Here is a 57,696-nt window from a genome sequence, read left to right on the forward strand (position 1 = left end):
GAGGAGCCTGGCAGGCTACAATCCAAGGGGTCGCAGAGTTGGACACAACTGAGTGACTTTCACACACAACAAAGAGACACTATACTATCTACAAGTATCAGTTACTAGCTGTGAGTGGCTGAAGGTTAAGCTCTTAGTGGAAAACACCCAGGGACCTTTGTCCAGGAACCTCTGATCGCCTACAATGGTGGCGGAGGGGAATGCAGAGAGAAGTCAGGCTGTGGTAAAGGTTACCTCTAGGCTGGGGATCAAGCCTCAGGGTAGCGGTGGGAAAACGTCTCTTGGAAGCAAAAGCCTGTAAAGCTCCGGCCCTCTCCACCATCTCTCTGGGCACCCCAAGGAGGCATGAACATGCCGTGCCAGAGCCTTTTCCCAACAGGAACCACCCACTCGCCTAGGGGACAGTGAAAACTTCCGGAAGAAGAGAGGAAAAGTCAGGTGTTAAGTCTCTAGGAGCTTCAGCGGGCTTCTGGGGCTCGAGGGAGGGAGGGCAAAGCAGGAAGGAGGGGTTTGCGGTTGGGGAGAGCCAGCTGGTCCACCCCTAGCCGGAAACTGGGGGTGGAGAGGCCCAGGCCCGGCGCACGCCCGTCTTCCAGCTCCAGACTGGGTCCCAGAGGCCGGCAAACCCCACCCCGCTCCTCTGGGTACCTCGTGGCCCAGGCGGGTTTGTTTATGTATCCAGCTCCCTCCACCCCCAGCCCGGCCCTCCGCCCGCCCTCCGAGTGGCCCCGTGGGAGGGGGAAACCGGGCGAGCCCCAGGCCGGCCCCCTCCGGTCCCCTCCCTTTCCTTCCTCCAGCCTGGGCTTTGGATGCCCGGGGAGGGCAAGTCCTTTTTATAGACCTGTTGAGCCAGTCGGGGCCAGTCTCCTTACTGGGAGTGGGAAGCTGGGGGGTGGCTCAGCTCTTTCCTCAACTCTGGATTCTGGAGAGAACTCAGGGCTTCTTGTCCCAGGAGAGGAAAGAGAAAAGGAAACTGCTTCATTTTTGGTTAAAAGGGGAACTTTTTTTTTTTAATGCTGTCAGGCAGGACCCCACTCACCCTTGGGGTGCAGAGGTCCGGGGCCGAGTGCGGGTGGGGGAAACTGGTGAGCGTAACTTGGCAATAAGCACAGGTTTCCAGGACTGGTGAGCAGAGGAGCCAGAAAAGGTTAGATATTTGGGGTGAGGGAAATGTTTTGATTATGTGTTTGTTTTTAGCTGGAGTGCCTAGGGGTCAGATTTAATTGTTCAGTGAAGCGGCTTTTTCACAGTGGGGTACAGACTCCTCTCTGAATCTCTCGGGTGCCTCCAGCTTGCCTCCTCTAGCTCTCAAGAGTGCAGATGGATTGTGTCTCTGGACAGTTTCTCTTCCTATCTTTCTCACTATCCCTTAAACCACCTCTGCTTTTATTTGCCAAAAAGTGGGTTCTTCAAGCTGCAGGGACCATGAACTGAGTTTATTGTCAGGCCTGTTCTTGCAGTCTTCAGAAAAGAATATTCCAGAAAGTTGGGCCAGAGTTCAGCTCCAACAATAACTAGGGTTCTTGAGGATGCCTCTCAGCTCTAAAAAGAAACCCCTCCCCCCAGCCTTTCTTTATTCTCCAGCACCTTTAAGACCACCAGAGCCACGGACCAGGACTAGTTGTACTGTTACTAGCTGCCTTCTTAGTACCAGGCAGGGATGAACCTGAACGCTTCTTAGATAAGGAAACAAACCCAGCAAAGATGCAGAATGAGTCACTTTAAATAATAATAGTAAAGAATATCTGTAGCCTGTCCTGAATTTCTCATCAACAGGTTCTGAGCTTCTCAAAGAAACCTGACTTCTTAGAGTTCTTAGTTACCTGGTTTTCAGGGTCTTGAAAAGACTGAGGGATGTATGATGATCCATTTATCTTCTCCAGTCACCAGTTACTTTGTAAATGACCTGAAATGTGCATGATGTGAAAAATCAAGATTTTCTGAGACTTTATTTTCTTGTCAGGGATTCTTTTATCTTTCTAAGATAAAGCTTCTTTATCTTAGAGTAGGTATGACAGGTAAACAGAATTTTAGTCAATGTGTTTTGTTCTTAACAGCTGTTGTTGAAAGTTTACCAAGAAGGAAGTTTACAATGACGTTATAAAAGAAGAGTTTTGAATCATTTGCATATTTTAATTTGTAAAATATTCCTGTTACCAGATTGCTAAATGGGAAATCGCTAAAATCAAAGAGTATCTTCAAAATCAGGTTTGACTTGAAAAAGGCAACCAACCCAAGGCTGAGAATCAATCCTTGGCGTTGTACTATCTGAAGACCTATTCAGAATTTGGGGGACTGGCCTTCCCCTTTCACTTATCAAGTGTTTACTGTGAGCTATATCCTAGGCCTTGAGGATACATAGGGAAAAGGCATCACTTCCGGCCCTCAAGATTACTTTGACTGGAGATGTGATATTTAGATACCTTTAATGGATGTATGTAAAAAGAGCATGGTGGATAGAGTTTACAGTAACTGGGGGAGTTAGCAAAGACTGCATTACAATTCATTTTTATCAAAGATAAGAGTTATGAGCCCAGAAGGAGGACCAGCTCAGTGAACTGTACTTTTAAATTTTGGAGACCCAAGAAAGCATGTTTTAGTGGAAAACTTCAACAAAGAACAAAACGAAGGCTAAGAGTGTAGTAGACAGGGAAGGTGAGCCTGAATAGGTGCAGGGCAGACCGATGACCACACTGGAGTGTTAGCACTGAGTGCCTGTGTTCTTATGAGTGGTTTTGAATGAAGACAACCCTCAATCCACATGGCTTTTTTTAAACACAGTCATTAGGAGTTATTTAAATGATTTCACAAACAGTTATGAAGACAAACTTGAAACAAGTTTATTCATTTTTGTTGTTGTTGTTTAGTCGAAAGAAAATCTGTTTAGGTTTTCACAGATGAATTGGACAACATGTCCATTTGCTCTCAGAAACTGTTAATAAACAAGCTTATGTTGAGGACATCCCTCACAGGCCAGGTTCTGAATTCTGTCTCGTCCTGGAGAAGCAAAGAGAGTACTGTGTAAAGGAGTGTGGCTCTTGAACTTCTGGGTCTAAAGCTAGGTCTTTTTTATCATTACCTGGAATAAAACCAAACCCTAGTTCCCATTTTTGGCTTAGACCAGCTTAGAACTATTGGGAAAAGAAAAAAAAAAAAAAAAAAAAGCTTTGAAACTAAACAAAACAGTCATAATTTAAAGTACTGGAGAAGAGCATGACAATTTCTTACATTGGTTGAAAGGATTAAATTAGAAATGTTCAGAGGACTGCGCCACAGTTTTAGTTCCTCCTCCCTCCACCCGCCTCAGCAAGTTTGGGTGTGGTCTTTTGCTAAATACACTAAACAGCTGTTGGAATCTCCAGAGCTTGGTTTACAAAGATGAGCAATGCAGCTTCTTCCCTCCAGGAAGTTTCTTTCCTTCTGGAAGTTTCTTCTCTCAAGTTTCTTCCTTTAGTGCTTCTTAAACTGTGATTTAGGGACTAATCACCTGAAAGAGTTGTGTTGTCTTGTCCCTCTCCAGAGACTATCATTTACTAGACCTAAGATGAGGTCTAGGAATCTACCTTTTTTTAAAAAAGCAGTCCAGAGGATACAGATAAAGATTCCCTGATATTCTATTTTGAGAAACTTTGACTTAGAGATGCTAGTAATAGAAATGTAATGCGATGTTTTGTAATAAAGTTATAAAAGAAGATGATACCATGTAAGCTCTCCAGGAAGTACCTGCAGGATTTTTTTTTAAGAGCTAGAAGGAAACAAAAAGCTTTTCTTAAAAAAAAAAAGTTTATTAAGCCCATTTTAAAAATTAAGCTCAATTTTATAAATGGTTATACAGGCATTATTCATTTAAGAACTTACAGACTTTCGGTGGGATTATTCTGAGTTGAAATTTGGCACAACTCATTAGCTTTGTGATCTTTGGGAAGTTACTTCCTAGCATCAATTTCTTAACTTAAAAAATACTTACTAATATCTCAACGTACAAAATACTTACTAATAGCCTCTAATACTTACTAATAACTTCCTCATGAGAATGACATTAGGAATGCAAGATACCTAGCTGATCTAGGCACTTAACTGTAGGCTTTTACCTTCTGGCCTTGCCCAGAGAAACATGAAGCCTCAGTTTCGGGGAATCCAGACTTTAAAACATGACAGCATCAAGTGCTTAACTGTAGATAATGAAGTGACAACATATAACATACAAGTGAAAAAAGATATGACCTTGTCACGTTATTGACAAGTCACCCAGGCAGCTGCCACAAAAACTAGGATAAAGGAAAGGCAGAATGGGAGGCCAGAAATTCAGGAAAAATCCTTTTATGCACTTGCAAAAAGCAAGAACTTTATTTTGCTACTTTGCTTACAGCGTATTTACAATTAAGGGGGCAGCGGCAGCGGAAAGTGGCTTATAGCATCTTGATTATGGGAGGTTCTCCAACATAATTTAGCTTCAAATGCAAGCTCTTGAAAAGTTAACCCGCCTTAAGTAGCCAGCACCCGACAAATTGGGAGAATTTAATAAAATGGCGTTTGCTGGAGTCTCACAAAGACCTCGCAAATCGGTCAGCGCGTTAACTGGCTGTGTGAGAACTCTCACCAGAGCTCTTGCGCCTGTACCCACAGGGCTTACACCACATTCAGAGGCATCCGCCTGCCTCTCCGCCCACCCCTAAAGGGGTGAGACTCGAGAACTACTTTTAAGAGCGGTTAAATTAAGACTCAAACGAGCCTTGGTGTCAAAGCAGAACTTTGCGCCGAGTGGCTCGGCCTGACACTTGTTGAGCTGCACGGTTCAGCTGAAGCGTTGCTACCTAATCACTGTAAAGACGTCCCCAGAGGAGGGCCAAAATGGCGACGGACTCCTCTTGGCACAGCCCTGTTCCCTCCCGGCTCTGGTAACGCCCATCGGCCAAGAGGAGGCGGTGGCTGACTTTCCCCCCAGCCACCTCATTGGACCGAACGACTGAGGCAGAGGCCAATTCTCCTCTGCCCACTCCAGGTTCTTGCCCTCAGAGCTCACGCGGCGCTCAATTGGCTTTTATACATGTCAATTTGCGTCCTATCGCGTCTCTTTTCAGTGTTAATCCAATCATAACTTTCCTGGCTGCCCGCCTGATTTCTGATTGGTTTTGATCTGCTTCATCCTATCCCATTCCTGTCTACTTCTTACCTCCTCCCACTAGGACTTTGCCCAGGCACGTCCAAGCTTCTGGTTGGCTGTTGTTCTGTCATTCCAATGAAAGCTCTTCCAATCCCTACTAATCACGGAGCCCGCCTGGCAGTTGACTGGCTTCTTCCCCAAGCCCATCATCTTTAGTTCCTGCCCACCTTCACTTCCTGCCTCTTTCATTGGCCTCTAAAACTGAGAGGCAGATCTTTTGGGGCGGACACCACGCACGCAACTTTGTCTTACACGCCTTAGAGAGCAAGCGAGCCTTAGCATTGGGCAATCTGCCCGTCTTTCTTCTGCAAGTCCCTCCTTTCTCCCTCCCTCATTGGGCGGGGCAGCAGTAAAGGGGCGGGGCCTAGGCCGGGCTTGTGGCGCGCTGCTCCCTCCTCCTTACCCCCCCCTCCCTGTCCGGTCCGGGTTCGCTTGCCTCGTCAGCGTCCGCGTTTTTCCTGGCCCCCCCCAACCCCCCCGGACAGGACCCCCTTGAGCTCGTCCCTCAGCTGCTACCATGAGCGGTAAGGATGAGTCCACTCCAAGCTTAGGGGTGGGAGGGGAGTGAGGGGGCGCGCGCGAGGGCCGACCGGGCGGTCCCCGCCGTGAGGGGGGGCGGGCGGGAGGCGGCGGCGGCGGCCTTGGTCCCGCCCGGGGCGGAGGGAAGGGAGGGAGAAGGGGCAGTGGCGGGGCCTCCGAGGAGGAGGAGGGGGATGGGCCACCCGCCCCGGGGGAGGGGGCAGCGTGGCCTCGCCCGCCCCCTGCCCGCCCCGGCCACGGGGGACGGGCCTTACCCCCCACTACTCGGCTGCCCGCCTGAGGCTCCTCCTGCCGGGGGCTGGAGCCGCGGGGGCGGCCCGAGCAGAGCAGGCCCCGCCCGGGCCAACCGCCTCCCTGGTCCGCCCTCTGGTCGCCGCCGGCCCCAAGGCCCTCCTCCCTTCCCCCCCTGCCTTAGATTACCCCTCCCCCCGTAAATTACCCCTCCCCCCTACCGTCCCGCCCTTTCCACGCCCCACACCCCGAAACCGCCCTTTCCCTCTAGGGCCCGCCCTCTAGCCGCCCCGAATCGCTTGATTTCTAACCCCTGGACCTCTTTAGCCCCTTATTAATATTTATAAATGTTTCCCCACTCAAACTTTTTATCTGTTCTTTTCCCCTTTCTCCTCCTTTCCTCTTGTTACTTTTTACACTTGAGATTTTCTCTTTCTCCATTTCCTTTGACCCTAGTTTTTAGCAAACTTTCCATCCACCCACATGTTTTATGCCTTATCTATCCTTTTTTTCCCCCAGGTTCCTTTTTCAACATGCCCACCGACCCTCGTATTTCCTGTACCAAAGGCACCTTTTCAGTGTTTTCTGACTTTAATTTTGTGCAAGGGAGAATTGAGGTCCGGTTTTGGCATCACTGAGCCTAGATCACATCCTACTGGTCTGCAACTGTTCCTTCTCCCCGAATCGTTTTTTTAATACTGGCGCCTTTCACCTTCCTGTTAGTCATTTGTTTCATCACAGCCTCTTTTACCCTTTCTCACTTGACCTTTTGCTTTCTCCAATTTTAAGTTATTTTAAAATTATTTTTAGACCAAGATCACTCCATGGATGAAATGACAGCAGTGGTGAAGATTGAAAAAGGAGTTGGTGGCAATAACGGGGGCAATGGAAATGGTAGTGGTGCCTTTTCTCAGGCTCGAAGCAGCAGCGCAGGCAGTAGCAGCAGCAGCGGAGGAGGAGGGCAGGTAAGTGATGATCCTGACAGAATGGGGAAGGTGCTGAGAGGCTGTAAATATCCTTAGATGACTGTCTTTTTACAAAAAAATTTTTGGGGAAGGGCTAAACCATTTTCTAGATAGGGAAGTAAGCACAGCTAGACAAGTGACTTGGAGATCCCCCTGAATGAGAGTTTCAACAGTATAGATAGATCCAACTTTTTGTTTGGTTGGGTTTTTCTTTTTTTTCCCCTTTTGCACTGTTACACTGCCCCCTGGTCTGGCAAATGGGTATCACTAAAGTAACTCCTTTCCTCTCCCTTATTTCTGGCCAGGAATCCCAGCCATCCCCTTTGGCTCTGCTGGCAGCAACTTGCAGCAGAATTGAGTCACCCAATGAAAACAGCAACAACTCCCAGGGCCCAAGCCAGTCAGGGGGCACAGGTGAGCTTGACCTCACAGCCACACAACTTTCCCAGGGTGCCAATGGCTGGCAGATCATCTCTTCCTCCTCTGGGGCTACCCCTACCTCGAAGGAACAGAGTGGCAGCAGTACCAACGGCAACAATGGCAGTGAGTCTTCCAAGAATCGCACGGTCTCCGGTGGGCAGTATGTTGTGGCTGCCACTTCCAACCTTCAGAACCAGCAAGTCCTGACCGGACTACCTGGAGTGATGCCTAATATTCAGTATCAAGTAATCCCACAGTTCCAGACCGTTGATGGGCAACAGCTGCAGTTTGCTGCCACTGGGGCCCAAGTGCAGCAGGATGGTTCAGGTCAGATACAGATCATACCAGGTGCAAACCAACAGATCATCACAAACCGAGGAAGTGGAGGCAACATCATTGCTGCTATGCCAAACCTACTCCAGCAGGCTGTCCCCCTTCAAGGCCTGGCTAATAATGTACTCTCAGGACAGACTCAGTATGTGACCAACGTACCAGTGGCCCTGAATGGGAATATTACCTTGCTGCCTGTCAACAGCGTTTCTGCAGCTACCTTGACTCCTAGCTCTCAGGCAGTCACGATCAGCAGCTCTGGGTCCCAGGAGAGTGGCTCACAGCCTGTCACCTCAGGGACTGCCATCAGTTCTGCCAGTTTGGTATCTTCACAAGCCAGTTCCAGCTCCTTTTTCACCAATGCCAATAGCTACTCAACAACTACTACCACCAGCAACATGGGAATTATGAACTTTACCACCAGCGGATCAGCAGGGACCAGCTCTCAGAGCCAGACACCCCAGAGGGTCAGCGGGCTGCAGGGATCTGATACTCTGAACATCCAGCAGAACCAGACATCTGGAGGTTCACTGCAAGCAAGTCAACAAAAAGAGGGAGAGCAAAACCAGCAGACACAGCAACAACAACAAATTCTCATCCAGCCTCAGCTGGTTCAAGGGGGACAGGCCCTTCAGGCCCTCCAAGCCGCCCCATTGTCAGGGCAGACCTTTACAACTCAAGCTATCACCCAGGAAACCCTCCAGAACCTTCAGCTTCAGGCTGTTCCAAACTCTGGCCCCATCATCATCCGGACACCAACAGTGGGGCCCAATGGACAGGTCAGCTGGCAGACTCTTCAGCTGCAGAACCTCCAAGTTCAGAACCCACAAGCCCAGACAATCACCTTGGCCCCAATGCAGGGTGTTTCTTTGGGGCAGACCAGCAGCAGCAGTACCACCCTTACACCTATTGCCTCAGCTGCCTCCATCCCTGCCGGCACAGTCACTGTGAATGCTGCTCAGCTCTCCTCCATGCCTGGCCTCCAGACCATTAACCTCAGTGCATTGGGTGCTTCAGGAATCCAGGTGCACCAGCTTCCAAGCCTGCCCTTGGCGATAGCAAATGCCTCAGGTAAGACTTGAGATCTTTTGCATTTATCTCTAGAGCTACTTAGCATCTCAGCTGAAACCATTGAGTCTAAAGAAGAGGGAGTAGAATCTTTTGAGGGCAGTACTTCTGAGGGCAAGTCAGTTAGAGAAATAGAAATGATTCTAAGTCATTTGGAGCTGACTTAATAAAACTTTTTCCTCTTCAGTTACTCTGTCCAGAAAGGAGCATCTCTGGGCAGTGTCTTTGGGGTCTCTGTACATTCAGTGCCTGGTACTACAGTACAAGAGTGGGCAAACTTTTTCTGTAAAGGGCCAGATAGTAAATAGTTTAGGCCTTATGGGCCACATAAGTTCTCAATTACGTGTACTTTTTTGTTTTTGCAACCTTTTAAAAATATAAAATGTTCTTACCTTAAGGGCCTTATTTGGCTTGAGGGTTCTTCTCTGCAGACAGGAATGGATTATAAACTTATCTGTAGGGCAGTTATTAAATCATCAGATATTTCTCACAAACTGTAAGCAGGGGAAAACTGATGGATTCCAAAGGACTTCAACAAAATAAGTTCCCTGGTTAATCTTTTAGTTAACCAGAAGAGCCTACCCTTTGAGGTTTAATTTTTTCAACTCCTACTTAGCTTGAAAGTATTAATGTGTATTTTTAATAAGCTTCCTAGGTGATTTTCTTTTGTTTTGTTTCTTAAGCCTCCTAGGTAGTGATTCTAATACTTTCTAGATTAGAGAGCCACTTTCTAGACTGCTTTGAAAGTAGCGTATGGTTGAAAGGTGGAAGAGAACAGAAGTGGGGCACAGAGTGGAGTGGGGAGATGGAGTTGAAAGGAATTAGAAGTAAGGACTTTGAGGGGGAAAGAGAATTGTCAAGGAAGGAGGTGTATATATTGGAATGTATGTTGAATCAGTTGACACTATTCAGTCATATATTTTGAACTATATTTTACTAGTATTGGTTAATTTGAAATTTAAAACTGTTTAAAACTGTAAGAATTTATTTAGAGTTTATCATTTTAAATTTCATGGTGATAGAACTAATCTTTAATGATCATGGTGATAGAACTAATCTTGAATGAAGCACATTAGGATACATAGGCGTCTTTACATTCTGGGATGATATATAGAAATTATGAGAAGTAGTTTAATACCACTGAACTTCTACTTCTGTTGGTGTATCTGTGGATTTGTTAATTGTTTACTTTTATTATAGAGTTCTTATTCTGTTTAGATTGGCTCTTACGTAAGAGAGGGTAACAAATAGGCAACCATATTTCCTGCCTCCTGCAGTTGAGGAAAATCTGTGGTGGGGAGGTCTGCTCAAGTTCACCACTTGTATGTTGAAAATTACTACATTTTGAGCCTTAACAGACAGAAATTTTCTTAGTGAATTGGAGATCTTAAAATAGAAGCTTAGAGCTGAAAGAGACCTTAGGAATCATCTCATACGCCTGCCTTATTTTCCAGATAAGGACTTTGAGATACTGGGAAGCACATACGTTATGAGACTACTTGCTGTTCTAGTCTGGAGCATTCATTACCTATTAATTTTAACTTGGGACATCCTTTAAATTGTTAAAAATCTTTTGGAAAAGATATCTTTTGTTACTTTGAAATTTAAGGCTATAGAGCTGGCAAGTGTTTATAGGCCAAAAATTATGTGAGTAGAAATGGGAAAAGTTTAATAAAAACTGAACCTAACAGCTTGGAAAATTAGACACTTTCTGGGTAATCTACGTTTGTGTGTTTGTTTTCTCTTTGCCCTTAAGTTATTGAGATTGTTGTAGATAGTATTAATTTGGATCCTTGCAATGTGTAAACGGTTTATAACTGGAGCTCTAAGGAACAGTTATGAGACACTTTCATTGCTAAATCATGGTCTGGGGAAGTCTGCCATTTACTTTGTCATAGAATAGGGCTACCTTCCTAGCTGTTATTGATGGTCTCTGAGCTCTAGAAAACACATGTCTTTTTAAGATAGTAACAGCTTGACATTCACTAAGAAGAGAATGAAGCTTTGAAAGGCCATTTTGTGAGAGTTGAGATTGCTTTATTCATAGTGGTTTTTGAAGATACGTGTTTCCTCCTTTCTGGTTAGTCATAGTTGTGCAATGTTTTTTCCCCTTCAATTGATCTGACTTCAGCCTTAATGAAAGATAATGCAGTCATTTCCTGGAAGCTTAGTGCTCTTTAGCTGTTGCCTGGCTGCTACAAAGTCTCTCATTTTACCTGTTTTTCTGGTATACAGTTATTTTATTAGAAAAACTCAGCCTCTTGGCAGTATGATGTAGTGGAAAGAGCCATGAATATGAATTCATGTTGTAAGATAGGTAAGTAGATAGCATTCTGTAAAGGGAAACATTATTTTTAAATGGTTGTGGAAGACTGCAGCTTCTATGTCACTTAATAGATTTAGTCTTTTTGGGGCCCTACCACGTGGCTTCTTGTAGGATCCTAGTTCCCTAAATAGGGATTGAACCCTTACATCCCCACCCCCCACCTCTAGCAGTGAAATGGAAGAGTCCCAGCCCCTGGACTGCCAGGGAATTTCCACATTTATTGTTTTTAAAAGTCATCTTTTAAAACTTTTCTAAGTTCTCTTGTTGACTTTTATTATGTTTATTTGTTTACTTGAATATACAGGCAAAGGCACAAACTTAGACCCCAAATCAGTCGCCCATCTTAGTGTTCCTGTTTTCATTTCTGCCGCTGGTGGGTGATAGTGAAGAAGGGACCACCCAGTAACGTGGGGATCTTTTGGCTCTTAGTTCTTGTTATTTTTTAAGTGAGCAGCTTTTCCTTTTTTTTTTTTTTAACTAACACCCTGTCCCCTTTATTCTTTTATCAACACTCTTTCCTCTCATTTGGTAGTTACACGCTCTGATCTGGGTTCTGGGTTGTTTTGTTTTTTAAGCTTCAAGCTTCAGATTTTTTTCTCAGCCCCGGCTAAGTTCAAAAAACTCTTCCCCAAGGTTGAGGAGGGGCCAGTTTTGAAAGACTTAGTTTGGATGACTTCGTGGGAGTTCTGCCTAATAAAGAGTGCGGGACTGGGCTTTGGCAAGAGAATAAAACATATTTCCTTGATGGCTATAATTCACTCACGAAGCAAATTTCAGACACTAAAAATAAAAATTTCACATCTGCTTAGTTTTATTGGGGTCGGGAAAATGTCTCCTCTTAGAAGTTAAGTTGAATGCGATACCAGAGTTGGTTTGCCAACAGTGTCGCTAAACTTGGGGTCAGATTGCTGAGACCTATTTTGTTAACAGAACAAAATAGTTCATTTGAACATGAGTGTTAAGTAGGTTTAGTTGGTTTAAATGTGTCCAGAATTATCATTCTAGTTAGTGCAAAGGGTCATACAAGAGAATTTTCTATTTTAAAATAATATACTTTTATTGACTATAACATCGTGTTTCAGCATCATTTGCTTTCTTTAGTGTGATTTTATAAGTGTAATTTAAATGAGTTCAGTGTAAGTAGAAAAGATCTCCTTTAAAATCTAGGTGCCTTGATTGATTTGGAAAGACTGAGAAGACAGTCTTGAGGCTTTTTCAGTTGCTCCTATTTATTTATTCTAGTGGCTTTCTGTCAGTGACGTCATTGTTAAATCACACTGCATTGTGTAATGTGGTCCTTTTAGTTCTTAATTAAATAACAAGAGCACAAGGGTGCCTAGTGTTTTGGAAAAATTTAGTATCTGTTCTATTCTCAGATCTCCCTTTCCCTTTAATTATTCTACATTGTAAAGTAGCATATAAATGTTGGCACTAAAAATGTAGTTCTGCTCATTTCTTGGTTCTAATTGTTTTGTTTTCCCTCGAAAATATTTTAAATGTAAGAGGAACACCTGTAGAAAGGCTGTATTACATAATATTTTGTAAGTTACTGATTGGATAAACATTAATAGATAATAGTTGAAATTTTTCAGTTTGCCGTTTAATTGAAAAACAAGCGTATTTTTCATATTTCTTATGGAAGGTATGTCAAAATAAGCAGGGTGACAATATACAGCCTTGACATACTCCTTTTCCTGTTTGGAACCAGTCTGTTGTTCCATGTCCATTTCTAACTGTTGCTTCCTGACCTCCATACAGATTTCTCAAGAGGCAGGTCAGGTGGTCTGGTATTCCCATCTCGTTCAGAATCTTCCACAGTTTATTGTGATCCACACAGTCAAAAGCTTTGGCATAGTCAATAAAGCAGAAATAGATGTTTTTCTGGAACTCTCTTGCTTTTTCCATGACCAGCGGATGTTGGCAATTTGATCTCTGGTTCCTCTGCCTTTTCGAAAACCAGCTTGAACATCAGGAAGTTCATGGTTACATATTGCTGAAGCCTGGCTTGGAGAATTTTGAGCATTACTTTACTAGCGTGTGAGATGAGTGCAATTGTGCGGTAGTTTGAGCATTCTTTGGCATTGCCTTTCTTTGGGATTGGAATGAAAACTGACCTTTTCCAGTCCTGTGGCCACTGCTGAGTTTTCCAAATTTGCTGGCATATTGAGTGCAGCACTTTCACAGCATCATCTTTCAGGATTTGGAATAGCTCAACTGGAATTCCATCACCTCCACTAGCTTTGTTTGTAGTGATGCTTTCTAAGGCCCACTTGACTTCACATTCCAGGATGTCTGGCTCTAGGTCAGTGGTCATACCATCGTGATTATCTGGGTCGTGAAGATCTTTTTTGTACAGTTCTTCTGTGTATTCTTACCACCTCTTCTTAATATCTTCTGCTTCTGTTAGGTCCATACCATTTCTGTCCTTTATGGAGCCCATCTTTGCATGAAATGTTCCCTTGGTATCTCTCATTTTCTTGAAGAGATCTCTAGTCTTTCCCATTCTTTTGTTTTTCTCTATTTGCATTGATCTCTGAGGAAGGCTTTCTTTTCTCTTCTTGCTATTCTTTGGAACTCTGCATTCAGATGCTTATATCTTCCTTTTCTCCTTTGCTTTTCGCTTCTCTTCCTTTCACAGCTATTTGTAAGGCCTTCCCAGATGGCCATTTTGCTTTTTTGCATTTCTTTTCCATGGGGATGGTCTTGATCCCTGTCTCCTGTATGGATGTGAGAGTTGGACTGTGAAGAAAGCTCAGCGCCGAAGAATTGATGCTTTTGTACTGTGGTGTTGGAGAAGACTCTTGAAAAAAGTCCCTTGGACTGCAAGGAGATCCAGCCAGTCCATTCTAAAGGAGATCAGTTCTGGGTGTTCTTTGGAAGGACTGATGGTAAAGCTGAAACTCAGCACTTTGGCCACCTCATGCGAAGAGTTGACTCATTGGAAGAGACTCTGATGCTGGGAGGGATTGGGGGCAGGAGGAGAACGGGCCGACAGAGGATGAGATGGCCGGATGGCATCACCGACTCGATGGACCTGAGTCTGAGTGAACTTCGGGAGCTGGTGATGGGCAGGGAGGCCTGGTGTGCTGCAATTCATGGGGTTGCAAAGAGTCGGACACGACTGAGCAACTGAACTGAACTGATGTCAAAATAGTATTATCCCTAACATTTAACGTTATTATATTAGATCTGTAGCGCTGAAGCATTATTTAAAAGGTATATGTCCACACTGTGACTACATTGTTAATGCCATGCTAGGTTTTAAGAATTGGTCCCTTTAGAAGACCCTGAAAAAGTTTCTGAAGAAAGTTTTTTCCTTCAGAGTTGGTTGTAAATCTGGACTATAATTTGAATTTGTACTTCTGCTCCAGTGCTTTTTAAGCTCTGGCAATATTACTTGTTTCACAAGTTTGGGTGTACCTATCTGATTTACTCTGAATCTTTCTCACCCTATACCTGTATACAAAATGAATAATTTAACGTGTACAAAATAAATAATTTAACGATTTCGAAGAAGGGGTTAAAATATAAAATACCCAGGTCAAGACAAAGACGTGCCCTTTATGAGATGAGAGAATCAGTTAAAAATCTGCATGTCTGCAGGAATTCCCTGGAGGTCCAGTGGTTGGTACCCAGGGCCTTCACTGCTGTGGGCCTGTGTTCAATCACTGGTCGTGCTTCGAGGTGCAGCCAAACCAAAACAAAAGCAAAGCAAAAAAAATCTACATTTCTGAGAAAAAAAATTTTAATGGTTTTCATAGTAAATCAAATGTCTGCTGCAAGTAATCCAGATAAGGTAAAATGCTATTGAGATGGAGCTTTTCAGATTATTCCATGTGTTCTTCATTAACTTGACACTGTTTGGATTGCTTAGAAGTTATAGCTCTTTGCAAACATATTGTAATTAAACCAAACTCTCCATGTTAATAGCAGTTAAACTTGAAGATGGCTGGAGTTGGAAACCCTCATCCCCTCCAGTACTCTCCTTCTGACAACCTAAGGTGTAGAAAGACTCAGTGACTTGTCAGAGGTCATTGACAAAATTTACAGTGACAGGTCTTTTGACTTCAGATCAGTATCATTTCCACTACACCACTGCTCTCTCGTAGAAAAATGGATTTGTTTTTTGACCCAATTCAGTTATTTTGAAGAGTTAAATTTGTAACTTAAGACAAAAAATAGGAAAAAAAAAAGAAGCAAAAAGCATGGTTAAATCAACAGCCTTTTTATAAACATTGTTATGGATCAGAATTGTTATAACAAGATCTATTAATTTGAATTTATTTAATCTGTAATTAAATGTAATGTAAGTAATCAACGATATGAGTACATTAAGGAAGGAAGGAGCAAGATGGTAAAAGAGAAGTCAGAGATTTTCATAATCAGTTGTTTGAAAGCATGAAGGTCCTCTGTGTTATATTGGCGTGAGAGTATTATTCTGGCGCCTCAGTAAAGAATATGCCTCCAATGGGGGAACCCTGCGTTCGATCGCTGGGTTGGGAAGATCCTCTGGAGGAGGGCATGGCGACCCATTCCAGTATTCTTGCCTGGAGAATCTCCATGGACAGAGGATCCCAGCGGCCTGCAGTCCATTGGGTCACAGAGTCGAACACGACTGAGCGACTAAGCACAGCACAGCACATTACCCAACCCTCCTTTTTTTTTCCCCTACTAGGAAGATGTGATATGTTTCCCTGATTGTTCCTAATTTTTTCCTTGATGGACTTGAGACATTTCTATAGCAAACTTTCTCCTTATTGTCCCTACTATTTTCCATTTTATTCTGAAAATTTCCTTTCGGTGCCTTCCTTCTACTCCCATATTTCTGATTAAATAGTGTATGTATATCTCTTGATATACTAGGGGATATGGTTTAACAACCTTTTTTTAAAAAAAATTATGTATTTTGAGCTGGGCTGGTTGCTGTGCGTGGGGTTTCTCTAGTTGCGGCAAGTGGGGCTACTCAAGTTGCTGTGTGCAGGCTTATTGTGGTGACTTCTCTTGTTTGTTGCAGAGCGTGTGCTCTAGGGTTCGGGGCTCAGTAGTTGTGGTGCGTGGTCTTAGTGGCCCCTCAGCATGTGGGATCTAGTTCCCCAAGAGATTGAACCCATGTCCCCTGTGTTGGCAGGCAGATTCTTAACTACTGGACCACCAGCAAAGTCCTAAAAAAACGTTTGAGAAACTGTATTAGGGCCTGATTTTGTCCAGGCCCTAGATAGACAATGCATAATATTTCTCACTGGTGATACATCTGAAAGTAATCTGCTTAGGATTCTTTGGCAGTTTCTTGCACTTGTGAAGGAAAATGTACTTTAAATGTATATAGACCACTTGTCTTTTTTTTTTTTTTTTGAATCTTTATTCATCCCATTTGTATTAATGAAGGTAAAAAGCCTGTAACTCTGGAAACTATTTGAAAATTTTTTATATCGTCAAGAAATGTTTTTCTTTTGGGATTCTTTTAAAAGATTATCTGTTGGCATTATTATGTTTTGAATGGCCTCCTTATTTATTCTTAAATGCTGTTAAGAAATGCAATAATACTCACGGTTCAGTTAACTTACATAGGCATTTACTGAACACCAGTGTACTTAGTAATATAACTGCTCCCTACAAGGCTTAAGAATTAGATGCAAAAGTGTTAAGTGGAAGTGGGTTCTAATTTTTGATGCCTCTTTCATAGATAAGTTTATTGAAATTTATTGAGCATTTATTGTATATCAAATGTGTATAGGCTCTTGGAATTCATTGAAACAGATGATGTTGTCTCTTGCCTTCTTGGAGCTCCAGTTCCTGTTGTGCTATAGTTACCTACACTTAATGCATTTTAGGGGGGACCAGTTCAGAATCCACCTGGAATGTGGGAGACCTGGGTTTGATCCCTGGGTTGGGAAGATCCCCTGGAGAAGCAGGGGATCCTACTGGAGTGGTGACCCACTCCAATATTCTTGCCTGACAGAGGAGGCTGGTGGGCTGCAGTTGTTGGGATCGCAAAGAGTTGGATATGACTGAACAACTAACCATACAAACAGTTTTCACAACTAATCCTGAGAGTTACAGCAAAATATATGAGATAATAGGGCCCCACAGTATTTTGGATTTAAATTAGTCTTCTTGTCCTGTGTCATGTATTGTCAGGTTGTTAATTTTTAATTAAAAATGTTGTCCTGCCCTTTAAATACTTGAACTGTTTTTACCTATAATTTTGGCTCAAGTTTGTAAAAACAGATGCATGGCAAGAGGGAAGAGATTTGTATAAATTTTTTGATGTACTTAATGATGTTTTTCTTTGGTCACTATTAAATCCCTGGCATTTATGTAGTTTTAGGGGAAAATTGTTTAAAATGAAAGAATATGCAAGGCAATGTAATTTTTTTTTTAACTGATTTTTTTTTTCTTATTTGTTTGTGTCAGATCTTAGTTGAGTCATGTGGGTGGGATCTTTCGTTGAGGCGCATAGACTCTCTAATTGTGGTGCACGGGCTCAGTAGATGTGGCAGATGGGCTCTGTCATTGCAGTGCTTGGGATCATTGCTCTGTGGCATGTGGGATCTTAGTTCCCCAGCCAGGGATCAGATCCATTTTCCTTGAGTTGCAAGGCAGATTCTTAACCACTGGACCACCGGGGAAGTCCCTAAGTAATTATTTTTAGGGAAAAAACCATGTAACATAAAATTTACCATCTTAACCCTTTTTTAAGTGAACAGGGCAGTAGTGGTAGGTATATTCAGGTTGTTATGCAACAGATTTCCAAAACTGTTTCATCTTACAAAATTGATACACAGTCTATACCTCTTAAGATCTTTATTTCCCCTTCTTTCCCAGACCTTTGCAGTCATTATTCTACTTTGTATTTCAATGAATTTGACTACTTTAGGTATACCATACAAGTGGAATCATACAGTATTTGTCTTTTTACAACAAGCTTATTTCATTTAGCATAATGTCTTCTAAGCTCATCCATATTGCAGCATGTGACAGGATTTCCTTCCTTTTTAAAAAATTCACTTATTTATCTATTAATATTTATTTATTTGGCTATTCCAGGTCTTCATTGGAGCACATGATATCTTTAGTTATAGTATGTGAGCTCTTAGTCACAGCACAGAGGATCTAGTTCCCTGACCAGGGATTGAACCTGGGCCCCCTTCAGTGGAAGCAGAGTCTTAACTTCTGGACCTCTTGGTACTTTTAAAGATAAATCATGCTTAGGTAACTGGTAATTGCTTACCTTCTTATTTTGATTCCTTATACACAAATGACCACAGAAAGCAAAGATGGCTTGTTGCTGGCAAGCATTTCCCTTTTTGGAATTGATTCATTGACCCCTCTGAGCCCCAGAAAATGACAAATTGTCCTTTTATCCCATATTAGATATCCTCCTCTTTAGTTCATATAGAGGTTTAGGAAATTGTAGCATGGCCAGGTATCTTGGTGTAATTAATCTTTTAGTCAAATACCTGATCAGAGCTATCTTAATAAAAGCACTAATATATGATCACATTGTATTATTTTTAACTGAAATGTGAAATTCAGATGCATCCAGACTTTAATTACTAATAGGTCTTTGATTTATTCCTGAAAACATCATGATGACTAATTAAAGTCTTAAAATTTTATTAGAATAACTGGGATGGAGGTATTATAAAATATTATTTTATTACATTATCCAGATGTGTCTTACCATTAAAATTTAAGAACTAGGCATTTAAACTTTTAAGAAATAGGCACATGCAATAGAGATTATATGAAATAGGCACCTTCATTTCCAGTACTACTTTCTTAGTATTGAAAATTATTACTCCATGGACTGTTTGGTTTTAATCATTGCTTTGCTTGCAAAGGAATTTGATGCTGTTTAAAGTGGTACTGGGGCTTCCCTGGTGGCTCAGTGGTAAAGAATCCACCTGACAATGTACTGGACATGGGTTCCATCCGTGATCCAGGGGGGATCCCACATGCTAAACTCATGCACCACAACTGTTGAGCCTGTGCTCTAGAGCCCAGGAGCCACAACTACTGAAGTCCACTTGCCCTGGAGCCTGTGCTATAATAAATAAATAAATAAATAAATAAATATTTATTAAATGAATAAATATTAAATAAATAAAAGTGGCACTGGGACTTCCCTGGTGGTCCAGAGGCTGGTACTCTATGCTCCCAGGACAGGGAGCCCGAGTTCAACTTGTGGTTGGGGACTAGATCCCACATGCCTCAGCTAAAGATCACATGTGCCGTAACTAAGACTCAGCACAGCCAAATAAATGTTTTAAAAAATAATATTAAATACAAGTGGTACCAGCCAAGAGATTTGTCCATTTCCAAAAAGCTAAGCATCAAACTTAAAGCAGACTTTTTTTTTAAGCCCCGTAAAACCTCAGTATTACAGATAACTTTGTCCAGAATGATTCTCTTGATAACAGTGTCACTGTAGGATTACTAATGTTGCATCATCTGAAAACCCCCTCGTAAAAGGAAGACATCCCAGGGCCACTGTAGAGGATTGTTTGGACATACTTGGCATTGTGCTCAGTATGCTCTACAGTATTGTATGTAGAGGAAAACCAAAATTTTGAGTTGACCAAAAAGTTTGTTTGGGTTTTTCCATAAGATGTGATGGAAGAACCTGAACAAACTTTGGCCAACCCAATTAAAGGTTATGTCTGGAAAACATAGGCTTCTGTTCAGAAGTCAGGTTTAGAGGCTTTTTCTAGTTCTGGTTCAAACAGCACCATCAGGCCCTTGCAGTTGCATTCTGAAACCTGAAATGGAAGTTGATGATGAAACCTACTGCTGCACATGAATAGGTGTGTTTATGAATGAGTCATATTGTGTCATGTCTCCTGTTTTCTTATATCCCCTCCCCACTACCCCTATTTCTAATCTCAACCTCCTGTGAGGCATTGGTACTATGAACAAACTCAAGCGCTTGCTGAAGAGAACTTTTTTTTTTGTTGTTATGCTGCTGTTAGGAGGGAAGATGAAAAGACTATTTGAAAGTACAATATAAAAATCCACAAAATTATTGAGAGATTGGGAACAGTTGTTGGAAAGTTATTCTGTTTAGTTAGTACTATTTTGGATGAGAAATAGATGACTGACTATAAGTGGGATCTTAGAGCCAAAATACGGTGGGGTTTTGTTTTAAATATTGTTTTTGCAGATGAACACATCTCATGTCCTGTGTTGTATAAGGTGAAACAGTTTAGCTGGATGAAATAAGTCCAGTTCTGAAACTAGCAGTACTTGAAACTCCTTTGTGAAAGGAAAAGTGTGTCCTGAGTGAGATGCTTAGTATGGACAGGGGTGTGACATGCCAGGATCGAGATCATAGCTTAGCTGCTTAACTGGCTGCATGACTTAGGGGAAGTTCTTCATCCTCTCCCCTATACAAGAGGGTTAGTATAATATTTAGCCTCACAGAATTACTAGGATTAAATGAAGTAGATAACATAATATTGATCCTCAACACACATTAGTGCCCATATCTCAATAGAAGTTCTGTTCTCCCATTCAGTTAAAAGTAGGATTTTGATTACTTAGCTGAAGGCTGCTCTTTAAAGTTGTGTCTAAGATCTTTGCGTTCTTTCTTGCCTATTGGTGTAGTCAATAAACTACAATAACTACAAAAAAGGAAGTAAACTCCAGACAGTATGCTTTGTTCTTTCATAAACCATTCTGGTAAAAACAGTAGTTGAATTACCCATAAATTTTCTCTTCCTTTATCTCTTGTTGGCTTGGTTATAAACTTGGTGTAGACTGTTTGCTAGAAAAACATTCTTGATGAACACTATGTTGACCAATGATAATTAGGTTTCTTAATTTTTGTTTCAACGAGTTATTTTTCTGTCCCTGTGTTCTTGAGTTGTTTGGTTTTCTGTACGTTAAGACAATTTTATTTTTTCCTTTTACCTTTCTAGAACTTGGTTTTACTTTCTTTTTTACTCTCAGCTAATTCCTGTCTCACCTATCTCACCCCCTCACCCCAAAAAAGCCCACCCCTTCAAAAATGATTGTGAAATAATTTAGGACATCTAGGCAGGTTTAAAGGATAATACAATGGATTTTTTTTTTTTACCCATATCCCAGTTCACAAAATGATATATTACAAATATTAAAGCTCACAAAATTTGTCTGCCCTCAGCAATTTTAAAAAATTGCTGCTAAACTGTGTGGTTTTATCAATTAATGATTGTTTTGATTGTGTGTGTAAACTCACTTGTTTCCATCTTCTGTTGCAAAAGGAGAGTAGAAAATTGAGGCACTGGTTAGGGCTGAACCAACTTAAGTTAGTGATTTTGGAATTTCTTGACTTCTGTTCATCTACAGAGCAAGGATGATGATTATATTCTTCTCAATTCTTTGTGGTAGTGTAGATTCTTAAGTGTACAAGTACATACAGATATCTGAGACATTTGGTAGCTGTTCTCTGTACAATTTTAGGTATGTCAGTGTTTTAGATCTTAAATGCCTACAGGAACAGGGCAGGAACCACCTCTGTTTTTCTTTATACAGAGCATGTTTGGTAGCACAAACCTATGGATACAGAATAACTTATCTAAAGGGAAAACACTGGTTGCTCACAAAGGACTGCTATGTAAATTACAGTTCAGTATGGAAAATGGGAAAATTCAAAGCATTCACTTTATAGAGATCTCTAGAGCTAAAATTAGAAAACTTGTTCATTCACTTAGTCATGTCCGACTCTTTGCAACTCCATGGACTGCGTGCAGCATGCCAAGCTTCCCTGTCCTTCACTTAGTCCTGGAGTTTGCTCAAACTCATGTCCCTTGAGTGGGTGATGCTGGTGTCTGACCATCTCATTCTGTCACCCCTTCTCTTTCTGCCCTCAATCTTTCTCAGCATCAGGGTCTTTTCCAGTGAGTTGGCTCTTCACATCAGTTGGCCAAAGTATTGGAGCTTTAGCATCATTCCTTCCAGTGAATGTTCAGGGTTGATTTCCTTTAGGATTGACTGGTTTGATCTCTTTGGCGTCCAAGGGACTCTGAAGAGTCTTCTCCAGCACCACAGTTCAAAGCATCAATTCTTTGGTCCTGGTCCTCAGCCTTCTTTATGGTCCAACTCTTACATCCATACATGACTAGTGGAAAAACCATGGCTTTTGACTATACACACCTTTGTCAGCAAAGTGATGTTTGCTTTGTAATAAACTGTCTAGGTTTGTCATAGCTTTCCTTGTAAGGAGCAAGTATCTTTTAATTTTATGGCTGCAGTCACCATCCATAGTGATTTTGGAGCCCAAGAAAAAAAAATCTGTCACTATTTCCTTGTTTTCCCCTTCTGTTTGCCATGAAGTGATGGGACCAGATGCCATATCTTAGTTTTTTGAATGCTGAGGTTTAAGCCAGCTTTTTCACTCTCTTCTTTCACCCTCATCAAGAGGCTCTTTAGTTCCTCTTCATTTTCTGCCATTACAGTGGTATCATCTACATGTCTGAGGTTGTTGATATTTCTCCCAGCAATCTTGATTCCAGCTTATGATTCATCCAGCCTGGCATTTTGCATGATATACTCTACATAGAAGTTAAATAAAATAAGGTGGGAGACAATATACAGTGTTGATGTACTCTTTCCAAATTTTGGACTAGTCCATTGTTCCACGTCCAGTTCTAACTGGTAAGGTGGTCTGGTATTCCCATCTCTTTTTTAAGAGTTTTCCAAAGTTTGTTGTGATCCACATGACTTCATTCATGTAGTCAATGAACCAGAAGTAGATGTTTTTCTGGAATTCCTTTGCTTTCTCTATGATCCAGCAAATGTTGGCAATTTGATCTCTGATTCCTCTGCCTCTTCTAAATCCAGCTTGTACATTTGGAAGTTCTCAGCTCACTTACTGTTGAAGCCTAGCTTGAAGGATTTTGAGCATTACCTTTGATGATAGGAAAAAATATTTTTAATTTAATTTTTTTTTTTGGCCATGCTGCTCAGTTTGTGTGATCTTAATTCCCCAACCAGAAACTGAACCCAGGCCAAGGCCATGAAAGCTTGGAATCTTAACCACTAGGCCACCAGGAAACTCCCTAAATATATTTTTAAGTAACTTGTTGAAGTGGTATTGGTAAAAACATTAAACAATAAAAATAATTCTGAAAATAAAGTAAAAATTAATTGAACTTTAACTATTCAAAGATAATCGTTGTTGAAATTTTGGTAATATCCTTCCAGCCATGTTTTTGACCTTTGTGTACAATTTACAAAGAAGTCTATATATTTTATTAATACTAAAATAGTATTATACTCTTTATAGTGCCTCATAATATTATTTTTACTGAACAGTATATCATATACATTTTTCATAAATGATAAATATCATCATTTTAAATGATTGTATGGAAATTTCATGGTATGTTAGTGCTGCTGCTGCTGCTGCTAAGTCACTTCAGTCGTGTCTGACTCTGTGTGACCCCATAAAAGGCAGCCCACCAGGCTCCCCCATCCCTGGGATTCTCCAGGCAAGAATACTGGAGTAGGTTGCCATTTCCTTCTCCAATGCAGGAAAGTGGAAAGTAAAAGTGAAGTCGCTCAGTCGTGTCCGACTCTTCGCGACCCCATGGACTGCAGCCCACCAGGCTCCTCCGTCCATGGGATTTTCCAGGCGAGAGTACTGGAGTGGGGTGCCATCGCCTTCTCCGATGTTAGTACTAGGATATGCTTAACTCTACTGATGTACTTTTTTTCCACCCTAAAATTTCATTGTTACAAGTAATGCTGTGATGAACATCATTGTTTATACTTTTTAGATTAAAATTTTATGAAGTGAGTGATTCTATTCCTAGGTATATTTCTAAGAGAAATGAAAACACATATCCACACAAATAGCAGCACTGTTCCTGAGAGCTGAAAGGTGGAAGCAATCTAAGTGTCCAGTGGGTAAACAAAAGTAGTCTATCCATTTGATGAAGCATTATTCAGCCAATAATATTGGTTTATGTGTGTTAATTTTATAATGGCTATGTTGCAGTCTTACTGCTTTCAGTAATTTTTAGTGATTTTCCAGGTATATTGTCATGTCAACTACAAATAATATTACCTACTCCATGCTAATATTTACACCTCATTTCATTCTTGTTAAATAATAGTCACAATAGTAGGGATCCTTGTTATATATTTCACTTCCAGAGGAGTGATTTTAAATTACTGCATACTATTTTATCAAGTTGTTTGCCACAGCTTATTTCTCTTTTATCATATTAAATACTCAAGTAGTTTCAAGATATCTGTATTTTTAATACAGAATATAATAGACCATACAGTTTTCTCAGTTTAAGTCATTTTCTTAGAATAAGAATATTCCTCAGGAGTATGTTTGCTGATTGGTTCATTACATAATCAATATTAAAAGAACAGAGAACAGAAAGCTCAAAATATATTAAGTAAAATGCATACATCTAAATTATTCATTGCCATAGTAAGCAGAAGTTGAATAAAACCATTTAGGAAAAGGAGTACATAGATGCATAAATGAGCATCTGTATATTTTCATGGAGTAGCTTTTCTGTCTTTTTTCCTTTTCTCATACTGTCATTGACAGTTTAACGCTGTGATGTATTTCTTGAACACTAGGTATAAATGAGAGTTTTCTGCTTTTAGTATTTATCTAGTAGTCTGGACAAATTAAGACGAAGGGAAATTTAGTTATATTAAAAGTTACCTTTCAGTTTATGGTGGGGGAGTGTTAAAATATCAGCTGTACTATATCATATTACATAATTATACTGTGGGCATTACTCATGCATAAACTTAGCCCTATCATTAAAAGGTACCCAGCATGTAAGTGCCTATTCACATGTTCACTTCAGGCATCTCAGGATAGTATGGATCTGGAGTTATTTTTTTTTTGTGGCTGTGCCATGTAGCATGTAGAATATTAGTTCCCCGATCAGGGATCCAGCCCGCACCCCCTGCCCTGGAAGTGCAGCGTCTTAATCACTGGACCGCCAGGAGGCCTCTAAAGAGTTACTTCTTAATATTGGTTCCGATTTTTATGCTTAATGCTACTGTATTATGATTACAAATTTGTAAAGCTTATTTGTGCAGACAAGTAGTAGTTGAGGGGAAGATGGAAAAAGATAATAATTTGTTGGGGTGGTAGAATTTTTGATATATTCAGCCCCTTTTTTGGAGAAGGAAATGGCAGCCCACTCCAGCAGTCTTGCCTGGAGAATTCCGTGGACAGAGGAGCCTGGTGGGCTACATACAGTCCATGGGTTCGCAGAGTCGGACACGACTAAGTGACTAAACGACCATCACTGTTAATAGTACTTTATTATTACTATTCTACTTATATTTTTAATAATCTTATTCACAGGGGAGAAGGGTAGGGGAAGGGATTGTTGGGTAGTTCGAGATTGATATGTACACACTGCTGTATTTATTTTATAATTTATTTGTTACTTTTGCTTGTGCTGGGTCTTCATTGCCTGCATGTGGGCTTTTCTCTGGTTGCTAAGAACAGGTGCTGCTCTCTAGCTGTGGTGCGCAAGCTTCTCATTGTGGTGTCTTCTCCTGCTGGAGAGCACAGGCTCTGGGCACACGGGAGGCGGTAGCTGCCGCATGTGGGCTTCAGTAGTTGTGGCTTGTGGGCCCTAGAGCGTGAGCTCAGTAGTTGTGGCATGTGGCTTAGTTGCTCTGCAGCATGTGGAATCTTCCCGTACCAGGGATCAAACCCGTGTCCCCTTCATTGGCAGGCGGGTTCTTAACCACTACGCCACCAGGGAGTCCCACACTGCTGTATTTAAAATAGATAACCAAGGACATCCTTGGTGGTCCAGTGGTTAAGACTGCGTTTCCACTGTAGAGGCTGTGAGTTCAGTCCCTGGTCAGGGAACTAATAAGTTCCCACGTGCCATGTGGCTCGGCCAATAGAAATAAATAACCACCAAGGACCTACTCTATAGCATAGGGAACTCTGCTCAATATTATGTAACAACCTAAATGGGCGAAGAATTTGAAAAAGAATAGATACATGTATATATAAACTGTATCACTTTGTTGTACACCTGAAACTGTCAAAACATTGTTAATCAACTATACTCTAGTATAAAATAAAAAGTTTTTGAAAAGGAATTTTATTAGAACATGGTGGTGGTGGTTTCGTTGCTACGTTGTCTTCCACTCTTTTGTAACCCTATGAACTGTAGCCCGCCAGGCTTCTCTGTCCATGGGATTTCCCAGGCAAGAACACTGGAGTGGGTTTGCCATTTCCTCCTCGAGGGGATCTTGGTAGATAGCTACTATTATTAATTTTTCTTCGGGACCCACTAGAGAAATTAATTTGGTCTTGTTACCGAGAGCCTCTAGGACATTTGAGTATGAGATACTTCTCTTTACTGTGTATATCTCTGCTTTGCTTCAGCCTTCTTTCATGCTTTTATCGTCACACAGCATCTCCTTGCTATATTTTATCTAGGAAATTTTCTGAAAACATGAAATTTTGTCCACACTTTTTCTTTTCAAAACTACACTGTGCATTCAGAACAGTTATTTTTGCATTACTAATCAACCCCAAGCGAGTTTTAATCGTAATTAATGAATTACGTATAATTTGAAGACTTCAATATGATTATCCTTTTTCAGTGGTAAATCCAGCGAGTAGAAACAAAATGTTAGATTAGTATGCATTTTATTCTTGGCTTTACAGTATTTTATTGTTGCTATTTTAAACACTAATGATTGAATTTGATGTTATAACTCCCTTGCCTCGTACGCTCAGTCGTGTCCGACTCTTTGCGGCCCCGTGGACTGCAGGCTCCTCCGTCCATGGGATTTCCCAGGCAAGAAGACTGGAGTGGGTTGCCATTTCCTTCTCCAGGGGATCTTCCCAACCCAGGGGTTGAACCTGGGTCTCCTGCATTGTAGGTAGACGCTTTACTGTCTGGGCCACCAGGGAAGTCAAAGGACATACTGTGGATAGTAAGGGTACATGTATAGATGGGAGGAAAACAACATTAAAATTAACATTTAACCTTTCTTTCATGTTCTTAATATATAGTGATTTACTGAGCACCTCCTAAGTGCCAAGAACAGTGCTAGGTAATGTCTGTAGTTATCTCAGTATCCTTTTTGCCAGTGAAGGCTCAGAGAAGTTCCTTGGCAGAAAGTGATGAAACCAGGAGTCATACCTAGGTTTGCCCAGTTGTACCATGTACAGTGCATGTAATGGCCTTTATTAATTTTAATCATCAGAGGCTCTCAGTAATTTAAAATGTCAGTTGTTGAATATGAACAGTTAGTTAGAATTAATTGTGTTCATCTGTTTTGTTTTGTTTTTTTGACTCTACTGCTTGGTGTGTGGGATCTTAGTTCCCTGACCAGGGATCAAACCTGTGCCCCCTGCATTGGAAGTGTGGGGTCTTAACCACTGGACCATTAGTTCATCTACAGTGTGTCTTAATTTTTTTTCACCGTGCCGCACCGCTTGCAGTTCTTTGACCAAGGAGTGAACCCAGGCCCTGAGCAGTGAGAGTACAGAGTCCAAACCCCTGATCTCCAGGGAATTCCCAACTTTGTTCTCTTAACCTTTATGTTCCTCCTCCACAGCTTTCCTCTGGTATATATTAACATATATTTGAATGAATTTTATTTTATTTTTAAATTTGTTTACTTGGCTACAGCAAGTCTTCATTGCAGCACTTGGAATTTTTGGTCTTCCATATTCGTTGAGGCATTCAGGATCTTCAGTTGAGGTATTTAGACTGTTGGTTGAGATATGCAAACTCTTAGATACAGCATATGGATCTAGTTCCCTGACCAGTAATGGAACCTGGGCCCCCTGCATTGGAACTCAGAGTCTTAGCCACTGGACCACCAGGGAATTCCCTAAATGAATTTTTAATCATAACAATTTGAATAAGAATAGGTAATTATAATTAGTTTGGAAGGGATGTTAAAGTGAATCCCCTTTCCCAGGATATCAGTATGGTGAGAGCTGGGAGGAAAGGTAAGGCAATTCTTGTTCATTTCTTTGTCTTGAAAAACAGTTTTCACTATGGAATGATGTTGAGAGAGATGGGAAGTAGATGAAAGTCTTGGAATTTACAAGAACTTCAGTATTTTACTAATAATCAAATTTTCAAGTCCTTGGTTTTCTTGGAGATGAAAAATAGGGAAATCTGTAGCTTTGGAATCATGATGGTTGATGGAGAGACATCTGAATTATAGTTTTTTAAATGGTTGCATTTCAAATTTGTGCATATACTGCACATCCATGCCCATCTTTGTTTCTTAAGCCTCTGCCCTTGGAGGGTGGGCTTTTAAAACATCTTATCACTTCGTTACAGTGACACCTACTGGTGAAAGCCTTTGCCATCTTTGTGTAGATTGCCCTGTACTTAAGGAATTAAGGGATTCCCTGGTAGCTCAGCTGGTAAAGACTCTGCCTATAACGGAGGAGACCCTGGTTCAATTCCTGGGTCTGGAAGATCCCCTGGAGAAGGGATAGGCTACCCACTCCAGTATTCTGGGGCTTCCCTGGTGGCTCAGCTGGTAAAGAATCTGCCTGCAATGCAGGAGACCTGGGTTCAATCTGTGGGTTGGGAAGATCCCCTGGAGAAGTGAATGCCTACCCACTCAAGTATTCTGGTCTGGAGATTTCCATCAAATGTATAGTCCATGGGGTCACAAAGAATCACATAGGACTGAGCAACTTTCACTAAGGAATTATCTTCATACTTTCTGAACACTGTTAATATACCAAAAAATGAGAAGATGCATAGACTAATTTTTTTCCTGCTGTATAGTTGTTTTTAATGATAAAAGTTACAGAGTTATACTGTAGAAAATATGAGAAAGAGAAAGGGAAAAAAACAAACTAATAGCACTGCCCATTGCAGCCACTGATTTGGTGTGCCCAAATTGCTCTACTGGATATAAATTTTAATGTATGCATTTCTCTAGCATAACTTTCTTAGTATGCCTGTAATGTGTTTCTTGGTTTGTTCAGTAATAATGTAGCATAAGCATTTTTTCTAGGTTGTTGTAATATATATAGCCCTATCATTAAAGAATAATATAGTATAAGCATTTATTCTGAGTTCAATTAATCATAATTTTGCTGACTGCCTAGTAATCCATCTGGTTACTTGAACAGTTTATTTACATTTTAATCCGTTTCTTGTATTGCTGTTGTAAATCATTTGATGAATGTCTCTTCAGATGACTCTTTCCATGTGTTTGCTAAGTTGCCTCAGTTGTGTCTGACTCTTTGCAACCCTGTGGACTGTAGCCCGCCAGACTCCTCTGTCCATAGGATTCTCCAAGCAAGAATACTGGAGTGGGTTGGCATTTCCTCCTCCAGGAGATCTTCCCATCCCAGGGATCAGGTCTTCTGCATTGGCACACAGGTTCTTTACCACTAATGCCACCTCGGAAGCCTGACATTTTCCATAGTTGGATTTTTTTCAGTGAAGAGCATTTTTATGTACTCTGACCTTTCCCCAAATAAATCGTTGGCTGTGCTGGGTCTTTGTTGTGGTGTGCAGGCTTAGTTGTTCTCCAGCATATGGGATCTTAGCTCCTCCACCAGGGATCAAAACCACATCCCCCGCATTGGAAGATGGATTCTTAATCACTGGACCATTTGGGAAGTCCCGTTAATCCTAAATACTTTTTTACCCATGCCTTTTTCTTTACTGGAACCACTGCCCTACTTTAGACTTTTATTACCTCGTTATTATCAAATGGAATAACCAGTATATTCCATTTTTTCCCTTCCAACACTCTCCCTCCCAACTCTAATACTTCTCTTAATAGAGTGTTTTATTATCACTTTATTATACACATTATAGGACAGATATTATACTTGTTGGTTTCATGTTGCGTCTTCCCAAGTGAGATGATGAAGCTGGGAAGCTTTGCAATGGCCAGGATTATATCTAACTCGATCCAGAGCTTAATATAGTGTCTGGCACATGTCCTTATTTGTTGGGTTAAATATTAGTCACATCTTAAAGACATGCCCTATATTGCCAATGTGCCCTACACATATAGGAAACGTGCTGTTTCCCTGGCTGATGTATGAAAGTGCTTATCCATACTCTCTCTGCCATCACCTTTAAAAAAAAATCAGTCATTTAAATATCTGTCTTGCATCTAATAATATCTGTTTTGAAGTTCGTCTCTTCACCTACATCCTCCCTCTCCTCCACCACCATCCCACACTCCACTACATTCTTTCATGCTGCTGGTAGTCTTCCCTTTGCCTGGAACTACCCTTCCCTTGCCAACATTCTTCACTTGGCTAACTCCTATGCATTTTTTGAAGTTTGGCCCAAATCTTGGTTCCTTTAGGAAACAGGCCTTTTCTGAAATTCTAGACTGGAGAAATTACCCTTTTCAGTTCTGGAAAATCTTTGAATGGCTTTTAGTATAAGGTTTATATCGTTATTTTGAAATTATCTGTTTCTCTCTTCTCTAGTGAACTACAAGCTCTTCCACAGTGAAAACTATTTCTTTGAATCTTCAGCACTTAGTGTAGTACCTGGATCAGTAGACAGTAAATATTTGATAAACATTTTTACAGATTGCTGTTAGAGAGTCCACATGGCACTGTAGGGATAAGGTCTTAAGGAGGTTTGTATATAGGAAACCCTATAGATTATCATTTATACATGTCTATGGGTATAAAATCAGAGAAGGCAATGGCACCCCACTCCAGTACTCTTGCCTGGAAAATCCCATGGGCGGAGGAGCCTGGTAGGCTGCGGTCCATGGGGTCTCGAAGAGTCAGACTCGACTGAGCGACTTCACTTTTACTTTCCACTTTCATGCATTGGAGAAGGAAATGGCAACCCACTCCAGTGTTCTTGCCTGGAGAATCCCAGGGACGGCGGAGCCTGAGGGGCTGCCGTCTATGGGGTCGCACAGAGTCCGACACGACTGAAGTGACTTAGCATAGCATATGGGTATAAAATATGATGATTAAGTAACAGGAAGTATTTAATGTGTAATTAAGTAAGTTTAGAAGCAAGATATATATATATGTGTGTGTATATATATATATATATATGAATTTTTATAGAGCGTAACTTACTGATGAATTAGCAAGGGCTTGCATTCTGGAACAGAAGGAAATTAAATTTCTGGTGCCCATTCTTTATTCTTTTAAAAATTTTTCATTTATTTATTTTTGGCTGCACTCGGTCTTTGTTGCTGCACTCAGGCTTTCTCTGGTTGCGTTGAGCGAGGGCTGCTCTCTATCGCAGCGCTCGGGCTTCTGTGCTTGCAGCACACGGGCTCGGTAGCTGGGGCACACTGGCTTAGTTGCTCTGTAGCATGTGGGGTCTTTCCAGACCAGGAATCGAACCCATGTACCCTATACACTGTACCACCAGGGAATCCTACACTGTGTAGGTTTTTGTTTCTTGATTTGGAGCCTTATTCTGGATACCTTGTTCCTCATGTATTGTTACCAGTATTCTGTTTCAACATAGCTGAAAATACACAAACATTTTGTGGTCTGAGATATTCTTCTTTGAGTTAAATCTGTTGTGTAAAATGAAACATTGAGAAAACCCAGTGTGTGCTTAATATAGGTATTGTTCTAAAGTTTAGTCTTACTGTATTAATACTTAATGAATTAAAGAACACTATGTTCCCAAAGTCATTTCAGAAAGCAGATAATAAGGAAGTGTATGGGAACCACCCTTTTGGAAATTATTGAGAAGGTTCTTATTTCATCTTATTTTAGTATTACCCAAGTTTTTTTCTCAGAGAAGAATAGGGTGTTTGACTTGCTATGTGGTGGTCTTGAAAGTTCATAACTTCAGCACACTTCTTCACTTTGAGGAAACTAAAAAAGTGCGTAACTGCCATGGCTATTTCAGAAACTGATGCTAGAGGCAACCACTGAGTTGGGCAAGACTGTCATTAAGCTGTGCCTTTGGTTTACTAGTTATTTTAATCATGGAAAGGAAAATCTTTAATTTATTTCATTGCCTAACCAGTACCACATTTTAAGATAAAACTGTTCTTATTCTAAAACTGTTATTAAAAGAGGCAGGGAACAGATTCTGGTCTGATGTTGATACTCTGTTGACATTTTATCCCTTCTTTTTGTTAAATGAAATTAAAAATTGTTCATTCTGTCTAACCCCATTCTCAGTTTTCTTAGTTTGAAAAAATTTGAAATCATTGTGGGGGTCCAGGAGGATATTAATTTTTGACTGTCCATTTTGTAAGAATTGAAAGAGGGTTAGAGATTTAGTTTTAGTAGTTCTGATATCTAAGTATATTATTCTTATGTTTCAATAAAATGGAGACAGGTTTGCTTCTTTTGAGTTGATTGGGGCAAGGGAGAACTTTGAGGATTGATAAGTTGCTTCTCAAATTTTAATGGAGTTAGTTTAGCTTGAAAAATAGATCAAAGAAGATGATTTGCTTATATGCACCACAATTTTATCGTCTCTAAAGACCTATTATAGATAGTCGGATCACTAGTTTTATAATTGTCTCTTCTGAAGTAATTTTTGGTAGGTAACTATTGGTAGTACTAACTAGCATCCTACCTTATCTGCTGAGCTGTTAGGGCTTATTTTAAAGGATAAATTCTCCATCCCCACTAGGGGGAGTTTCCACTTGGCCGCACATAATTTTTAAGCAGAATGAAAATATCGGCGTGTCTTGTTCTATGATTTCTCCCTACATTTTTCCACAAGGTATTTCCCTAGCAGTATTTGACGTGTGTACTGAATGTCTGCTGTGTGGCAGCTCAGTGTTTCCTGTACTGTGCTCAGCGACTTCCATATTTGTGTTTCACAGTAACTTTATGAGATCTGTCATGTTTCATCCCAGTTTTACTGATGGGGAAATTGATAACTAGAGAAGTTATTTAATCGTTACCAAAAAAGCTAATCGTAGTGCAGGGACTCATTTCTAGGGTCTGTCATATTTCTAAACTGGTTCTTAACTTGTGCTCCAGTACTTCCCAGTTTTCATTCTGCCAGTATCATGGAAATCTCAAAATTTTCAAATTACATTTATTTTGCTATGATAGGCTGTGCTGGAAGTGCTAGAGTGAGAAACAGAGCACAGGGAGGGCTGCTCATAAGGCGCGTGACTCAGATTATGCTGATCGGCAGAACAGAGTTGAAATGAGGTACAGAAGTCAAGAGCCTGGGTTTCTAGATGTTTATTTATTTAGTTTCTACCCCATTTATTTAGTTTCCTTCTTTATAAAATAGATGAAGCAGGGCAGTTCAACACTCTCCATTTATTAGAATCTTAAGTATGGATATAGAGTTTTTAACTTATTTGCAAAATGCTTTCATAGGTGAATGCTTATTGATGGTAGATTTGAAAGCTGGAGAAGAATGTTAGCTATTCCTTTAAACCATTGCTTCTGTCTATTGGCCTAGAACAGTGTTTGAAAATGACAGATGAGACCCATTAGTAACTCATAAAATCAATATACTGGGTCATGACCAGCATTAAGGGAAAAAAAAAATAGAGTCTAGAAAATTTCAGAATACACTGCTTAGCATAAGGATAGACACTTTTGTGAAACTCTTTCAATTATATATATATGTACTAGATTACATTGTCAAATATATATATTTTTATTGTATGTTGCAAGTTTGAAAAGCTTGAAAAACACTGTCCTGGAACTTTGTAGAATTTATCTATTTTAATTTTACCAGGAGAGAAATTATAGTGAATTTAAGACAAATTTATCTTTAAAAGGAAATGAAATCAAGTAACAGAATGTATGTATGGTGTTTTCTTTTTTGTGTGTGCATTCTGAAAAGCATCTAATCCCAAACCAAAACCTTCTGGCATGTATATAGCTAGCTACGAAGAATTAACTTTGAGGACTTTCCTGGTGGTCTAGTGGTTAAGACTCTGTATTTCTGCTGCAGGGGGCTTGGGTTTGATCCCTGGCTAGGGAACTAAGATCCCACATGCTGCTCCACATGGCCAAAAAAAAAAGAATTAACTTTGATCTCAGCTCTTTGGTTTTTCTCTGTGTATCAAAATTTATAATATGCATGTACTGTTTCCTGCTGAATATTCAGAACAATTTTTTGCTCATTTCAGGAAATTTCCCCTTTCTGGTTTTGAATAGTTTCTAGTTTAGAGTCCCGTAAAGTCTTATTTTTAGTCACTTCCATTTTGTTGGTTCCATAAGACATTAGCTCTGGGAATGAGTAAGAGATTTGTTGTAACCTCTTTCTATAACAGTATGTAACTTTATCTCATTCTTTTTAATGCATATATAGTAGTCCACATAAGTTTATTGTAATTTACTTAACTAGTTCAGCAGTGGTGTACCTTTTGATTTTTTCCCAGTTTTTTGTTACAAGGCTACAGAAAACTTTACTGTCACTTATGTTTATGTTCTCATGAATATATCCATAGGACATTGTGATTGAAAGTGAAATTTCTTTGAAGACGTGCACTTAAATTTTTAATGATATTGCCAAATTGGCCTTCAAAAAGGTCATACAGGGAGTTCCCTGGCAGTCCAGTGCTTAGGACTCTGCACTTTCACTGCCAAGGGCACAAGTTCAGTCCCTGGTTGGGAAACTAAGATCCCACAAGCTACACAGCTCAGGTGCACCCCCCCCCCACAAAAAAAAAAAAATATTAAAGGTCGCACTAATTTTCACCACCTGCCACTGAGCCATCTGGGAAGCCCTGTATCTTTGCCGATGCTGTGCCTTGTTAGAGTTTTAACTTTTTAACCTGGTAGGTTAAAACAATCATAAAAGTCAAATAGAATTGTGTTTTAAAATTTGAGAATGAGCATGTTTTCATATACTTATTGTTTCTTTGTCTCTGTAGTGCTGATTTTTGAGATTTCAAGTACAGGCAATATCAGTGAAGGTGACTTCAAAGTTTTGAAGAAATGGTGCTGTAAAAGTCAAGGGTCACTGTGGCTGTGATGACCTTCCCACCTTGACCCTTGTACTCTCTTAATTTCAGGTGATCATGGAGCTCAGCTTGGCCTCCATGGGGCTGGTGGTGATGGAATACATGATGACCCAACAGGTGGAGAAGAAGGAGAGAACAGCCCAGATCCCCAACCCCAAGCTGGTCGGAGGACCCGGCGGGAAGCATGCACCTGCCCCTACTGTAAAGACAGTGAAGGAAGGTAAGTTGATTCAGCCGGTCTCTTTAAGAGTGTAAGGATGAAAAATTAGTAGATTAGGAGGTAAAAATAAGTGGGGTTTTTTGTTTGTTTTGTTTTAACTTTAAGACTTGGCAGGGTTACACAGGGATCAGAGATAGTACAGTGCATTTGATTAGGTCACATATGGTCTTGGTTCCAACTCTGGTCCTTTCATCAACTCTTAGACCTTGGACCTTCAGAGATGCCTGCTTTCTGTTAGAGACAAGGAAGTCAGATGGAGCCAAATGGTCAAATGATTGTTACTTTATGTCTGTTTTGAGATGTTTGTTTGTTTGTTTTTATTCTTTAAAAAAATTCTATTGGTGAGATGGTTTTAACAAGATATAAAACAGCCTGGCAAAGAAATGGAAACATACCTACTGTAATGATTATTTTACAGTGACTGTGTGAAAATCATGAGTTTCTTTTTTTTCCCCCTCAAAATAGATAAAACTACTTATTCTGGGTAGAAAATTCTTCAATCAAATAATCTAATATCTTCTACAAAACAGACTTCTGATAGATTTTCGCATTAGTGTACTGCCTATACAATATTATCTCTGAAGAGTTCCAGGTTATTTCCTTTTTCTTCAAGTCACTGACTTTGAAAGAGACTAGAAAGTCATATAGGTTTTTAATTACCTTTGAAAAAAGTCTGTTAAAGTTTTGCCCCATTAAAAATAAGCACAGGGGACTTCCCTGGCGATCCAGTGGTTAAGAATCTGCCTTGCAGCGCAGGGGACTCAGCTTGATTCCTGGTCAGGTAACTTAGGTCCCATGTGCTGCCGAGCAACTGTGCTTACATGCTACAACTAGAGAGTCCATGGGTCACAATGAAAGATCCTACATGCTGCAGCTAAGACCTGACACAGCTGAATAAATAAATAAATACTAAAATAATAATAATAATAATATGCACAGAGTTTCCCTGGTGGCTCAGTGGTAAAGGATCTGCCTGCCAATGCAGGAGACACAGGTTCAATTCTTGATCTGGGCAGATCCCACATGCTGCAGAGCAACTAAGCTCGGGTGCCACAGCTGTTGAGCCTGTGCCCTTGAGCCCCATGCCCTGCAATAAAAAAAACTCATTGCAGCTAGAGAACCTCCACATAGCAATGAAGAGCCAGCACAGCCAAAGTAAATAAATTAAAATTTTTTTTAAAAGAACTTAAGAAAAAAATAAGCACAAAAATAAGAAATGTACCAAAACAAAAAAACAATTTGAATTCTTTGTAGGTTACCCTACATTATGGGAAAAACCTGAATCAAAAACACTTGAGTACATGGACTTCCCAAGTGGTCCAGTGGTTAAGGTTCCACACTTACATTGTAGGGAGCATGGGTTCGATCCCTGGTCGGGGAACTAAGATCCTACATGCTGCATAGCATCCCCCAAAAATTAATTAAAAGGGGAAAAAAAGCTCTTGAGTACAGTAGAGTTTCCCTCTCAAAAAGCTTCAAGTGGATTTAAGTTTTTGAAGGAAATTCTATGATTTCCACCTAAGTGTGATTTCATTTCTGTTTTTTTTTTTCCTGCTCCTCTGCTAATGTGTGCTATTAAAACCCAAGGCAAATCTCTTTTGGAAATCTCCATAGTGCCCACTAATGGATCACACATGGTACAAATTGGTTTGGCAAAACATTTCAGAACTGATTTCCTGAGAAGAGCTTAGGATTTGCTCCATATAGGGAATTTTTTTTTTTTAAACATACCTTGAATTAGTTAACGGTCCTTATTTCCCCTCTTTTAACTTTTTTCCATCCCATCTTCTTCCACTGATGTCTCTCATAGTACTTTATCTTTTCAGCTTTTAATCTTTACCTTTTGGCTCTTGACCTTTATTTTGGAGAAAGGAAAGCTTTGTAGTTGTAAAATATTATGTTTTAAAGTTCTCCACCAAATGCTTAATGGAGAGACCCTTTGTTCACTAATAAGTTCCCAGTCAAAAATATCACCACATCACCATATTCACAGTGGCTCCCATGGAAAATGCGTGTATTGAGACTTAACGTCCAGAAAAATACAGGAAAATGCCTCATAGATTTCACAGGTCACCTTGAAAATGACATCACACATTGGAACTGACTATAAAGATTTAGCTGTTGATACTAAAAGTGAAGGCTTTTGGGAATTCCCTGGTGGTCCTGTAGTTAAGACTCTGCACGTTCACTGCAGAGGGCACAAGTTTGGTCCCTGATCCAGGGACTAAGATGCCGCATGCCATAAACAAATCAAAAAAAATAAAATGAAGGCATTTGTGTGCGTGTGTGTCTTGAGAAATCTTTTTTCTTTTTGTAAGCTTCACATATCTAAGTGCACATTTTGATGTTTATTTATTTATAGCTACACTAGGTCTTTGTTGCTCTGTGGGCTTTTTTTTGTCGTGATTGGGGGCTACTCTTTGTTGTGGTGCACCGGCTTCTCATTGCAGTGGCTTCTCGTTGCAGAGCACGGGCTGTAGGGCCCGCAGACTTCAATAGTTGCGACTCCTGGGCTCTAGAGCACAGGCTCAGTAGTTGTGGCACAGACTTAGTTGCTCCATGGCATGTGGGATCTTCCCGGAACAGGTATTGAACCTACGTCTCCTAAGTTGACAGGCAGATTCCTTGTTTTTTTTTTTTTAAATAAAAACTTGGATTAGTTTTGAATGGGTCCAGTAATTACTATGGATATTTTATGACTCTAATTTTTGTCTCTAAAATGAACAAAGAATAATTGTGTTTTCACTTCCAGGGGCTCTGGGGATCCTGGCAAGAAGAAACAGCACATTTGTCACATGCAAGGCTGTGGCAAAGTATATGGCAAGACCTCACACCTACGGGCACACTTGCGCTGGCATACGGGCGAGAGGCCTTTCATGTGTACCTGGTCATTCTGTGGGAAACGCTTCACACGTTCAGATGAGTTACAGAGGCACAAACGCACACACACAGGTGAGCGGGAGCTTGGGAAGGGAGAGGTAGTAATGGACCAGAACGAAAAGACAAAATATACCTCGGAAGTAACTAAAATTTCTGAGCAACTTATGTTTGAAATTGAATGTATGGATCATAAATGGCATTGGAGTTAATCTGAAAACCCTTAAGAAATAAGGATTCTGAAGGTCCTATATTACTTTTCTGCTACACTTCTTCCTTTCTGAGTACTCTCTAATCTTTACTCCCCCCCCCACCCCAAAAGACAAAAGATAATCACCAGAATTTTCTTGTTTTTAATCACCTTTTAAGATGAGCCTTATTCTGCCGTATATGGTTTGAAGGGAATGACCTGAACAAGGTACCCCTACTTCCTAAGATGTGATTTTCTCATCTTCTTACTCTTCCTTTACCTAGGTGAGAAGAAATTTGCCTGCCCTGAGTGTCCCAAGCGCTTCATGAGGAGTGACCACCTGTCAAAGCATATCAAGACCCACCAGAATAAGAAGGGAGGCCCGGGTGTAGCCCTGAGTGTGGGCACTTTGCCCCTGGACAGTGGGGCAGGTTCAGAAGGCAGTGGTACTGCCACCCCTTCAGCCCTTATTACCACCAACATGGTAGCCATGGAGGCCATTTGTCCGGAGGGTATTGCCCGTCTTGCCAACAGTGGCATCAATGTCATGCAGGTGGCAGATCTGCAGTCCATTAATATCAGTGGCAATGGCTTCTGAGATCAGGCACCTGGGGCCAGAGACATATGGGCCATACCCATCAACCCTGGGATGCAAGGTAGCATGGGTCCAAGAGACGTGTGGGAGAGTGAGCCATGAGGCATTAAAAATGCATGGTGGTGGGAAGAATTGGGGGTGGGATACAAAAGAAGAGATGGGGTCCTGGCACCCACCTGTATCATCAGTACCTTCTTAAAGTGGGAAACATAGTGAAAATTCTGTTGGTACCACCTTTGGTGCCACCTTTGATGAGCATTTGTTTGACCCCAAACAGTTTCTTAACACTTCTTACCCCAGCCTCCCCCTTCCTGCATTTCCCTTCTCAGCTCCCCCATGATGGATCCCCCCCTTTCCTAAAGCCATCATGCCTTGATAAATATATATGATCATTGAAATACTTTTTAACAAAAACAGATTCTATATTATATATATATATATAAAAGATATATAGAGATGCATTTGCAGGGGTTGGCTGGGAGGAGGAAGGAGACCATTCTGTGACCAAAATACCTTGGTCATTTTTTTTATATTGCCTTATTTCCTTATGGCTGAGCCTTGTTGTGACACATCAAGATTTCTAATAGATGTTGTCTTGGCTTCCCACCAGATTAAGCATTTATATGCTCTGCTTTTAGTTTATATATACATACATAATGTTTTCCTTTCTTAATTTTGTCTTTTAATTTGGGATCAGCTTCTTGCACTCTTTCCCTGACTCAACCCTTTCTGTCTCCCCTTCTCTCGCCTGATCTCTTCATATTTTGTTTTTGGTAGTGGTCCCTGGATGAGGCACTTCTGTCATTTTTTAATAAAGTCCTTAGTCCCAGCAGCAGAATGGAGAAGCCTTGAAGCTCAGGCGAATGCTTGAGGTAGCTGTGAAGAGAGTGTTCAAAATACTACTGACGCAGGCACCCTTTTGGTGCTGGAGAGTCAAAAGCACCTCTCTCTTCATTGGCTGCTCTAAGCATCAGGAATCAGAAGTCTTTCTATGGAATTGTACAAGAGACCCTTTGAAAGTTACAGTCTGGGATCAGTTTGTCCAAACTGTGAAAAGATGGTCAAATAATAGGTAGGAGCTTTCAGTAGGAAAATGATGTGCTCAGAAGTGGAAGTGACTCAAGTAGTTCAGTTCAGGAGTTGGAGTGTTTGGACCTTTGTGCAACTTCTTCCAAGGTAGCTCTAAGCTTTGATGTGTGGGCTTCTGAGTTCACGTTCTGAAAGGAAATACACTTCCTCTTTTGAACATCTCCAGTAGTTGCTTTCCCATTATGTTATTACAGAGCATCAGCCAGTGACTCTGTTCTGGATTTCCATTCTGCAGAACTCCAGAGCATGGATCAGTGGCAAGGCAGTGGTTCTTTGATCTTTCCCCTTAACTCTTCGTAGGGTGGCTCCTGAGGGGAAAGGAAGTGCTCATGATCATGGGAATGATAGCCCAGAACAAAAAGAAATCTTGTCTTACCACTGTGGCTTATAGGGGAGACCAGGGAAAACCATCCTGCTTTTCTCCATGGCCTGATTCCTGAAGAGACTGATCCAAAAATTACAGCGGCAGGGAACTCTTAGTGCATTTGGCACTGAGATTTAAATGCAACCAGAGTTGTCCTCAAGGCCCAGCCATTAAAACATTGTCTCTCTTGACTTTCTGGTATCTCGTCAGAGAGCTTTTCACTGTGAGGAAGTGTGGAAATGGCTGTGTGTATGTGTGTAATCTGTTAGATTGGGGATAGGTTTTCTGTTAGCCAATACTATAAGAGACCTGCAATAAAAAATTACCCTAATCTGATAGAAAGTGAAGTGTTTGTGTATGACCGTGTGTGAATGTGTGTTCGTGCTTGTATATATCTACACACAGATGAGAAATTATATTTGAAATTGTTGGAAAATAAATCAAATTCAGATCAAAATGCCTTTCAGGCCCATTACCTAGAAATCTATCTTAAAACCTGGGTATGTTCCTGAGGTCATTGCTTTGCTTTTGCTAAACTAGTTACAATTATGAATGGGGGATATTCTACTGCACTTTTAAAAGAAGAAACTATTTTTGTGTTTGAAAGTGAAACCAACATCCAGATCTATAGTAGAGTCCTAATTCCTCTCATAATTTTGTTTACCTTGACTATAAATAGATGATGCCATGATTCTACTATATATTTTATATAAAATCTATCCAAATTAGGGTTTGGGTAAGTTTGTGTTGTTGTTTAACCTGAAATACAATAACTGTTAATATTTTAAACAAAAGCTCACTCCATTTGGTCCTTTGTCTGCAGACTTAATAGTGTTTTTGACACAGAAGCTATTGCAAGGAGCTTTCCCCTTATCAAATTGCATTAATACTGAAGTGAAAGTTATCTGCCCAGCCATTTATCACACTCTTTGTTCCCACTCAAAGGCAGAACTCTGAACATGTTATTTTATATCTGTAATCATGTACATAGGCATCTTCTGGAGGAAAGGGGCAAGATAACTCACTGGAGTGTGCAGTGTTTTGATAGAACATTTCAAGGAATGGAATCTTCCCCAGAATGAAATTACTAGATGTAATCTAGCTTAATGATGCTGAAGCTTATACACTTTTAGGTTATTTGATGATGGTTTTCTCTGGGATGGAATGCTGGTTTACCCCCAGCTCTTAGCACAAGCAAATTTATATCCAGTTCTTTCCACTTGTCCTAGTTCCTTCTCAACAAGGAAGCTCAAGATTCAGTATCTTGTTTGGCCCTAAAATGAAAGCCGCTACTGCTTTTATCTCCCAGCAGCAGTAAGTCAGTCAGTCTTTTCCACAGCACGTTAACCCACATTCCTTGAGTCAGGAGCTTATTGCTGAAAGTCCCTTCCCCTGAACTTTTTGCCAGAAGAAATTAGTGTAACTGACAGGCATATTGATTCTATTTTTTTTTTTTTCCACAAGTTGCTCTTTTATGTAACTTTCTAATGACCAAACCTTGTGGGGTTGGGGGTGCCCAGAGAAGTGATAATATTATTCCCTTATCCTTTCAGGTTGCCTGTTCACATATATCTGCTTATCATTTGATTGTCTCACTTTTTACCCAGAGCAGTAACAACCCACATCGTCTTCCTTCAGGGACTTCCCAGCGGGCACCCTGTTTATGGGTGCCATGTAGAATGCAGTGTAACAGATATTTTTCAGAATTCAGAATAGAACTCTTGATCCCAGAATGTATAGACTGAAGTGTTGGGTAAAGATTATGACTGGGGGAGGGTTAGAGACAAAGGCTGTAAATTACTATGGCTGATTGATTTATTTCTACTATATACATATATATATTTTTGCTTTTGTATATCCTATATAGGAAACTAAGCATTGTATTTTTTTTTTTTTAACAAATCTGAGAAAGCACTATGAACTGCAGATGTTTGACTTTCAGAATATATTTTGTATTGTTAATATCTTCACATTGTGTGAATACTGGAAGCTGCAGATCTTTGCTAGGATGCAATAAATTTATACACTTTTTGAGGGGTTCTTCTGGGGGTGTTAATCAGGCCCCTGTTACGCTTTTGGGGAGCTCTGGTGCTAAAGTTTTCATTCAGTTGTAAGTACCCTGATGCCTTTTGGACCTTGGGATCAGATCAAAGGAGTTCTGATCCAGGTACCAAGGAAAATGAGGATAGTCTAGCTGCCTCAAGTGAGGGGCCCTTTGCATAGCTCTCCTTCCCCCTATTCAAGTACCCTCTTGGAGTTGGGAGGAGGAATGTGAAATCTCAGAGTTTCATCTCCCTTAGAAGAGAGCCAGTAACTTATTGTGCAAGGATGAAAGGTGGCAGCAGTAGCTTTGGGGAAAGGGAGGAGGATATGGCACTTCTCCAACCCCGGAAAACATTGCTTTTGAAAACTGCTGATAAACTATGGGTAGGTTATTACTTTTGTTTAGGAGCCTGTGTGCTCTGCGGTGCCTCTCTTGGCTCTACTCCTGGGGTACAGACCTCATCTAGGAGGATGAGGAGACCAGCTTTGAGGTTGACCTGTTTCTTTTCTTTGTCTGTCTTCCCTAAACACCAGCTCCCAGGAGGACATTAAGCAGCCTTAAGCTTAAATTCCTACTCCCTCTTGCCAATTTAGCTCACTTGCCTTAGATCGAAGTATGGGAAAGGGGGAAAAAAAATGGGAGTCCCTGGTTTCATTCACCTCCTAGGTCTTCTCCAGTTTGATTTCCCCAAACCCAGAAAGATTGCCTCCACAATGTTCATTTGAGGGAAATGAGTATTTTGTCCCATTTTCTCCCTTCCTCATTATCACAACCACAGCCTGCCTTGTCCCTGCTGAACAAGAAGAGGCATGATCTGTCCCTCAATTCCCTTTAATATCCAAAAAAAAAAAACCCATAAATAGGTCTCAAGTGAGGCTGCCGTGGGTGGTGAGGACTTTGTTGATACCTCTCCTGGGGTGTGTGTGTTCTCTTCCTCGCCTTCAGGAATTACACTGTGCCTTCTCCACAGAGGAATGGGATTCTCTACCCAGCCCCCCACTTTGCTAGCAGCTGCTCTTAAACAGTGTGCACAAGGGCAAGTCTTCATATTTCTGATCACCCCTTTCTCCCATTGGCATCCCATAGCTCTCACTTGGAATCTAAGGTGCAAAGATTTTGGGGAAAGTTGGGGAAAATGTGCTGAGATTGGTCTGAGGAGACTCCTTCTACACATACCAATGGCAGCTGCCCTAGGGCTTGCTTCCTCTTCCAGAGTCTGTCCTCCTCTGGGAGGAAGGGGCAGTGCTCCGGTCTCTGGTGCCTAAAACAAGTTTATTTCTCTCTCTTAACACTGGCAATAACCAGTCTCCATACCACTGTTGCCTTTTTAAACTTCTTAATAATCTCATGCTGTGTTTGTTGTTGGTTTCAATCCGATTATCACCTGGGCTGTGGGGAAATACTTTTAAATGCTCTCTCATCTTTCTTGCTCTTTTTTCCCCTTGATCTTGTGTATGTATGATGCTAATCTCTTGTCTTAGTTTCTTCCTGCTCTTTTGTATCTTACTTTCTTGTTACTTTCTTGTCTTTCCCCTGCCTTTTGTCTCTGGGTGTTTGGGGGCTTTTTTTTTTTTTTTTTTTTTTGCCTTTTTGTACAAAGATTAGTTCAATGTAGTCTGTAGCTCCTTTGTAAACCAATTAAAAAAAAAAGTTTTTTAATAAAAAGCCATGTCTCTGGTGTGTTGAGAGGGTTGGGATTGGGGAGAATATGGTTATAACTTCATATACTAAACCCAAAATGAAGTTTTCTAGCTACACTGTTAATACATGTTAATCAGTGCAGTGTCCTACACTTAACTCCCAGGTAAACAATTCATGACCAGATCAGTGTGCCAGGACTACACAGAAATGCAGCAGATCCAGAGGAACAGGGACAGTTTGAACTTTTTTTTCTAAATTAGCTTCTTTTTTGAAATATTTTTAAATTCAAAGGAAAGTTGCAAAGATAGTGCAGAGGGTTTCTATATTCCGCTTTCCCAATTTTCTCCGTTGTTAACATTATCAGGATATATTCTCCAAATTAAGAAACTGACATTGGTACATTACATTAGCTGAATCCTAGGCTTTGTGGGCTTTATCCGTTGATGTCCTTTTTCTGTTCCAGGATCTGTGGCAGGATACCACATTGCATTTAGTTGGTGTGTTTCCCTAGTCTCCTCTGTGACTGACAGTTTCTTAGTCTTATTGGTGACTTTGACAGTCTTTGAGAGTACTGGCCATGTTCTGTAGAGTATCCCCCAATCTGAATTTGTCTGATTTTTTTTTCTCATTGTTAGACTGAGCTTACAGGTTTTGGGGGGAGAAAAAAGTACTACATAGGTGAAATGCCCTCATCATATCCTATCAAGGGGTGTGTGATAGCCATGTTACATGGATGGTAAAACCTTTATCACCTGGTTAAGGTAGTATTTGCCTGGTTTCTTCACTTTCTCTTTCCCTATTCTTTGGAAGTGAGTCTGCTGCTGCTGCTAAGTCGCTTCAGTCATGTCCGACTCTGTGCAGCCCCATAGACGGCAGCCCACCAGGCTCCCCCGTCCCTGGGATTCTCCAGGCAAGAACCCTGGAGTGGGTTGCCACTTCTTTCTCCAGTGGATGAAAGTGAAAGTGAAGTCGCTGAGTCGTGTCTGACTCTTAGTGACCCCATGGACTGCAACCCACAAGGCTACTCCGTCCATGGGATTTTCCAGGCAAGAATACTGGAGTGGGGTGCCATTGCCTTCTCCAGGAAGTGAGTCTAGCCCACCCTTAATGGGGTTGGTGGGAAGTAAGCTTCTGTGAGGAAACTGCCTCTTTTTTATTAATTTAAACTAGCAAGTACTCATGTATATTTAAGTGGGTGGTTATAATCCAATTATACAATATTTTTGTTGCTCACGTTGTCCCAGCTTTGAACATTGGAAGTGCTTTTGACGTCTGTGTCCCTTTGATATGTCTACATCCTCTTTTTTCTTGAGCACTTTTTGATACATAAGATGCTTCAGGCTCATACTGTATTTTCCCTGCCCCAGCCCTAGATTGGCCATTTCTCCAGGGAGCCTTTGTTCTTTTATTGGAGAATGGTAGTTCGAAGCCAAGATCTAGCTCCAACATATTTTGCATTCAGTTAATACCAACCTGTGTCTAAAATGACTGAATCTGGATTATGGCCCCTTGAAACTAAAATTGAAGTTAACGCTAACAGCCTTTCCCATTTCCCGTCAGCCTGTGCTTTTACTTGCCTTCGTACCTATCTAAGAATCCTTGATTGATGGTTTATACTGTAACTACCAGCATTCTTGATTATTTTTGCTCATTTGACCCCTTGTGTCCACTTCATCAAAGCACTCAGTCATTTGATTTTCTTATGTAGCTATTTGAAATATAACATTTTAATGTTTGGCTTTACTGGAGGGGTTTTTATGAGGAGGGGCTGTATGTTTTTTGGCCTTAGGAGTCTTATGTGGCCCTTTAAATAGTTCTGTCAGCTATTCAGTCAGCAAACATTTATCGAGCCCTTACTATGTGCTAGGTTGAGGATAAAAGAAGTAAGACAGGCCCTGCTATCAAATACTTAATAGTCTGGCATAGTAATGTAGAACTGCAAGTTTCCTAGTCTTGACCCCATTTTTCAGCAGATAATTTGCTTCTTATTTTACAGAGAAAACAGAAGCATCAAAGTTCTTCAAACTTCCCTCCAATTTCCCATCAGATTTCCTCAAACTTCCCTCTCTTCTCACGTCTGCGTGTTCGCCAATACCAGTTTGCCCCCTTCTCCTAAGGAGAGAAGTGTTTTTCGTTTGCAGGGCCAAGCCTGCCACTAGTGCTCTCAACTTCATTTTCTTTGACTTCTTTTTGTTCTTTGTTTCAATAGTATTTTCTCCTTTTAAGTCTCTCCTGGAGAGACCTTCCGTCAGCCTATCATGGTGGCTCAGAAGGTAAGGAGTCTGCAATGTGGGAGACCCGGGTTCAGTCCGTGGGTTGGGAAGATCCCCTGGAGCAGGGAATGGCCACCCACTCCAGTTTTCTTGTCCAGAGCATTCCATGGACGGAGGAGCCTGATGGGCTACGGTCCATGGGGTCCCAAAGAGTTGGACACGACTGAACAACTAATACTTTTGACTTTTCAACCATGTTAAAATCTGCCTTTCTGCCCACCTCTCCCATTTTGAAAAGCCTCTGCTGCTGCTTCAAGCTGCTAACCTAATTCTTTGCATTTCCAAAGTGAGTGAGAGTTTAATTTTTCTCTTAGCCACCTGTCTGGCCATCGTTTACCAAGTCGCTCATCAGTACCAGCACCCTGGTTGCCTGCTCCAATGGCCTTTCAGCCCGTAGCCTCTTCGACCTCTTTCCAGCAGTGTGTGTCTCAGTCCTTTCTTCCCATGAAGTGTGAAACTGAGGCACTTCTGGTTTTCCTTCAACCTTTATATGCTTTAGTCTCATTCATAGCCACTTCTTCCTCTGTCCCTGGAATAACTGGCATTCCCCATCCTGGGTCCTTTCATTACTCTCTCACCCCTGAACAAGTTGCATTCTCTCTTCTCTTTAGCTATTACATACATGTTGGTGACACCTAAATTAAAATCCCTCACTTTTTTCTCAACCTGGCAGCCTGCTTAGTAGATATTTTCATCTGAATGTCCCACAGATAACTCACTCAACATGTAAGGAAGAAAAATAATCCTTTGTGTTCCTTACCTCACTTGCCATTAATACTCTTGATCATGTATACTTGAAATTTCAGAATCATCTTTTAATTCTCTTTCATCTATCAACATTCATTTGATTACTAATCCTGTCAATATTACTAACAGAGTGTATCTCCATTTTCCCCCTTCTTTTGGGTTTGGTTTTTTGGCCTCTGGGCTTGGAGGATCTTAGTTTCCCAATGAGGGATTGAACCCAGGCCCATAGCAGTGAAAGCTTGGAGTTCTAACCACTGGACCACCAGGGAATTCCCTCCCTCTTTATTTCCACTGTCCTCGCACTCACCCTGGCTACTGCTTAGGTCTTGTAACTGATCTCCCTGAGCCTCAGTCGTCCATCTTTCACGTTGCCACCAGACCCCTGCTTAAAATCCTTTGCTTTTAGGAAAAGTACAACCTTTCCAGTCTGGTCCCAGTTTATCTCTAGTTGTGATTTTCAGCTTCATGTCTCATACCCTTTTCTCCTGCTCAGTCTCTGCCCCTCCCCCATGGCCTGGCCTCAACACGCTTTTTGTGGTTTATACCTGTATTCTTGCTGCCTTTGTTCTTGCTGTTCCTTGGCTACAATAATCACCCTCCTTTTATTTGTTTTCAGTGTGATTACCTTGAGACAATTTACATATTCCTTTCTCTGTGAAACCTTTGGACACCTTTCTTCCCTTGTCTTCTCTACCCTGAACACAGTTTTAGCTTATTTGATCTTTCTGCTTGTGTAGCTCCTTGTTCATACCCTCTAGCTAGACATAATTTTCCGGTTGCTTATTGGTATTTTCTCCTGCTTTTCTAGACTGAGTTCCTGGAGGGCAAGAATCACATGTATTTTGTAGGTTCAGCATTTAATGAAATACCTTTTTTAAGACTAGGATCTAATATTTTTTGAGTTGAATGGATAAACTCACTTTAGCTTTGTCATCACTGGGGTCAAAAGTAAATTATTGGGCCACTACAGACTTTAATCAGGGGATCCTAATGAAGAGCTTTGTGTATGTGGAATCCAGGAAGCCTTCCTTCCTTTGCTGAAGTTCTTTCTCAGGACCTTCCTGATACCCCAGCTCTCAGATCCTTACCCCTTTTCCTCCTCATCTCAGTTCTGAACTCTGCCCAGAGCATGTAGAGTTCCCATAAACCTGACTGGAATGTTTCTATATTGAGAGACAATATTTTTGCCTTGAGAGTAGTTATCCAAGGCTGTGGGTGAGGAGACTGCCTTCCTGCCTGCTCCTTACCTTGCTCTCCTCTGATAACTCCTGATGCAAGAAGCTCTTTTACCTTCAATTCCCCCCTCAGTCCCAGACTTCAGTTCAGTTCAGTCACTCAGTCGTGTCTGACTCTTTGTGACCCCATGAACTGCAGCACGCCAGGCCTCCCTGTCCATTACCAACTCCAGGAGCCTACCCAAACTCATGTCCATTGAGTTGGTGATGCCATCCAGCCATCTCATCCTCTGTTGTCGCCTTCTCCTCCTGCCCTCCATCTTTCCCAGCATCGGGGTCTTTTCCAATGAGTCAGCTCTTCGCATCAGGTGGCCAGAGTATTGAAGTTTCAGCTTTAGCATCATTCCTTCCAATGAACACCCAAGACTGATCTCCTTTAGGATGGACTGGTTGGATCTCCTTGCAGTCCTAGGGACTCCCAGGAGTCTTCACCAACACGAGTTCAAAAGCATCAATTCTTCGGTGCTCAGCTTCTTTATAGTCCAACTCTCACATCCATACATGACTACTGGAAAAACCATAGCCTTGAGTAGATGGACCTTTGTTGGCAAAGTAATGTCTCTGCTTTTTAATATGCTGTCTGGGTTGGTCCTAACTTTCCTTCCAAGGAGTAAGCGTCTTAATTTCATGGCTGCAGTCACCATCTGCAGTGATTTTGGAGCCCCCCAAAATAAAGTCAGCCACTGTTCCACTGTTTTCCCATCTATTTGCCATGAAGTGATGGGACCAGATGTCATGATCTTAGTTTTCTGAAATGTTGAGCTTTAAGCCAACTTTTTCACTCTTGTCTTTCACTTTCATCAAGAGGCTTTTTAGTTCCTCTTCATTTTCTGCCATAAGGGTGGTGTCATCTGCATATCTGAGGTTATTGATACTTCTCAGTCCCAGACTTAGATCTGGCAAAGGAAGATAGTTGTAACTGAGTGCAGCATTCCATCTGCCTGGACTCCTAGAAGAGCCCAAGGAGGGATGGGCAGCTATCCATCAGCCTCAAAGCCCTGGTCATGCCTCTAGCTGCTGCTTCACACTACTGGGGCTTTGATACCCTCATGTAAGCTCCTCGGAAGACAGACTCCAGAATCATCCTGCATCTAAGCCAGATCATCCCTAGAAAGGGTTTCCAGGTAGCCACCAGCGGAACAGAAGGCTAGGAAAACAGGGAACCAGAATTCCTCTAATTCTCATGAGAGCCAGTTCCACAGTTTCTTCTGGGCAGTAATCTGATGGAGCTGGACTCCTGTCTCTCGATTGCGGCACGGGATCTACACCGCTCTCCTTCCATCTCCACGCTGATGTTCCCTCTACACACTCTGAGCCCTCCGGTCACAGTCTGCAGTTCCTGCCGCTTCATAGATACTGGAGATGTACTGTGGATATGAGTCACTCCAGGAGGCCCTTTCTGACCCCTCACTGTGTCCTGAGTTTCTCCTATGTTTGCTGACCTCTGGTGGTGATAGTTTGAACTGTACTATCTTTTTATAGTGGTTGGCTGACAGGTATTGGTACACATTTTCTCAGTCCATATTCAAATACTGTGTTAAAAGAAAATATTTTTTACTGCTGAATTTTGTATTTTCTTTCAGGCATCATGGCCATAAATGCAAAAAAAAAAAAAGGGAAAACAGGACCTGGGCTTTAGAATCAGACTTACTACGTCCAATCCTAACTGCTATTTCCTGACAGAGTGACCTTGGTCAAGTTACCTAAATTCAGCTTTCTTACCTGTAAAGTGAAGATAATAATAACTCAATGGGAGAATTAGATGTGATGATTGTAAAATTCATAGCCCTAGTCGTGCCCTAGCACATAGGTGCTCAATAAAGTTTGTTACCTTTTCTATAATGGTGATCAATGTGATTTTTTAAAAATTTTGATAACATCAAATCTACCTTTATACACCTATTTTCAATGTGATTTTTTAAAAACTCTAATTTTATACAGCTGCTTTCCTGACCCTTGAGTTTAGAAAATCAGGTCAACTCAAAAGTCTAGGCCTGTGAAGCCTGTCTGTGCCCACAGAACCACAGATCTGAGCCCAGAAAATAAGAGCTAGAAGGGCTTTTGGGAACAGGTGAATGGCTCTGAGCACTTAACCTCACTTGGGTTTCCAGCCTGGGAAGAGCTGACAGCAGCCAGCACTTTTTCCTAGGGTCAGCAAAGGGCAGAGGTTTGGCATCACTCTGTTCTCAGTGGGAACTCTAAGGCCCCCTCCTCCCACTTTACAGAGAAAAGAGGAGGTGGCTGAACAGAGGAAGATACAGGACTGGTTCTCTGCTCCTCCCTCTCTCCCTGCTTTTCCCCACACCCATCCTCTCCCCCACAGCAGCCGTCTCCCCCACAGAGACGGGGAAGAGGGAGGCGGGTGGAGTTGGGGGCTGAAGGATCAGAAGCCCCACGGTGCTCTGTGTCTGAAGGAAGCTCTGGCCAGGGACAGCTGTGCTGGCTCCTGCTGCCCGCTCCAGCATGATGCTGGGGGTCTTGGGGCTCTGGGCACTGCTTCCTACAGCTGTGCAAGGTAAGTGTCTACAGGGAGAAGCAGGGTCTTTCCAGCCACCCATCGTGGGAGGGAGCACTTGAAGAGTGATGAGTGGAGTGGGTGAGTGAGGGTGAAGGGTACAGCCAGGTGTTCCCTTGGTGGGGGTCACGTTCCAGGTCTCTGCTGACCCTGTTTCCTCCTGTGGCTTTACCAGGCTAGCTCTGCAATAAGAAACATGTTTTGTCTCTCTCCCGGCTTCTGTCTCTGCCCCTGCATTCACTCCCATCTTGACCCCTCCCCTCCCCTTACCCTGGCCCGCAGCACCCCCCAGCAGGCGGACCTGTGTGTTCTTCGAGGCCCCTGGAGTGCGGGGAAGCACACAGAACCTGGGGAAGCTGCTGGATGCAGGGCCGGGCCCCCCCAGGGTTATCCACTGCCTCTACAGCCACTGCTGCTTTGGAATCTGGAACCTGACCCAAGACCAGGCACAGGTGGAGATGCAAGGTGAACGGCGCAGCATCTGCCAGGCATACCCGGGTGGGAGAGAGGCTCATCCTGGGTGGGGGTGGCCGCTGAGGAGGGCAGGAGAAATGGAATGTGTGGAGGGAAAGAAAAGGCTGTGAGAGATGGAAGGGATGCCCTCTGTGTTCCCAGACCCGTACACACTCTGTCCCTCCCTTTCTCTCCTCCTTCTCCCAACCCCTCTGCGTCAGGATGCCGAGACAGCGATGAGCCAGGCTGTGAGTCCCCCCGCTGTGACCCAAGTCCCCGAGCCCATCCTCGCCCCAGCTCTACTCTCTTCACCTGCTCCTGTGGCGCTGACTTCTGCAATGCCAATTACAGCCATCTGCCTCCTCTGGGGAGCCCTGGGACACCTGGTTTGGAGGGCCCCCAGGCCATTTCAGGTAGCCACCCAAGGTGCTGGAGCCAGGTGGGGGCTGGGGCCCAGGTTAGATGAGAGGTTAGAACCAGGGCCAATTCTCACCCTACCGCTGTCCTAAGCTTCCCTCCTCCTGGCCTTGAGAAGTTGGTTGCCCTGGTGACTGGAAGATAAGGGGGCTTGTGACCAGGGTGGGGGTGGGTAGAGAAGCAATTCTCTGAGGAGAGGGAGAGAAACAGAGAGCAAGGTTTGGGGCAGGGCTCACCCAGTCTTCTTTCTTGCTCTAACCTCCAGGGGAGTCCACCTGGATAGCGCTGCTGCTGCTGGGACTGCTTCTGCTGCTGCTGCTGCTAAGCAGCAGCATCTTGGGTACTACTCTACCCCACCCCACCTTGTGATCCCCCCCCAAGGCACTGCCCCAGCGCTCTGACCCCTCTCCAGGCTCTCCTGACCCCCATCACTTCCCAGTCTCCATGCCTGGGTACCCTGACCCTAAGGCTGTTCTCTGCCCCAGCCCTGCTGCAGCGGAAGGCCTGCCGAGAGCGAGGTGGGCCAGAGCCCGAGCCAGAGTCAGATTCAGGCAGGGACTGGAGTGCTGAGCTGCCGGAGCTGCCTGAGCTGTGCTTCTCCCAGGTGCCCAGGGATGGCGGGGAGGGGGCCTCTGGGCACTCTCAGAGAGTGTGCTGGAGAGGAAGCCCGGCCCAAACCCAGCACTGTGTCCCCACCAGGTCATACGGGAAGGAGGTCACGCAGTGGTGTGGGCTGGGCAGCTGCAAGGCAAGCTGGTAGCCATCAAGGCCTTCCCCCTGAGGGCTGTGGCCCAGTTCCAAGCTGAGAGAGCGTTGTACGAGCTGCCAGGCCTACAGCATGACCACATTGTCCGCTTTATCACCGCGAGCAGGGGCTGCCCTGGCCCCCTGCCCTGTGGGCCCCTGCTGGTACTAGAACTGCACCCCAAGGTGAGGACCGAGGACTGTCTGTGTGTGGGAAGGTGGGGCGGGGAGTGGTGGCAGCTAGGCCCTGTTGAGGCTTGTTCCTTTGCTGTAGATTGCCTTTTCTCCAGAACATTAAATATGCTTTTTTTTTCTTTTTATTATTATAAGCAGTACTTGCTAATAATTTTGACTTACAATATATAGACAAGGAAAGGGAGAAATCAAAACAATTCATATTCCCAACCTTAAGGAAAACCAATGTTAAAGACAGATCTCTGGGCACAGACTTCCAAATTCATTCATCTATCCATTCAACTAATATTGATGAACAATATGTTGCTGGAAAAAAACACACCCAGCCCCTGCCTTTTCCAGATTTTACAGAGTAGTAGGGGAGACAGAACGGGATAAAGAAATGTAAAGTGTCAAGTGAATTAAGTGCTGAAAAGGTCCTATAAGAAAAGACTAAGGAGGCGTAACTCAAAGGGAGGATCATGAGCAAAAAGGATGAAGAGAAACAGATAGGCAGGGGCAGACCGCACCAGCCTTGTAGGCCTCTAAGGACTTGGGATATCGTCACCTACAGTTCCTCCACCTCTGAAATATTGAGTTCTGGAAAGTCTCTTCTTTGACCATATACCTCACAGCCCAGCTCAAAAATCACCACTTTTTTGGTTTTGTTTAACTTTCCGGGCACACTGAAGGCGCTCAATAATGTCTGTAGAATGAGGGACTCCACTGTTCCTTTCCTCCCAGCTGCTCCACACCAGCTGCTCTACCCAATGTCTCTCCCCACCCACGCCCTGCTACGGGGTGACACCCCAGGCCAGGTGACTCATGCGGGTGCCCCCACCTAGCCTATTCGGCCTCTTCTGTCTTTATCCCAAGTCCTGTGAGGCAGTATAAGGTGGTTAAAGGTGAGTGATGCTGGCAGTCAGACTGCTGGGGGGTCAGGTTGTACAACTCTCTTGCCCAGGGATTTCCAGCAAGCTCCTCATCCATAAAACAGGAATGACAAGAGTACCCACCTCCCAGGGTTGTAGTGAGGGTTACAGGAGGCCTGGCACGTGCCAAGTGCTCAGGATACTTAAACTAGAGCTACTATTTTTCCTGTCAATCTGAGTGATGTACACCCTCACTCCTGCATTGCCTACTGCCGTGCTCTGGGTGTGTCGTGTGTAAGTCTGCTGGGAGACGCGGAGGGAAGTCTGACAATTGATCTCTGCTCCTTGGGGTGAATCAGCCTCTTCCAGCTTTGTGTGTCCCCCTCTTTTCTCTGCTTCTCCCCAGGGCTCCCTGTGCCACTACTTGACCCAGCACACCAGTGACTGGGGCAGTTCCCTGCGGATGGCACTGTCCCTGGCGCAGGGCCTGGCATTTCTCCATGAGGAACGTTGGCAGGATGGTGGGTGAGCTGGGGGCCAGAAGTCATGGGAGTCAGGAGCCATGCTGCTGTTTCTGATTTTCCCTTAGCTTGGAGGGGAAGGATTGGGTCAAAATGACAAAAGAAGAAGATCCGTGCCCCTTCAGCCTGGCTTCTCCCACAGGCCAGTACAAACCAGGTATCGCCCACCGAGATCTGAGCAGCCAGAATGTGCTCGTTCGGGACGATGGGTCATGCGCCATCGGAGATCTGGGCCTCGCCTTGGTGCTCCCTGGCCTCGCCCAGCCCCCAACCTGGGCCCCTAGTCAACCCCGAGGGCCGGCTGCCATCATGGAGGTCAGTACTCTGGAGGAGGGAGAGACCCAGGATGGTGGTGGTGGTGCTGATGACGAAGCAGCGACAGTGCGGCAGCACCTATAGTGTACGGGGTGCTGCTGAGTCTAGTCGGGGGCTTGAGGGTTGCCATGGAGATGATCCTTGCCGTCCAGGCTGGTACCCAGCGGTACATGGCACCGGAGCTCTTGGACAAAACTCTGGACCTTCAGGACTGGGGCACAGCCCTGCGGCGAGCTGACATCTACTCTCTGGCTCTGCTCTTGTGGGAGATTATGAGTCGCTGCCCAGATTTGCGACCTGGTGAGGATGGAGGTGACAGCGGCCCCCTCCCTGCCCCCCCCGCCCCCTGCCCCCGTGCCCCACCTGCTCATTCTAGACTCACCTACGTCCTGACCCAGGAAGCTCTACCTTTCTCCCTCTTGGTCTTCCTACAAGAAGGCACCCCTTGGGCTACCTGACACCTAGCCTCATGTGCCTTTTCCCAGACAGCAGACCACCACCCTTCCAGCTGGCCTATGAGGCAGAACTGGGCAGCGCCCCCACTGCCTGTGAGCTGTGGACCTTGGCGGTGGAGGAGAGGAGGCGCCCTCACGTTCCATCCACCTGGTGCTGCTTGACCACTGTAAGAGGGTGCAGGCTGGGGGGCTGGGGACCTGGAGAGTCTCGACATGGGCTTCAGGGACCTATGCACCAGGACAGCCCACCTGTTCCTATCCCTTCCCGTCTCCCACCACTCCTGGCTCATGTTCAGCTGGAGCTGGGCAAACTTGCTCTGTACTCATGTTCATCCCTTTCCACTGTAAGCCTCACATAGCCCGTTCCTGAGACACACACCTTCCTCTTGCTCAGGTTTGCCTTGTCCATCCCTCTTCTCTCCATCAGCAGTTTGCCCTGTTCCTCAGTTCCTTCCTCCAGGAAGCCCTCCTTGGCTTTGCTTCTGGTCTGAGCTCTGCCCCCAAGATGGCTGCTTTCCTGGTACACTGGAGCCCAATATTTGTTTTTTAACATTTTTTTAAAAGTATTTATTCATTTGTTATTTTTGTGTATGCTGGGTCTTCACTGGGGCGCTTGGGCTTTCTCTAGTTGCGGTGCGTGGGCTGCTCGTTGCGGTGGCTTCTCTTGTTGAGGAACATAGGCTCTGGGCCAGCGAACTTCCTTAGTTGTGATGCATGGGCTTATTTGCTCCACACCATGTGGAATCTTCCTGGACCAGGGATCAAACCTGTGTCCCTTGCATTAGCAGGTGGATTCTTAACAACTGTACCACCAGGGAAGAATAAATTTAAAAACATTTATTTATTTGGCTGCATCGGGTCTTAGTTGTGGCACGTGGGATCTCTGTTGCGTCATGTGAGATCTTTCACTGGGGCACACAGACTCTCTAGATGTGTTCCTTGGGCTCCAGAGCACGCAGGCTTAGTAGATGTGGCTTCTGGGCTTAGTTTCTCCGAGGCATGTAGGATCTTAATTCCCCCACCAGGAATCGAACCTATGTCCCTTGAATAGCAAGGCAGATTCTGAACGACCAGACCACCAGTGAAGTCCCCTGGAGCCCAATATTTAATCCAATAATTTCCTCATTCTGTTTTACACCTCTGTGTTTCTGTCACGACCCAATTAAAGCCAGAACTAGGGATAAGGTTAAAACAGTGCCTGAATAGTGAAATTTCAGGGTTTCTGCTGAAAACAGTTTCCTTACAGGAGGCCCCTTCTGCTGCTACCTGATCTGAAGTTTCCACTGCTCAAGTGTCTGTTGGGTTTGGTAACAAAGGCTAGGTATTGTTTGCAGAAGACGCTGGTTGCCTGAGAGAAAGGAGCAGTTAAACCATTAATGAGTCTGAACTAGCATCTCAGAGGAAAAGGTGGACTCTTTGGAGAGAACTTTTCTCATAAGAGAGGAAATGAAAGGCGTGATTTCGGTGAAAGGGAGGAAGGAGGCTCCAGGAAGGAACAGTAGAGGAGTGTTGAGACCTGGGCCATCAAGGATGCCTTTTAACGCTGGGGCCACTCAGGGTTCTGAAGTAAAGCCTGCCTCCCGGTCATTCTTCCCAGGACCCTGGAGGCCTGAGAGAGCTCCTGGAGGACTGCTGGGATGCAGACCCTGAAGCGCGGCTAACAGCTGAGTGTGTACAGCAGCGCCTGGCTGCCCTGGCCTCTCCTGAGGAGGCCCACCCCTTCCCTGAGGGCTGTGCGCGGGACTGCTCACTTTGCTGCCTGGAAGACCATTTCTCCACTCCTCCCGTCTGCCATTCTCCCCAGTAGGCTGCAGCTGAGTGCCTGCCACTTCACGGTTCAGCAAGGCCCTTTTTCCAGAAATCCTCAACCTACCTGGACTACTTCTCCTGTGTAAATACGCATTTATGTAGATCCTGTGTTTGTTGTTGTTGTTCAGTCACTAGATCGTGTCTGATTCTCTGCAACTCCATGGACTGCAGCATGCCAGGCTCCTCTGTCCTCCACTATATTCTGCTGCTGCTGCTAAGTCACTTCAGTCGTGTCTAACTCTGTGCCCATAGATGGCAGCCCACTGGGCTCCCCGTCCCTGGGATTCTCCAGGCAAGAATACTGGAGCGGGTTGCCATTTCCTTCTCCAATGCATGAAAGTGAAAAGTGAAAGTGAAGTCGCTCAATCGTGCCCGACTCTTAGCGACCCCATGGACTGCAGCCTACCAGGCTCCTCCATCCATGGGATTTTCCAGGCAAGAGTACTGGAGTGGGGTGCCATTGCCTTCTCTGACTATATCCTAGAGTTTGCTCAAATTCACATCCATTGAGTTGGTGATGCTGTCTAACCATATCATTCTCTGCTGCCCACTTCTGCTTTTGCCTTCAATTTTTCCCAGCATCAAGGTCTTTTCCAGTGAGTTGCTCTTCCCATCAGGTGGCCAAAGTATTGAAGCTTCAGCACCAGTCCATCCAATGAATATTCAGGACTGATTTCCTTTAGGATTGACTGGTTTGATCTCCTTGCAGTCCAAGGGACTCTCAAGAATCTTCTCCAGCACCACAGTTCAAAAGCATCAATTCCTCTTGCTCAGCCTTCTTTATGATCCAACTCTCACATCTACACATGACTACTGGAAAAACCACAGCTTTGACGATATGGACTTTTGTCAGCAAAGAGATGTCTCTGGTTTTTAATATGTTGTCTAGGCTTGTCATAGCTTTCCTTGTAAGGAGAAAGCATTTTTTAATTTCATGGCTGCAGTCACCATCTGCAGTGATTTTGGAGCCTAAGAGAAGAAAATCTATCACTGCTTCCACTTTTTCCCCTTCTGTTTGCCATGAAGTGATGGGACCAGATGCCATAATCTTAGTTTTTTGAATGTTGAGTTTTAAGCCAGCTTTCATTCTCCTCTTTCACCCCTCATCAAGAGGCTCTTTAGTTTCTCTTCACTCTTCTGCCATTAGTGTGTATCATCTCCATATTTGAGGTTGTTGATATTTCTCCCAGCAGTCTTGATTCCAGCTTGTGAT

At 42.8% G+C, this 57,696-nt stretch overlaps 2 protein-coding genes and 1 long non-coding RNA gene across 6 annotated transcripts; 2 read left to right on the forward strand and 1 right to left on the reverse strand.

Annotated features, from left to right (window-relative positions):
* Positions 1–2,817: 2,817 nt before the first annotated feature.
* LOC113893212 lies at positions 2,818–6,140 on the reverse strand. Its single transcript, XR_003511246.1, has 3 exons — positions 5,959–6,140; positions 5,174–5,365; positions 2,818–2,997 (listed from the first exon to the last, which is right to left on the reverse strand). It is a non-coding gene; the product is annotated as an uncharacterized LOC113893212 (long non-coding RNA).
* On the forward strand, positions 5,547–43,166 carry SP1 (Sp1 transcription factor). Of its 2 annotated transcripts, none has more exons than XM_027543007.1 (6): positions 5,547–5,688; positions 6,746–6,900; positions 7,206–8,721; positions 34,985–35,153; positions 37,906–38,105; positions 38,505–43,166. In XM_027543007.1, exons 1-6 carry the CDS (start codon positions 5,682–5,684, stop codon positions 38,816–38,818), a joined length of 2,361 nt encoding a protein of 786 aa, XP_027398808.1. In that variant the 5' UTR covers positions 5,547–5,681; the 3' UTR covers positions 38,819–43,166. The 2 variants fall into 2 exon arrangements, with proteins under 2 accessions (XP_027398808.1, XP_027398809.1); XM_027543008.1 differs by lacking the exon at positions 5,547–5,688 and adding an exon at positions 6,246–6,653 and having other exon boundaries at positions 38,505–42,302.
* Positions 43,167–44,946: 1,780 nt separating this feature from the next.
* Positions 44,947–56,883, forward strand: AMHR2 (anti-Mullerian hormone receptor type 2). Of its 3 annotated transcripts, XM_027543009.1 has the most exons (11): positions 44,947–50,723; positions 51,006–51,188; positions 51,398–51,589; positions 51,859–51,933; positions 52,079–52,197; positions 52,293–52,523; positions 53,790–53,904; positions 54,047–54,219; positions 54,372–54,519; positions 54,705–54,841; positions 56,272–56,883. In XM_027543009.1, the coding sequence occupies exons 1-11, from the start codon at positions 50,672–50,674 to the stop codon at positions 56,479–56,481; spliced, it is 1,635 nt and encodes a 544-aa protein (XP_027398810.1). In that variant the 5' UTR covers positions 44,947–50,671; the 3' UTR covers positions 56,482–56,883. The 3 variants fall into 3 exon arrangements, with proteins under 3 accessions (XP_027398810.1, XP_027398812.1, XP_027398811.1); XM_027543011.1 differs by lacking the exon at positions 56,272–56,883 and having other exon boundaries at positions 54,709–54,836; XM_027543010.1 differs by lacking the exons at positions 54,372–54,519; positions 54,705–54,841 and having other exon boundaries at positions 56,272–56,665.
* Positions 56,884–57,696: the final 813 nt, after the last annotated feature.

This window comes from Bos indicus x Bos taurus, chromosome 5 (assembly GCF_003369695.1).
Source record: "Bos indicus x Bos taurus breed Angus x Brahman F1 hybrid chromosome 5, Bos_hybrid_MaternalHap_v2.0, whole genome shotgun sequence".
In the NCBI taxonomy this organism is placed as follows: Eukaryota; Metazoa; Chordata; class Mammalia; order Artiodactyla; family Bovidae; genus Bos; species Bos indicus x Bos taurus.

Bases quoted from the DNA above. Each gene is read 5' to 3' on its own strand.
- SP1 (XM_027543007.1), top strand. The intron at 8,722-34,984 runs GTAAGACTTGAG...TCTTAATTTCAG, and splicing joins GGCGATAGCAAATGCCTCAG to GTGATCATGGAGCTCAGCTT. The intron at 38,106-38,504 runs GTGAGCGGGAGC...TCCTTTACCTAG, and splicing joins GCACAAACGCACACACACAG to GTGAGAAGAAATTTGCCTGC.
- AMHR2 (XM_027543009.1), top strand. From the start codon at position 50,672: ATGATGCTGGGGGTCTTGGGGCTCTGGGCACTGCTTCCTACAGCTGTG. The intron at 51,934-52,078 runs GTACTACTCTAC...TCTCTGCCCCAG, and splicing joins GCTAAGCAGCAGCATCTTGG to CCCTGCTGCAGCGGAAGGCC. The intron at 54,842-56,271 runs GTAAGAGGGTGC...CATTCTTCCCAG, and splicing joins CCTGGTGCTGCTTGACCACT to GACCCTGGAGGCCTGAGAGA.